Source organism: Crotalus tigris, unplaced genomic scaffold, assembly GCF_016545835.1.
Source record: "Crotalus tigris isolate CLP2741 ecotype Arizona unplaced genomic scaffold, ASM1654583v1 scf7180000018301.7375997, whole genome shotgun sequence".
In the NCBI taxonomy this organism is placed as follows: domain Eukaryota; kingdom Metazoa; phylum Chordata; class Lepidosauria; order Squamata; family Viperidae; genus Crotalus; species Crotalus tigris.
The window spans coordinates 2,643,789-2,700,000 of record NW_024096931.1 but is presented as its reverse complement, the minus strand read 5'-3'; the positions used below and the strand labels follow the sequence as shown (position 1 = coordinate 2,700,000).

The 56,212-nt window shown below is 42.4% G+C and overlaps 1 protein-coding gene across 1 annotated transcript; it reads left to right on the top strand.

Moving 5' to 3' along the window:
• Positions 1 to 42,974: 42,974 nt before the first annotated feature.
• Positions 42,975 to 56,011, top strand: SSTR5 (somatostatin receptor 5). Its single transcript, XM_039349755.1, has 2 exons — positions 42,975 to 43,202; positions 52,631 to 56,011. The coding sequence occupies exon 2, from the start codon at positions 52,704 to 52,706 to the stop codon at positions 53,823 to 53,825; it is 1,122 nt and encodes a 373-aa protein (XP_039205689.1). The 5' UTR covers positions 42,975 to 43,202; positions 52,631 to 52,703; the 3' UTR covers positions 53,826 to 56,011.
• Positions 56,012 to 56,212: the final 201 nt, after the last annotated feature.

Below are 56,212 nucleotides of genomic sequence, written 5' to 3'. Positions count from 1 at the left end.
TCAATCACTCAGCTGCACATTACCCTGAGCCAGACTTTATGGCCTGGTCGGCCTCTTGCCTGTGGTTACCATTCTCCGTAACACTTCTGTTTCCGGTCTGAGATTCCTGTGTCGCTTTAATAGCCATAAGACAGACAGCATATGGACGTGCAAATAATTCTCCCCCACTTATCCCCTGAAAAAAAACAACAGCCAAAGGAATTCTTTAAGTACCATTGCAAAGGCTAATGCTTGCATTCCACAGTCTGGCAATGCAGTCTTCTGTGCCCGAAGCCGGAGACAAATGTAATGAGGCATGAAAGGCAGAATTCTCTCCTCTTTGCAATGCAGAAAAGCAAAGTTTACTCTAGAACAGCCATGAGTAGCACGAGACAGTGGGACCAGGCCATGCAGAGACTGGGACTGAGAGCATCATCATCATCACATGGAATAACAGGATAACAGAGTTGGAAGAGATCTTGGAGGTCTTCTAATCTGATCTCCTAGGCCAGAAGTAGGCAACCTTGGCTCTTTTATGACTCGTGGACTTCAACTCCCAGAATTCCTGAGCAACGGGGGGGAACTATGGCCTCTTCATGACTCGTGGACTTCAACTCCAAGAATTCCTGAGCCAGCATGACTCTGCTTGGAAACCTCTCCATTTCTCCTCAGCGTCGCTGGCTCAGGAATTCTGGGAGTTGAAGTCCACGAGTCATGAAAGAGCCAAGGTTGCCTACCCCTGTCCTATACCATTCCAGACAAGTGGCTGTCCAGTCTTTTCTTAAACACCTCCAGTGAGGAATCTCTCACAACTTGTGAAAACAAGCTGTTCCACTGGTTAATTGTTCTCACTGTTAAGAAGTTTCTGCTTAGATCCAGGTTGCTTCTCTCCTGGATCAGTTTCCAACCATTGTTTCTCGTCCCTCCTTCCGGTGCTCTGGTGAACAACCTGGCCCCCTCTGCCTTGTGGCAGCCCCTCAGATACTGGAATACTGCTATCATATCTCCCCTAGTCCTCTTTTCTCCAGACTAGCCATACGCAGTTCCTGCAACCGTTCTTCATATATTTTAGTCTCCAGGCCTTTAATCATCTTAGTTGCTCTTCTCTGCACTCTTTCCAAAGTCTCAACATCTTTTTTGTAATGTGGTGACCAAAACTGGACACGGCGGTTCAAAGTATGGTATTACAATACTCAGGTTTTATACCTCACATGATTTTGATTCTATGCCTCTGTTTATACAATCAAGGTTATATACAAATAAAATGGAATAACTCCCAACGGGTTTCTCTCTGGAGCTGGAATCTGAACTGGGTGAAGGAAAGATCCTGACAGGTCCCCAAGACAACATGGGCTTAGTGATTCAGAAGATTCCTGAATGAGCCAATGATTCAGCTGCTGGGAATATTGCTGATGGAATTTGATATGGACATTTGTCTTTACAGACATTTGCGCACACTCTGTGCACATCTGTCTGACACTGGAAGTCCCACACAGCCAGAATAAAGTCTGATGGATGGATGTCCCCCACACCTGCAAATGCTTCCCCACTTTTCCTTCCAAGCACTTGCCACCTTAGATAGCCGAGCACCAGAAGAAAAGTTCTGGAGAAAAGATCAGACAAGCTTTGTGGAGGAGACAGCCTCGTCTGATGTCTTCCTTCTTCTGAGAAACACAGAGAGGACTGTCATCACTGAGGCAAGGTTTAATGCTCACCTGACGACAGGAAACAAATCCATGCCTAGTCTGCAGGTCTAATAATTAAAGGAAATGGTGGGAAGCTTTAACAGAGCTGGACCTAAAGGGCAGAACATTGAGGATATGGTTGACAATCTTGGATTTGCTGCTGAGTTTTGCAAGGAGAGGGGAAAAAAAGAACTTTTCCAGCTTGTCTGGATTAGTTTCAATTTGCTTGCTCTCATCCTTCTACAACCACCTCCAGATATCTTTTAGAGCATTCCACAGTCACTCTGAGAATTGCAAATGGAAAAAGAAGAAGAAGAAGTAAAAGTGGATATCCTTTGCCAATTGATGACATGGTGAACCAGGCTACTGGATAATGTTTCCCAGCAGTTTCTAATAAATGTTTAAAAGCATTGGGAGCAAGACGAAAATTGTAAGCAAGAGAAGTGAACGGCCATGAAAAGGACTGCAGGCTCCCATCTTCTGAGGCTGAGTTGGCAAGAAAAGCTGAAAACTACCACCATAATAATAATAATAATAATAACAACAACAACAACAACAACAATAGTAATAATAAAGTTGGAAGGGACCTTGGAGGTCATCTAGTCCAACTCCCTGCTCAGGCAGGAAACCCTATACCATTTCGGACAAATGACTGTCCAGTCTCTTCTTAAAAACTTCCAGTGTTGGTGCATTCACTGCTTCTGGAGGCAGGTTGTTCCACTGGTTAATTGTTCTAACTGTCAGCAATGGAAATTCTTGTCCCAATTGTGATTATAAGTCGGACTACCCGTACACCAGACATGTCAAACACAAGGCCTGGGGGCCGGATGCAGCCCGCAAAGTGGTTTCATGTGGCCCGTGAAGCCATCCTTGAAACAGTGAGGGAATGGCCCCCGCTGCCTTGGCCCTGGCCCAGGTCGGCCAGGAGTCAATGTACAATTTTGTGGTGGCCATCTATGCTGAAACGCATTCAGTCTTAGCTCCATAACCCCCCCCCCACATGGCCTGAGAGGAACAGTGAGGCTCCTCCAGTGGACCATGCCTTGGCACTTGCTCTGGACCCACCCCCTTCTGCCAGAGACCCTCAGATCTGTCCCACTCCTGCCCAGGCCCCCACAGGCACCCTTGACGCGAACGATGTAGAGCTGGCCATACCCGCCCAGTAGACCACACCTACTCCATCCACACCTACCCAGTAGGTCCCACGCACCCTGGCCACACCCACCTGCCCCCCTGAGGGCAACCGTAATGCTGATGTGACCCTCAATGAAATTGAGTTTGACACCCCTGCTGTACACAGAGAAGAAGGTGGAGGAAAATAGCTCAGAACAAAGCGATTTATGACTGTTGCCTCATTCACCTGCAGCCTGCAATGTATTATTCCTAAGGGTAGGTGGGCCTTGATGGAAAATGGTTTCCCACTGTGAAATGGAAGTGAATTTGGCAATTTATATACCCAGTGATGTTTGCCATTCCTCTTCCCTTCCCTTTTGATCATGACAATCAGCCATCGGTCAAAACAAGAGGGCACTTCCCAGCTAAAGATTGATTTCCTTTTCTTCTCCTCTGCTTCTTCCTTTGCTTTGCAGGAATCAGTCTTTTCACAGCTGGTGCCAACAGCTGGATTCTTGGAAGGATGGCCAATGAATTGGGAGAGAGCTACAGATGTAAAAACCTCCTTAGCAACCAGTAAGTCAGGAGAGAATGCACACATGGGAAGCCAGATACAAATGGCACGGCAATCATGTTACAATCAGGAATGTTAAAACCATCAAGAGTGAAATAAAGATTTTAATAGCAAAATCAAGAGAAGAGGAAAGTAAGATTCCAAGACACTTGTAAATTCGGTGGGAAATGGTGTCTGGTGTCTGTCCTTGTTCCCCCCACAAAACACAAACATCTGCAGATGAAAATTAGCAAACTGGCTGCTAAAGCATAACATTCTTCCACGTGGTCGTGGGATGCAGAGGGAAAGGACAACATAAAAGGAACAGACTATTTCGATCAATCTTTTAATGCAAAAGGGCCATGGACTAAGTGGGAAAGCAGATTGTAGGGCTGGATGCAGCCAACTGAAATAAAATCATCAGGAACTCACTGATCCTGGGAACTGGGGTGCAAAACCAATCCATATCAACAAAAGGCAGCTGCTGTTGCTGCTTCTTTTGGTGGTGGAATACTAGTTTGGGGGTGCAGCAACACATCCAGGCTTCCCTCACTTCATGCTTTAGGAACTTTAGAATAGAATAGAGCTAGAAGGGACCGTGGAGGTCTTCTAGTCCAACCCTGCTTAAGCAAGAGACACTATACCAGTGGTGGCAAACCTATGGCACGAGTGCCAGAGGTGGCACTCAGAGCCCCCTCTGTGGGCACACGTGCTATCACCCCAGTCCTAGACCTTCAGCTGGGTTTTATAAAACCTTTTCGCTTTAGGCCTCCGCCGCCGTGTGCAAAAAAAAAAAAAGGTTGAATCAATCAGTCAATTTCAACTTCTCACGGGGGAAAAAAAAGATCTTGCAAAGTTGGGATTGATTGATTGAACTTTTTAGTCCCACCCGGTCTGCCGTTACCACTGCAGCCATGCCCACCCAATGGGCCACACCCACCCGGCACCCGGCGATGCATCAGTGGGTTTTGGGTTGCAGTTTAGGCACTCGGTCTCTAAAAGGTTTGCCATCACTGCACTATACCATTTCAGACAAGTAGCTATCCATTCTTTTCTTAAAAACAGAGTTGGAACAGAGCTTGGAGGTCTTCTAGCCTAACCTGCTGCCCAAGCAAAAGACCCTATATCATTCTGGACAAATAGCTGTCCAGTTTTTTCTTAAAAACCTCCAGGGATGAAGCACCCACAACTTCAGAAGGGAAGCTGTTCCACCAATTAATTGTTCTCACAGTTAGGAAATTTCTCCTTAATTCTAGGTTGCTTCTCTCCTTGTTTAGTTTCCATCCATTGTTGGTTGTCCTGCCCTCTGATGTTTTGGAGAATAAGTTGACCCCCCCCCTCTTCTTTGTGGCAGCCCCTCAAATACTGGAATACTGCTATCATGTCACCCCTGGTAACCCCTAGAGTTATTTTCCTTGGAAACCTCACATAAAGCAATCTCACATCAAGTGAGATATTAAAGTAATGAGATAAAAGGGAGCCTTAGTTTTATTATTATTATCAATCATCGCACAGTAAGCCAGATGTTCAGACTGGATTTGGCATTTTGTCTACCTATAGAGTCCTTACCCAGGACCTGGGATAGGCAGATGTAGATGTTTGATGGTATTACAGGTATCGTCGCAGGATGGAAGCAGTTCCTAATAAGGCCGCCTTTTGCAATTGACTAATAGCAAATTTGTCAATGCCAATGGTGTATTATTATTATTATTATTATTATTATTATTATTATTATTATTATTATTATTATTATTATATAGAGTTCAATAATAATTATTCAACAAAAACATGTTGTCTGAGTATCTTATTCACTAATACAAATTAAATTCCTAATCCCTAAATCTTTTCTCTAACCATTGATAAAATAGGTCCCAAGTTTGAAAATAGTCTGTTTCTTCTTTTACTTTCAACCTTAACGTAAGTCTGTCCATTTCTGCACAGTCTAATATTTTTTTGATTATTTCTTCTTCTGGTGGTATTTCTTCGTTCTTCCAATATTGTGCAAATATAATACTTGCCGCTGTTATCACATGTAGAATCAAATATGTACTTTGCTTATCAAGTTTTTTCTGGCATTGTATCTAGTTAAAAAAAATCAGATTTATAGTCTATGTTTTTCTCTAACATTTTTTCTAACCAAGTGTGGATTATTGTCCACTATCTCCTTGCTTTAACACATGTCCACCACATATGATAATAAGTACCTGGTTTGTGTTTACATTTCCAACCTTTCTCTGACATATTTTTAAACATTTTTGCTAATCTTGTTGGTAGCAAATGCCATCTATAAAACATTTCATATAAGTTTTCTTTATATGAAGCTGATATTGTCAATTTATAGTTTCTTTCCCACAAACTTTGCCACTTTTCTAAGTCTATATTATATCCAAAATTCTTTGCCCATACTATCATTGTCTCTTTATTTATTTATTTATTTATTTATGAGACTTATATACCGCTTTAAGTGCAAGCACTCTCTAAGCGGTGTACACCAGTAAGCAATGTATATATATATTTACATTGCCCCCAACAATCTGGGTCCTCATTTTACCTACCCCGGAAGGATGGAAGGCTGAGTCAACCTTGAGACGGTGAGATTTGAACCGCTGACCTGCTGAACACAGTCAGCTAAAGTGGCCTGCAGTACTGCACTCTAACTGCTGCACCACCTCGGCTCATGTTGTTCACTTATTCATCTTCCATTTTGAAATTTAATAAGAAATTGTACATTTTTTTAATTCACTTTTCATCAGAAGTTAATAATGTCTGATCAAACATAGTCTGATCTTTGTAAGATCCATACTGTTTAATATCTTTATCATATCTGACTTGCATTTGTAAATGTGACCACCATGTTAAATCGATGCCCTGATTTTCCATCTCTTGCCTGGATTTTCAGAATTTAGAATATCTTTGTATGTCCATATTTTATCGAGACTGACTAAATTTGGACATACAAATGCTTCCATTGTTGAAAGCCATCCTGGAATTTTCAAATAAATTTTACATTTTATTTTTTTCCCCACGTTAATAATAATGCATTTCTAATGTAGTGGTTTTGGAAGTATTTATGTAATACCAAACTTCGCCACAAGATACTACCATTTAAGGTTTTTTAAGTCCAAAATTTTTATAATCCGTTTTCCAATTTTATTTCTTTTTTGTAGATAAAAACAAGAGCCTCCAATAAAAATAGGAAAATTTTTGGTCCCCAAGTTTCAGGAACATATAAATCCAATTAGATTAAAGTTGTTCTTTTAATGCTTTAATTCCCCTGGGTAATCAAATCCCGCTATTCTTAGAGGGTGGGATAGAAATTTGCTTCCCTCTCTCCTCACAGGGGGACAGATACTTCAGGCAGCTTTTACAGGAAGAGAAAGTACTTAGGGTAAAGAGAAGATCAGATCTCACCCAGTTTCATCTATGTTGCTTTCAAAGTGCTTGGTAGTAAGTTTGACTTCGCCTGTCTGCAGCCTAGTGATGGGCCATATTGCTATGGCCAGTCTTTCCTCTGCCAGTTTGGAGGGCTGCCCCGGATCAAGTGGAAGGGCTGCCACCATCCCGTGATCAAGTGGGGGTCCCCTCCTTGCTCGTCACCCCTACAGGGCGACTTTTGACCCTTTCTAAGGTCCCCCAGCAGAGCAAAAATGGACACGGAAGACGGAGCTCGCCTTCCAAATGTCTGCGGCAGCCGTGGCGGCAAACCAGAAGTCCCCAACTCTGTTATTCTGATACTCTGGCCATAAGAGCCAAGAGAATTGGAGAGGGTGAAACTTAGAAGAGAAACCAAACTGGTGATTTTTCTTTTTGTTGACCTGCCTCCAATTTTTTCTGTTTCTCTGTTCTTTCCCCTATGTTGAATTTTTGGACAGAAGCTTTGGATTGTGCCTAGTACATGAAGGACACAATAATGACAAAATTATGAAAAGTCATCCTGCTTAGAGCTGCACATATATTTTGATACATTATGATGTCCTCGGTTCTTGGGAAGAAGTTGATACATATGAAGGCCAACATCAGCTAAAGAACTGGCAGCTGTGATGTCACACTGTTGGGTGTAAATATACATCTGCCAAACCTCATGGGACCTCATGCAATCCTACAAGACATATCTTTTGAAATGAGGTCATTGGTGTAGGAGAGGTTCCCGCCTGCCGAGATGTCCCAGCTGTCATTTTTGACACTGCAGGCCTCCTTATGACAGACAGCTGCAGGGGAAGGGCTTTGCATTGCTTTCTTCCCCCCTCTCCTGCAGTTGTCTCTGGACCTAAAGCTAGACATTTTGTAGAGGGGGTGTTGTGGGGAAGATCAGGAGGAGGCAAGCAATGTTCCATGCACTGAGATTTCAACACATCATCCCTCAATCACATCATTTGCCTTGTCCTTAATCAACATGAAAGAGAAAGCTCTGTAAATATGCTGATAATGGTATTGCAGTAAAAGTGTATGTTCTAATCAAGTAAAAATGACTATGTTGAATTGGAGCAAGGACTTTGGTCTTAATTTTGATCTGCACATCTGGCAAGAACTATGGGCAAGAAACAAGAAGCTTACTTTGGCCACCTCTTACAAAGAGAACCTTTACAAAATGTTTTATAGATGGCATCTCCCACCCACAAGATTGGCTAAAATGTGTACCAATATCTCCCCTAAATGTTGGAAATTTGACAAGTGGAACTTACTATCATATGTGGTGGGAATGCACGCGAGCTCGTGATTTTTGGAATAAGATTAAAGTATGGTTGGAAGAAATATTAGAACAAGTGGTAGAACCAAAACCAGAACTCTTTCTATTAGGTTTAACTAAGCAAAAGCATGACAAGGAGTATTTTATTTAATGCTACACATTTTACTGGCTTCCAGACTGGTTTTTGCTCAAAATTGGAGGAATAAGGGAACTCCAACGGAAGAAGAGATCCTGCATAAAATTTTATCATGTGCTGAGATGGACAGGCTTACAATGATTATGAAAGACAAGACAGAACACGAATACTTCGAAATCTGGGACAAATTTTACCGTTGATATGAATTAAGGAGAACTGCTCGGACTTCAAGTTAATGGCAGAATTAAAAGATATATATATAACTGTACATATAATTGTATATATAATTGTATTGTATAGAAGATAAGGCTTATATAGAGGTTAAGAACGATGTGTTAAGCTTTTGTACCATGATAGGAACTGATAGGAAAATTTATTCTGGAATGTCATGTTTGTCCATTGTTGTTTTAATTGTATTATGAATAATTTTTTTTTAAAAAAGTGTATGTTCTAATTATCCTGGTTTAGAGAGAGGGAGGGGAGAGGATTCCATTGGCTTTGGGAACAGAATGACTGTCTCAGAAGTAATTCTCTCAAAGTCTTTTTTAACAAGGTTTATTGAGATGAAAGAGGTTGCAAGAATTTCAGCAATTGAACTGTTTCCAGTTTAAAATCAATTGTTTTGCCTGATTGCATTCACATGGAAACTTTCTCTTTCTCACACTTTTTCAGACGTTTGAGTCCTAGCATCATGTGAGGGAGTGAGCTCCCATCACTTACCTCAGCTTCTGCCTACCTAGCATGTAAAATGCAAGTAGATAAATAGGTATCCCTCCGCTGGAAAGCTAAGGCTGGGAAGCTAAGGCTGCTTCTTGCATTAGCAAGAAAACAACAGGCAACCGACTGAGGCAAAATTGGTGAAGAAAAGCCATGGATGATGCTGACACTCCCGCAGAACATTGTTAGGCACTTTGTAGGTGGACCTAGTTCGCCCCCTGCAGTGCACCCTGGCTAGCTACTAAATAAACTAGCATTCTTGGGCAAACAAACTACAAACTACTTTGTAATAACATTGTAGATTCCCTGGCTCTCAATGTACAAATGCCTTTATGCTAAATAAATTATAAACCAATCAGAAAATGCACTGATAATGTAATCATCTGTGAGAACGTCCTTGAGAGACAGGAGGAAGAAGAAGAGGAAGAGGAGGAGCTGGCAAGAGACAGATAAGAGGCGGCTTAGCCCATGGACACAATTGTGATATAGAAAATGACTCAGAAGAGAACAACCCCCCCCCCAGGTTCTTGGACTGAAAAGGTGTTGGGGAAGATTTATTCTGTTACTGTATAGGTTCTCCTGCTTGAGCAGAGGGCTGGACTAGAAGACCTCCAAGGTCCCTTCCAGTTCTATTCTATTCTATTCTATTCTATTCTATTCTATTCTATTCTATTCTACTCTACTCTACTCTACTCTACTCTACTCTATTCCATTCCACAAGATGACCAAAGAGTATTTTATTCCACCCTACCCTACCCTACCCTACCCTACCCTTCTCTACTCTACTCTACTCCTTTCAGATGGTTCTCTGCCTGCTCCTGAGTAATTCAGCCAAAGAGGTATGGACAAGGGAGGGGGTGTTTCTTGTACAGAACTTTAGTGACAGTGTTCCCAACATTGCCAAAATAGAATACTGTTTTGACCAAAGGTGGAATTCTCTTTCCTCTGGAGAAATGTGGATAAAAAGACACCAGTCTACCTGGTGTTGCCAATCATTTCTGCATATAATTCCTTTTATCCGGACACTGGAATTTCCCATAATGAATCAAAGAACCATTTTTGTTCTGAATGACTATACTGAATATCCTCTTATTTTAACAAAGGAAGCTCTTATTTGAATTTACATCTGCTGGTTTTATTGTTTATTTGTCTGTCTGTCTGTCTGTCTATCTATATATATTGACCCACAGTTGGGAGTGGGAGAAGATATCTGGAGCCTTAATGGAACATACAATAGAATGAAATCAAATGCCCCCCCCCAAGACCCACAGCAAATAGAAAGATGGTATGGGACTAAATGTGACCGAAGAGGAGGAGGGTGAAAAGATTCTAACAAATCTAAGAACTAACATTGAGAGAACAAGTAAGAGTGTCCAAAAGAGTGATAGAGGAGGGCTGGGTGCAGACGTCATAGGAACGATTAGAACAGAAATTAACCGGTCAGGACCGATGACGCGGTCTAGGAGCCGGGCGCAAGCGTTAGCTAACCTTATTTAAGACGTTTCCACTAACTGGCTTTTAACCCTGATGATGTTGGAAGTTCCCAACGAAAGCTCAGTTTTATTAAAGTATTTTCCTACTTGGATCCTCCTGGTGGTCGTAAGTTATTTATTTTATATTATATATATCTATATATCTATAGCTATATATCTCTTCGTTTGTTTGACTACTTAGTAAAAATTAGTTTATGCATCTTGTTTGTTTTAGCTGACATTTTTTATTGAGATGTTTTAACTCTTTAGCAAGATACCCTGGGAAACATTTGTTGAGAAAAGAGGGAGGGAGGGAAGGAAGGAAGGAAGGAAGGAAGGAAGGAAGGAAGGAAGGAAGGAAGGAAGGAAGGAAGGAAGGAAGGAAGGAAGGAAGGAAGGAAGGAAGGAAGGGAAACAGGAAGCCGGAATGAAATAAAAAAGCAGCAGTGAAGAATATTAAGCTAATGTTCTTTTACAATAAAGGGATTTTCAGGAAAAGGCCTGCCCTCTCAAAAACCACAATTTTCATGGCCCTAATCAAATTATGAGAATGTTTGGTATGACTCATAAAGTTTAGTGGAAAATTTCCTTTAGATATTATGTGTAGGGTTGCAAGCTTAACAAAAAACAGAGGGATTTTACATGCAGTGGGAAAGAGAAGCAAATCCAATCCATAATTTCTGACGTATCTTTCCTTAAGATAATGATGTAGAATTTGAATATCATCCATCCTTACTTTCCATGTGGACTTTTCGTCTCTCTCTCCCTTCCTTCCTCCCTCCCTCCCTGTGTGTGTGTGTGTGTGTGTGTGTGTGTGTGTGTATCTGTGTGTCTTTGTATGTGTGTGTATATATATATATTTTCCAATGGCGACCTCATGTGGGGAAATAAAAAAAAAACTTCTTCCTGGAAGCCTGCCAACTAGAAATGCCAAAGAACTGTAAATGTCGGGAAGGCAGCTGTATATGAACAGGTTTCTCCGGATCCCTTCCAAACAATAAATATGTGAGATTTTGTCACTGGAATTGCTTTCTGTGTGTATGTCAGTGAGTTAAGTAATATTCCAGCAGGTGGCATCCGTGCCACGTTTCTGTTCCCAACTTCGACACCCTCCAGAGCTCTGGGCTTCAATTCCCAGAATATCACACAGAACAGAGATGTTGTGCAGTGACAGGACTGGTCTGGACCTTTGAGGCCTTCCAGTTCAACGCCCTGCTCATGGCAGGAGACCTTAGGTCATCCTGGTCAAATGGCTGCCCAGTCTATTCTTGAAAACCTCCAGTGATGGAGCACCCACAACTCTGAGAGGCAAGCTATTCCATTAATTTTTTTCACTGTAAGAATATCTCTCCTTACTTTCAGGTTGAATCTGTAACAAGCTTCCACCCATTACTTCTAGTCTTGCCCTCAGGTGCTTTGGAGAATATGTCAATGTCCTCTTCTCTGTGATAGCCCATCAAATTACTAGAAGGCAGCTACTATGTCACCCCCTAATCCTTCTCTTCGATACCTCAATCCCTCAAATGTTCATCATATGATTTAGCCTCCAGACTCTTTATCATCTTTGTTGTTCTTTTCTGTCTCTCTCTTTCTAGGATCTCAGCATCTGTTTTGTACCATGGTGACGAGAACTGGATGCACTATTCAAAGTGTGACCTTACTAGTATGGTATAAAGCAGTATTACTTCTCGTGGTCTTGATGCTATCCCTCTGTTGATGCAGGCTAGGACTGCATTGGCCTTTTTGGCTGCTGCAGCCCATTGTTGGCTCATACTTAAGAGGTGATTCACTAGGACACCTAGATCCCTCTCATTATTGTTGAGGAATATTCTTATGCATCTCCATTGATTGAATTAGCCACCCTTCTGGACCACTCAGGACAAATTCTCTGCCAAAACCTGCCTTCCTATTACCCTTAGTTTTTTCTATTTATTCTCTGGGAGCTTGAAAATTTCTTTTGTATTTCTCTGGAAGATGCTTCTTAAGGTTATTGTTTGTTTGCAGATAGCAGACATTGCTCCTTTTGGCATTGTTTCTTGTCATATACCTTTCAGTCAGCCTGAAACTTTCTTGGACATCCATAATTCCCAGCAGAAAAGGCCTATTAGAAAAGCTTCCTAATACTCCTGGAATCTTACTAAAGTTTGAGAAGTCAGGAAGGCCTCTCAAACAATTACCTAATGGTTGATATGACAATCTTTGGTCATCTTGTGGAATAGAATAGAATAGAATAGAATAGAATAGAATAGAATAGAATAGAATAGAATAGAATAGAATAGAATAGAATAGAATAGAATAGAACTTCTATTGATTTCTTCTGGTTTGTCAGTGTATTTTAATGGTCTGATAATTTATTTAGCTGACATTCTCAACTTGCATGTGCAATAGAGGTGTCCATAAGCAATAGCGGTGGGGATTAATCATTGATTTAAAATAGGTCGTCCTCAATTTACAACAGTTCATTTAATGACTGTTATCATTTGGTGCCAGTCTGCCAGAAACTCTGAGGAGGGGGGAAGATTCAGGGATAGCATAGAATAGAATAGAATAGAATAGAATAGAATAGAATAGAATAGAACAGAACAGAACCATAGAATAGAATAGAATCATAGAATAGAATAGAATAGAATAGAATAGAATAGAATAGAATAGAATAGAATAGAATAGAATAGAATAGAATAGAGTAGAATAGAGTAGAGTAGAGTAGAGTAGAGTAGAGTAGAGTAGAGTAGAGTAGAGTAGAATAGAACAGAGTAGAGTAGAGTAGAGTAGAGTAGAATAGAATAGAACATAGTAGAGTAGAGTAGAGTAGAGTAGAGTAGAGTAGAGTAGAGTAGAGTAGAGTAGAGTAGAGTAGAGTAGAGTAGAGTAGAGTAGAGTAGAGTAGAGTTGAATTCTTTATTGGCCAAGTGTGATTGGACACACAAGCAATTTGTCTCTGGTGCTTAAGCTCACAGTGTACATATAAACAGCAAATAATAGGTCATAGATCATAAATCAAAGTTGCAATCATTAATCATAAGTTACAAACAACAATCATAGGAAACCAATAGGAGAAGATAGTAGGAAAGATAAGAAGACGAGAGAAGATGAGAAATGAGTCAGTGCCATGGGAATCAAGTGTTCAGCAGAGTGATGGCACCGGGGGAGGGGACTATCTTTATGTCTAGTTGTTTTGGCACACAATGCTGTATAGCAGTGTCCTGAGGGGAGAACTTGGAACAGTTTATGTCCAGGATGTGAGGGGTCTGTATATATTTTCTCAGCCCTCTTTCTGATTGTAATTAGGTCAATGCAAAAAAGATCACACTTGGCTCATGAAAAGATTTCTAAAACCCTCTTCCATTGAGAAGAATGTCAAAAATCTTATATTTTCCTGTTAAGGGAAGGTGAACAGCAAAAGCCAAATACAAAGTCGATTTTTGGCTGTTGCAGTACTTAAGAAAAACAGTGCAGAATGCTGAGCATCCGTAATAGCCGGACTTTGACATATTACTAATCAGTTTTCAAGAGGAAAAGGAGACTGTCTAGAATGGGGACAGCAAGATACTCCGTCAGACAAAGCCACCACGGAGTTGGAGCCACCATAGTGACGCAAAGGGCACAATGTTCCAGCATCAATCAAGATGCTATTTGGCATAATATGGAGAACACGTCAATCAACCGATGTCTGATATATAAGAGTTCTGGGCCCAGTACTCTTCAACATCTTCATCAACGATTTGGATGAAGGGATAGATGGGGAACTCATCAAATTTGCAGACGACACCAAGCTGGCAGGAATAGCCAACACTCCAGAAGACAGGCTTCAGATACAGAAGGATCTGGACAGACTTGAACACTGGGCACTAACTAACAAAATGCAATTCAATGGTGAAAAAAGCAAGGTTCTACATTTAGGCAAGAAAAACCAAATGCACAAGTACAGCATAGGTGGCACCATGCTCAATAGTAGTAACTGTGAGAGGGACCTCGGAGTCCTAGTAGACAATCAGTTAAATATGAGCCAGCAGTGTGCGGCAGCTGCCAAAAAGGCCAACACAGAACTAGGCTGCATTAACAGAGGGCTAGAATCAAGATCACGCGAAGTATTAATACCACTCTTCAATGCCTTGGTAAGGCCACACTTGGAATACTGCATCCAGTTTTGGTCACCACGATGTAAAAAAGATGTTGAGACTCTAGAAAGAGTACAGAGAAGAGCAACAAAGATGATTATGGGACTGGAGGCTAAAACATATAAGTAACGGTTGCTAGAATTGGGTATGTCTAGTTTAACGAAGAGAAGGACAAGGGGGGACATGATAGCAGTGTTCCAATATCTCAGGGGCTGCCATAAAGAAGATGGAATTAAGCTATTCTCCAAAGCACCTGAAGGCAGGACAAGAAGCAACGGGTGGAAACTAATCAAGGAGAGAAGCAACCTAGAACTAAGGAGAAACTTCCTGACAGTGAGAACATTTAATCAGTGGAACAGCTTGCCTCCAGAAGCAGTAAATGCTCCAACACTGGAAGTTTTTAAGAAGAGACTGGACAGCCATTTGTCCGAAATGGTGTAGGGTTTCCTGCCCGAGCAGGGGGTTGGACTAGATGACCTCCAAGGTCCCTTCCAACTTTACTACTATTACTATATCCTATACCAGGGGTCCTCAACCTTGGCAACTTTAAGACTTGTGGCCTTCAACTGCCAGAATTCCTCAGCCAGCCAACCTGCCTGAGGAATTCTGGGAGTTGAAGTCCACAGGTCTTAAAGTTGCCAAGGTTGGAGACCCCTGTCCTATACAATCTCTGATTAAGGGCAATGGCAGATTTAGAGGAAAGATTCATCCTACAGAATCAGTTGAGCAGACACTCTCTGCCAAGAATGAAAATCAAGAGAGACCCTGGACATCCCATGGTCAAGGTGTTCCAATATTTGAGGGGCTGTCACAGAGAGGAGGGGGTCAACCTATTTTCCAAAACTCCTGCAGGTCAGACAAGGAAGAATGGATGGAAACTGATCAAGGAGAGATTCAACCTAGAAATAAGGAGAAATGTTCTGACAGTGAGAACAATCAATCAGTGGAACAGAAGTTGCCTTCAGATGTTGTGGGAGCTTCATCACTGGAAGCTTTCAAGAAGAGACTGGACTGCCGTCTGTCAGAAATGATGTAAGGTCTCCTGCTTGGGTGGAGGGGTGGACTAGATGACCTACAAGGTCCCTTCCAATTTCTATTCTATTCTATTCTATTCTATTCTATTCTACTCTATGATTCTGTTCTATTCTGTTCTATTCTATTTTCTATTCTATTTTCTATTCAATTCTGTTCTGTTCTAGTTCTGTTCTGTTCTATTCAATTATATTCTATTCTGTTCTATTCTATTCTATTCTATTCTATTCTATGATTCTGTTCTATTCTGTTCTATTCTATTTTCTATTCTATTTTCTATTCAATTCTCTATTCAATTCTGTTCTATTCTATTCTATTCTATTCTATTCTATTCTATTTCTGTTCTGTTCTATTTCTCTTCTCTTCTATTCTGATCAAACCTCTATAGAATACATAGAATAGAATAACAGAGTTGGAAGGGCCCTTGGAACTAGTACAACCCCCTCCTCAAAGAGGAGTGTCTATACAATTTCAGACAAATGGCTCTCTAGTCTTCTCTCTGCCACAAATGTGAATGTTCAGCTTCAGGTTTCTCCATTCCCAGTCTTATAACCCCCAGATATCTCTAACATTAAATGTAGCTAACCAGGTGACCTTCAAGTCCTATTGTTTGGGCTTTGGACCCGCCACAATTGCTCAGTTGAATTTTGGCAGCAAAATCCAAAAGGAGGGATTTTTCCTTCTCTCCCCCCCCCCTTGTGAATAACAATAATGTAGGAATTCTAAGACTCTTACTCTGCCTTGGATTTCATCTGGAAGAACTGAGAAAACAACAAAGATGATTAAGGGGCTGGAGGCTAAAGCGTATAAAGAACGGTTGCAGGAATTGGGTATGTCTAATTTAGTGAAGAAAAAGACCATGATAGCAGAGTTCCAATATTTGAGGGGCTGCCACAAAGAAGAGGGGGTCGATCTGTTTTCCAAAACACAGGACAGGAAGCAATTGATGGAAACTAATGAAAGAGAGAAACAACTTAGAACTAAGGAAAAAATTCCTAATGGTGAGAACAATTAACCAGTGGAACAGCTGGCCTCCAGAAGGTGTGGATGCTCCATCACTGGAGGCTTTTAGCAAGAGTTTGGACAGCCATTTAATTCTGGCAGAAGTACAAAATGTCAGGCGCCCTCAGTTTTCATTTACAAAACATCACACATGGGGAACACAGCAGGGGAAATTCTGCTGATACAGTATTGTAAATGAGGAATCCGCACCACTGGGATCCCTGTCAGACAGAATGTAAGACGTCATGCATCAGGAACATAAATTAGAGCACAGAAAGGTCAGAGAATACATTGTTTAAAAATACCAAGTACAATGTGGGTTTGGGAGGATTGGAAGCAAGGACTAAGAGGGAGAATGTAGGCCAGATGGGAAGAGGTTTACCTGCATTACATCTTAATGCCGCAATCCCCAACCTTTTTGGAATCAGGGATCGGTTTCAGAAGAAAAATTGTCTTCCATCGACGGGCGAGGGTGGTTTTGCTGGCAACCTAGATCCTGTGCATGTTTGGATGAAGCTCCACTTGTGCACCCAGTTCCTAACAGCCGGTCCATGGCCTGGGAGTTGAGCACCCCTGTCTTAATGTATTTACTTTCTCATTTTTGAGAAAGGGAAGGGAAGGGAAGGGAAGGGAAGGGAAGGAAAGGAAAGGAAAGGAAAGGAAGGTAAAAGAGGGGAAGGGAAGGAAAGGAAAGGAAAGGAAACGAAAGGAAAGGGGCAAGGGAAGATAAAAGAAGGGAAGAGGCAAAGGAAGGTAAAAGAAGGGAAGGGGAGGGAAGGAGAGGAAAGGAAAGGAAAGGAGTTGTCTTTTATCAAAAGGAATTAAAATTGGCTGGCTAGAGAAATGCAGAATTTTTCTGTAGCCATATGCACAATTTCACTTGTTGCTATTTATTATTACACTGACTTTATTATTATACTTCCCTTGATTTATATCATGCTTTTCCTCCAGTTGCTTAGGATGGTGTAGATGAGGTTCTCCTTCATTTTATCCTGGCAATAACCATCTTTTCGGGTAGACTGGGCTAGGAGAGTTTAAGTCAAAGTCCCCACAAGAAGCTTCTTTAATTCTCTCTGAGTTACTATCAATGTTAAAATGAGTTTGATATTATTTTCAGTCTATAAATATACTCAATTGACGACCATCGTTAAGATGAATAGGGGTTATTTGCAAGAATTTTGTAAAGAGTTGGAATACTAAATATTAACAAATCAATGATTAAGAGTGTTAAAGAAGATTAAGTATGCTTCTTAAGATCTGAAGATGAGACTAATTTAACAAAAGATTTTCTTGTCATTCACTCAGCACTCCAGGTAATACATCAGACGTCTTGGCTGTCACCTTTATTATACTGGAAAGATAAAACGGCAGAGGGGACAGTTGCCCATATGTTACAGAAATGCTCAGTAGAATTTCAAACAAAAATGTAGATGATTGGAGAAATCATCAATTTTTTGTGTGCAAACTTCTCAAGGTTGACTAACGAAACTTGACAACTAATGATCACATGGAATAGAGGAGACCACTTTGCAGAATCACAAAAACAGAGAAAAACCCCAAACTGACAGATTCACGTATCTTTATTTTATAGGATGAAACATTGAATATACACAGGTTTGCAACATTAATAGAATTTTGATTGATGTTGCTTCCTTTGGACGGTGCACGTAGCCCATAGCTGCCTGCCTGTTGAAACAAAACTTAATTAGCATGTAAATAAAACGTAATCCCAATATGGGAGAAATAAACATGGCACATAATGCAATTTCATCACTGTTAATTGGATATATTTTCTTGACTGATCTGTTCATTAACAGAATGACACCCAGATTCAGTCAGAGATTGTGTGCTTGTGCGTGTGGGTGTGCGTGATGAAACAAACAAAGACAATAAAAGTGTAGAAAGAAATGTAAATGGATGACAAGGTTTCTTGACCATGCTTTTTTTGTGGAATAAATCATAATTATTTGCAACAAAGATGTCTGGCTGCAAACAGACCTGATTTCTGAAATTTTTGGTCTTCACAGAATGTGGAGAAGAAATGTGGAGAAATCATATCAGTTGTGTTCTTTTGTTTGTGTGAATGTATGTGTGTTGAAAAGCCAAGGTGGTAGTCATAATCCTGCCACTGAAGTCCTGTCCCTTTATTACATAGTGAAGACAGAGATAATGAATTAACAGAATTAACTGAATAATAGAGTTGGAAGGGACCTTGGAGGTCTTCTAGTCCAGTCCTTGCTCAAGCAGGAGACCCTGTACCATTCTGGACAAATGATTGTCCAGTCTCTTCTTGAAAACTTCCAATGATGGAACACCCATAACTTCTGAAGGCAAGTTGTTCCATGGGTTAATTGTTTTCACTGTTAAGAATTTTCTCCTTAGTTCTAGGTTGCTTCTCTCCTTGATTAGTTTCCATCCGTTGTTTCTTGTCTTGTCTTCTGGCACTTTCAAAAATAGGTTGACCTCCTCTTCTTTGTGGCAGTCTTTCAAATATTAGAACACAGCTATCATGTCTCCCCTAGTTCTTTTCAGTAGACTAGACAAATCCAATTCCTGCAACCGTTCTTTGTATGCTTTAGCTCCAGCTCCCTAGTCATCTTCATTGCTTTTTCCTCCACTCTTTCCAGAACCTCAACATCTTTTTTATAATATGGTGAGCAAAAGGACATGTGCGTTTACAAAAGAAGCTTTTTACTGCATCTCTTTAGATCTATTGTTCTCACCCAACTTTTTTTGAATTAAATTCTGCTAAGAATGATAGTTCTAGCTTTACCACTGCAGTGAAGGGGAAAAACAAAGGGGAACATTGCTGAGATGATAGACAGAGAGAGATGCAGAATATACATGTATTCTGGTAACAGGAATATTTTACCTGCAGGAGAAATTAATAGATCTTTTTTCTTTTAGCAGGTAAAAAAAACAGACAAGATTTCTAAGGTATTATTGTTTGTGACAGTTTAAATTGGAGGAAGTCAGACAATTAGAAAGCAATCAAACGTAGCCTGTTTGTTCTTATTAGCATCTTTTATAATCTCTCCCTGCACACTAGGAATTTCAAATAAGGAAAGATTCTCTAGACTTAGAAAAAAACACAGCACTTGAGCTGAGTGAAGATTGTTGATTAAAACTCAATCTGCTTTAATTTAAGCCTCTGCAGTTAAAACTATGCAACACTAATTCCAAGAGGCAAAGCTCCTGAATTGTGCACAGATTTGGTGTGTGTGTGTGTGTGTGTGTGTGTGTGTGTGTGTGTGAGCATAGGTCCCCTAACTGGGCCAGTGGAATTTCCTACAATTAAGGTGCCCCTGGGAAGCCAATAACCTCCTAACTGCTGTGACTTAGAACAGGGGTCCTCAACCCTGGGCCACAGACCACGGCCCGTTTGGAACTGGGCCATGCAAGCAGTGGGTGAGTGTGCTCACACGCGTGTCTCCATTTGTGTAAATGGAGCTGTGTGCACGGAACCATCCCTCTCCCCCCACCACAACTGTCGCTGCTGGTCCACAAAGCTGAAAAGGTTGGGGACTATTGCCTTAGACCAGTGATGGCAAATCTTTTAGAGACCTCAATATTTCTCAGACTTCTGATACACTCAGGGGTCTTTCTAGTACTGAAATTGATTGCACTCCAAAATACGATTCTCAGTTAGAGCTGAGCAAGCCACAACCACTAGCCAACATAAAGGGGCACATAAAGGGGTGAATTTTTCTACCTGAAAAACAGGTGCACAAAGTCTAGTTGGTCATCTGACCGAGATGCTGTGCCAGATTCTACACTGAGCAGAATTTGGGCGAGATCAGGGTTTTTCTCAAATTTGCTGAGTACGGATTGTGGGAGTGGAAGTCTACACGTCTTAAAGTTGCCAAATCTGGAAAACGCTGGACTAAATAATCTTCAAGGTGCCTTGCAACTCTACAGTTATATGAACCCCTTTTTAATTTTTTCGGGTCTCCAGAAACCGTGTCAGCTAAATTTGATAGATCATTAAATCATTGGAGGACAATTTCCCACTGCTTTTCACAAGAGAAACAAAGAAACAATACTGTGAAGATAAAATTTTCCTGCTCTAAAATCTTACCCTGTCCAGGTCCCTTATGTCATGAGGCTGCCATTTGCTTGAATTTCTTTTTCAAAAGTGTATTTCCTGCCCATGGAAAGGCTGCCTGTCTCTGTTCTAGAACCCTTATTCAAGTCTACAAGGGATGGCACCAAGAAGCGATCGAAGATCACTTCTTCTCAGGTGAGCCGTTTGTAGCTGAAGAAGAATCTACAAAGAGTTTTCTTGCCAAGGAAAGTCACTTAAAGTGCTGCGTTTCCTTCTCCATATAATGTTTCAAATGTGGGAGAGGGGATGCCTCCCCTCCCTCTCCCCCTCAAGACCAGAAGATGCATGGGGAGGTCAATCACATCCCAGCCACCCAGAGGTAGCCTCCCTCCCACTCCTCCTTATGAGTTATGACAGGCATCAATCAAGAGAGCTACCAGCTGTGGCATTTGTTACATGCCGAGTTTGCTAATTCTCCTTCTTTCATTTATGTCCCTGAGTATAGGGGAGTTAAAATTCCACTGGGTCCAGCTTTTGTCTCCCAGAAATAGAGGTCAGCCAGATATCCGTACAAGAGTTGCAAGCAGGAGTTGCCCTCGTCAACAACATTGTGTTAATACAGTGCTTCTCAACCTGTGGGTCGGGACCCCATTTGGGGTCGAACGACCATTTCACGGGGGTCGCCAAACAACGCAGTTGTGTGTTGTACCTAGTGAGGGAAGGCAAAGCAAGTCTGTGTAACCTCTTGGCTAGAGCATCTCAATTCCTCTCTAGTGTAGTTATCACTTCCACATCTATATAATATTCTCAAGAATAAAGCTGCTCAATGAAGCTACTGGCAGCCTCTCTTTTTTTTCTCGCTCTCTTTCTCTCTCTGAAATGCAAATATAACTGAGTTTTCTTCCAAGTCACATTTCAGTTCCTCCGAGCTGTAAATAATGCATGTGGTTTAGCTATCTATTGTGTAGCTGTTTGAAAAGGAAAGCAGTGCCAGCTCCTGAAAGATGCTACTTGTCCTTCTCTTTCAAAGGAAGAAAGTGAGAAGGCTCAGACAGGTTTAAGTGGAGGCAAAAAGGAAGGTTATTTTCAGAACTTTCTCCAAGAGAGAGGAGGCCAAGAAGTGAAGATGGCAACCAGTAATCTGTAAACAAAGCTTCACTCTTTTTTACATGCATTGCGGCACACATAAATCATTAATCAGTGTGGGTGCATGACATCATGCTGTTCAACTGCATCAGTTAGCAATTGCCATCGTAACCTGAGGACTACCCAAAATTTTAAAAGATTGATGCAATTTTTTAAAAAAAGTGTTCTATGGGTGCGTGATTTCTTTTGTATTCGAAGGAGGTGGCATATCTCCATACTGGGATGAGATTTTTGTAAGCCACCAGAATCTTAATGCACAGGAGCAATTTCTAAAATTTCTAAATAATAAATTGCATGCAGCCTTCCTTGAATTAAAGAAAATTGTGAACAAAAAAGAATACTATTATTCTCTCCAAAATGACTGCTGTCTACATGTAAGTAAAAAAACAACAACTTAGTAATGCAATCCATATGATCATTTCCTATGTAGTTAATACTTCCCCCCCCCACCCCGGTGCCTTCAAAAGTGCACTTTAATAGCAAGTTATAGAGGAAATACAGTACCTGCACTCAATATCCGGTCACAGATATTGCTCTACTATATTATGGGGGCTGATGTATTGTTCCATTTCTCTGAAACTGTTTTTTGTTATATACATTTCCCCAGGAAAGACTTTTAGTAATACATTTCATCAGTGTAAGTTCTCTATTTTTTAACATTTGTAACATTGTTTTTCAAATTCATATCTTATGAAGAAGTGGATGGATGGGGGTGGGATAAATTTTTGACCAAAGAAAGATGTGATACTTCCATTTGTTTCTTGACAAAGCACCAGAGGGCAGGACAAGAAACAGTAGATGGACACTAATCAAGGACAGAAGGAGAAACTTCCTAATAGTGAGATCAATCAACCAGTGGAACAGCTTGTCTCCAGAAATTGTAGGTGCTCCATCACTGGAAGCTTTTAAGAAGAAACTGGACAGCCATTTGTCTGGAATGGTCTAGGACAGTGGTTCTCAACCTGTGGGTCAGGACCCCATTTGGGGTCGAACGACCATTTCATGGGGGTCGCCAAACAACGCAGTCCGCCATTTTTTTCCCCCTTTTCCTTAGCTGTGCTACTCCCTTTTATTCTATTGGCTTTTGAAAGCCAATAGAATAGACTCTCTTGAATAGAGGCTAATTCTATTGGCTTTCAAAAGCCAATAGGAATTGTCCAGGCTGTCTCTGCCCTGCTGAGCCCGCCAAAAGTCCCATTCTGCAAACGGTGCTGCACCAGTTGAGTAGTCCTCGACTTACGACCGGTTGAGTAGTCCTCGACTTACGACCGGTTGGGGGTCGTGGCATTAAAAAGGTTGAGAACCACTGGTATAGGCCTATAGGGTCTCCTGCTTGAGCAGGGGATTGGACTAGAAGACCTCTAAGGTTCCTTCCAGCTCTATTCTGATGGATTGATTCATATTATGCAGAAAACACTAAGCTAGAAGAGAGTCCTTTGACTCAAGAAAAGGCAGTTCCCTTTCTTTTATTTCCTAGCTTGGTGACAGTAGATGAGGAGAGGGCTAAGCCTCTGCCCTTTTCTCTTCCAAGCTGCTTTTCCCAAGAAGACAATAAGAAAATAGCAATAAAGTTGAGTCTCTTCGCTTGGCCATTTCGCAAAAAGGAAGCCTGAAAATAAAAATATTTCACAATGGCCAAAAGCTGGAAGGAACCTTTGTGCCCATTTAACCATGCATTCTTTAACTAATTCTGCTTCTGAATCCAATTCTACTAACACCCCATAAATTCTCTTAATATGAGTTCGTCTTTGATCTTTTATTTGTTTTAACAAATTCTCCTCTTCTCTAAGCAATCCCACATTGCGATCTATCTTCCACCTCTCCACTATTTGTCTATACTGAAACCATGAGTAAGCAATATTTTCTTGTGTTAAATCTTCCAAAGATTTTAATTGCCAGTTTTTACCATCCCATCTAAGTAATTGTTCATAAGAAACACTATCCATCTTAACTCCTCTCCTTATCCCTTCTATCGCATGCCATGGTATAGCCCATAATGGGATTTTAAAATCATTTCTATAATATTTCTTCCAAACCCGAAGTAAAGAAGTCCTTATAATATGAGATTTAAAAACCCTATCAACCTTTTTATTAAAAATTAAATAGGCATGCCATCCAAAAAGTAAATCCCAGCCCTCCAAGAGGAGTATTTCTACATTTGTTAAATTAACCCAATCACTAATTAATGTTAAAACAGCAGCATCATAATACAATTTCAAATTTGGTACCTTGAGTCCACCTCTCTCACGAATATCTTGTATAATTTTAAGTTTTACTCTTGGTTTTTTCCCTGTCCAAATGAATAATTTTTGTCATTCACGTTTCCTTTTCTTCTTTCTTTTGCACTCTGCCTTTAATGGTCCTCTTCCACCAAGTCTTCGATGTTAGCGTAACTCTTGTTGTTTCTCATATTTTGTTGGTACCCACTGACTCCTTTTCTGCTATGATTATGAAAAACTGTTCCCTTCTCTTCTACCTCGGATGAGCTTCCCATATGAAATGTTAAAACATTGGAATAAATATTATATTGGTCCAATGCATTCCAGAATAAACTCTAGCTTTTATTCACATATGAGTAACTTTTGCATTCCTCTCTCTCAGAGAGAAAATATTACCGTTATAATTCAGAAGTCAGCTTCACCTTTATCCTTTGTGCTCCAAAACTAGAACAAATTCACATCTTTAGAAACGTGCTGGGGCTTAAAATATGCTTTTCTGGCCATCATTCAGATATCGCCCCTCTCATATTTTTTTTATGTAAAGGTTTGTTTTTTAAAATGTGTGAAGCCTTATCTACAAAAATCTCAAACCGGAATTAAAAAATCTATGATGCAGTGCTTCAATCATATGTGTGAGAAAGAGAAAGATCAACTTACACCTGCAAGTTCTACAGGGACATCAGATCAACGTATATTCTTCTCCTATTAGAGAAATTTCTAGGGAGATCAGATAACTTCTACATGAACCATGTCCTTCAGGATTCAAATCCAGCTACCACTCATGCAGTAGCAACATTTTGTGCTGCGGCAATGATAATAAGGAAAAAACACCTAAAGAACTAAAGAGCCTTGTTCATATGATTACTTTGCTTAGTTATTTTCCAATAATTTCTAGAGAATGTATTTATTTTAATGTTTAACTTTTGCGCTGGACAGTGACAGTAATAAAGATTGATTCTGATTCAACTCACATGAAAGTGAAGTCTGCAGGAAGGGCCATTTAAGAAACCTCATGAAAGAATCAGCATCTTGGAGAATGTACTGTACTCAGGGGAAAAAGAGGGAGAGACAGAGAGAAAAACTTTTTGTAGAGATTTCACAGGTAATCCTAATTCCATTCTATCCTTTATTGCCTCAGATCCATCTCAAGATCTTGAGTCCAGTTTTCAGTTCTGGGCACCACCCTTAAGAAAGGTCCAGATAAGCTGAGCAGCTACAGATTGAGCCCAGAAGATGCCCAGAAGGTGAGAGTCATCTCGTTAAGAGGACAGGAAGGAACTGAGCAGGAGCAGCCTTCAGAAAGATGGCTGATGGGAAATATTTGAAACTCAGAAGGTCCAGACGTAATTTTTTATTGCCCCAGAATAGAAGGCTACAATAGCAAAAACAAAATAACAGATGACAAAGAACAAGGGACACATAACTAAAGCAGAATACCAGCACATAGCCCGAATCTGTAAAGATGAAGTTAAGGAAAGCTAAGGCTCAGAATGAACTAAGACTTGCAACAAATGCAAAAAATAATTTTAAAAGTTTCTTTCAACATGTAAGAAACAAGGGAAAAAGTCAAAGAAACAATTGGTATACTAATGGGAGAAGATGGCAAGGAGGTGACAGGCAACAGGGAGAAAGTGGAACTGCTTAGTTCATTCTTTGCTTCTGTCTTTATTCAAAAGGGGGAGGGAAACAGTTCATCCTATCAAAAACCTTACCATAAAAGACAGATTAGGGATACAAGTCAAAATGGGGAAGAAAACAGTAAAAGAACACCTATCTATTCTAGACGAGTTCAGATCCTGAGGACCAGATAAAATCTTTGCAAGAATTGGGTATGTCTAGTCTAGTAAAAAGGACTAGGGGTGACCTACTAGTAGTATTCCAATATTTGAGGGACTGCCACAAAGAAGAAGGGGTCAACCTACTTTCAAAAGTGTCAGGAAACAAGACAGAAAACAATGGATGGAAACTAACCAAGGACAGAAGCAACCTAGAACTAAGGAAAAATTTCCTAACAGTGAAAACAATTAACCAGTGGAACAGCTTGCCTTCAGAAGTTGTGGGTGTTTCATAACTGGAGACTTTTAAGAAGACACTGGACAGCCACTTGTCTGGAATGGTGTAAAGATTATCTTGAGCAGGGGGTTGGGCTAGAAGACCTCCAAGGTTCCTTCCAATTTTATTATTCTGGTCTTCTATATGTCACTCCAGCCTTGTTCATCCATCTTCCCTTGCCTACCATCAGTTGCCCACTCATCTTAATGGCTGCTACCACAACTCAATGTCTCAAATCCTAAAATACCTTGACTTTCAGCCCAGCATGGAACAACCTAATCCAGATTTCCTTGCAGGGACCATGGAAAATCTAATTATTAAGAATCAAGAGCTGAAAAACCCAATTCCTTTTACAGGTTGTTGACTGTCGTCATTCTTCATCATTCCTTTCAACCAGACCATTTTGACCTGAAAGCTTCCATGTACATCTCCACACTGTGACTCAGTCCTCTTCGCCTTGCAGTGAAACCCAAGTTATGCTGCCAGTTAATGGGATGGGAGACTAACATGAGCACTTGCAGGCTGCTTGCCTGCACTTGATTTAAATGATTTTAATGGAAAAAGGAATGAAAACTATTGTGACGGCCAGATAATACTGAAGGGCTGGCTAATTAATTGATTGATTGAATTTCCAGTCAAAGGCCAGTCAAAATGTTATAAAAACAACATTTTTGTGCCACTGATAAGGATTAGGAGAAAGAGCAAAGGCAATAAAATCACAGGTAGAACAGATTAAAATCAAATAGGATGAGATAAAATATTTTATACATAAACACCAGTTATAAAATATTAGACAGGAATAGCATTGCACTGCTCTAACTAAATAACTTATGCAGGCTGATGACTGTAATAAAGATTTGTTTTGATAACTGGCTAACTAACGACCAAATAACCAGGTACTCCTGTTCTAAGAAGTCTAAATAAATAAATAACCAATCAATCAACAGGATGTGCATTCTTGATATAAAGGCAACTTTGCAGCATATGCCACACATAGATATAGAATAACAGGATTGGAAAGGACATTGAAGGTCCTCTAGTCCAACCCCCTGCTCGAGCAGGAGATCCTATAACATTTCAGACAAATGGCTGTCCAATCTCTTCTTGAGAACCTCCAGTGATGGAGCACCCACAACTTCTGGAGGCAAGCCATTGCACTGATTGGTTGTTCTCAGTGTTAAGAAATTCCTCCTTAGTTCTAGGTTGCTTCTCTCCTTGATGAGTTTCCATCCATTGTTTTTTGTCTTGCCTTCAGGTGCTTTAGAGAATAGGTTGAACCCCCTCTTCTTTGTGGCAGCCTCTCAAATATTGGAATACTGCTAGCAGGTCACCTCTAGTTCTTCTTTTCACTAGACTAGACATTCCCGATTCTTGCAACTATTCTTTATATGTTTTAGCCTCCAGACCTCTAAGGATTCCTGTTTCTCTTCTTTGCACTCTTTCCAGAGTCTCAGCATCTTTTTTATATTGTGATGATCAAAACTGGATGCAATATTCCAAGCGTGGTCTTACTAAGGCTTTGTAAAGCAGTACTATTAAACCATCCTCTCATAAACGTTGATGGTTGGCCACAAAACCTTGCAAGCAGAACACCTTTCTGTTTAAGAGAGGAAAGTCACTTTAAAAAAATAGATGGCAAACACCCAAAAATATCTTAAAATATAATTTGAGACTTTCAATGCAGTCAACTGTAAACTGAGATCAAAAGCACTTTATCTTAGAAATAGCTGTTGCCCCTATTAGTGCTAGTTGCTTCCCAGAACAGCTGAATTTTTCTGTGAGAACAAGTTGGACTAAGAACTCACTCCTAATGTTCAATTTCAACCAATATCTCAGCCAGGCAAGGCAGAATTGGCAAATGATGGAGATGAGCACTGCAACCAGCAAAGGAAAATTGCAAGCATTATTTCAGAACATAGTTATCCTTGCTTCATTACCTGACATCGTTGAAAAAGTAGACTGAACCAAGCTAAGCAGCTCATCTTGAGAAGAGAGTCTGTAAACAAATCAGTCATTTCCAACCAGATTGGCCCTGCATCTTTTCTCAATTTGCTTCCTTCACACCGAGGGTAAGTAAGTGGAGGTGCCAATGCTGGGAATAAACAGGACAGAAATATATTTCCAGTGTGCATACAAGTGAGATACTCCATAGAGTTTCTGAGGCATAATTGCATATAATGCACGACCCATTTGAGAAAAACAGTGTCTGTAGACAATTAGGAAGATTTGTTGACTATCAAAATACTTTTCCATCCTATGCGGAAAAAGCAGGATAAAGAAATGACCTATTTCATATCTGTGGTACAAAATATAGCCCTCACACTCCCAACTTATAGGGTGATTTTCTCCTTTGGGGAGACCATCAAACTATCTGGGGGGGGGGAAGGCTGGTTCTACCAGAGGCATACAGCCCAAGCCACCATCTTGATTTTGGGGGCCACCGTCCACCCAAATGCCATGAGGAAACCAAAACTGAATCTGAAGGATAAAATGTACTTTCATTCTTGTTACCAGGACAAATAGCAACAGCACATTTACAAAGGGGAAAACATAAACACAAAAGCACTGTTAAACTTGCTTCTGATTACACAGCTTTCTTGTGGAGAGGGAACAAAATGTTTTTCCCTCGATCAGCAGCCTTGCTGATTGCAACTAGTTTATTGGTGAACAGAAAAATTCCTCTTTATTTTTCTTGTTTCCGGCTCTCGTTCAGCTTAATCTCTTCTAAATTCAGTTCCAAAGACTCCCAGAAACTCTGACAGGGGGGTAGGTGGGCAAGTCTATTGTTTGATGTCAGGGTACCACTAGGTGGGGTATTTATTTGGTCTTTTATTTATTTATATCTATATGGCCACCCAACTCATAAAAACATGACTTTGGGTGGTGTACAACAGCGAATTAAAAACGGAAATCAATAAATATATAAAAACAATTATCATTAAAATTATAAAAGACTATAAAAAAGCACATGACCAAAGAGGATGAGGTTAGCCACAGGAAGGAAGCCATTGCAAGATCTCCGGGGTCCCTGAGAACCCCAGGCCTGATGGCAGAGCCAGCTCTTGAAGGACCTGCAGAACACTGAAAGGGATGGAACTACTTGGAAGACTGCTATCATGTCACCCCTAGTCCTTCTTTTCATTAAACTAGACCTCCCCAATTCCTGCAACCTTTAACCTCCAGCTCTCTAATCATCTCTGTTGCTCTTTTTTTGCACTCTTTCCAGAGCCTCTATATCAGACATGTCAAACACTTGCGGTCCGCAAAGTGGTTTCATGTGGCCCGCGAAGCCATCCTGGAAACTGTGAGGGAACGGGCCCCGTTGCCTTGGCCCTGGCCCAGGCTGGCCAGGAGCCAAGGTACAATTTTGTGGTGGCCATCTATGCTGAAACGCATTCAGTCTTAGCTCCACAAGGCCGTCTAGAAAAAGCGAGGAACCAGCCCCTGCTGCGTAGGCCCCATCCCCTGGGTGCATGGTGGGGAAGTGTCACCCTTCATGAAGAATGAAGAAATGGACCATGCCTTGGTGCTTGCCCCGATCCCACCCTCTTCTGCCAGAGACCCTCAGATCTGTCCCACTCCTGCCCAGCCCCCCACAGGCACCCTTGACGCGAATGATGTAGAGCTGGCCATGCCCACCCAGTAGGCCACACCTACTCCATCCACGCCCACCCAGTAGGCCGCACCCACCCTGGCCACACCCACCCAGCCTCCCGAGGTCAACTGCAATGCTGATGCGGCCCTCAAAGAAATTGACTTTGACACCCCTGCTCTATACATTTTATAATATAGTGACCAAAACTGGATGCAGTATTCCAAGTGTGGTCTTACCAAAGCCTTATAAAGTAGACCAGTACTTCATGTGATCTTGATTCTATCCCTTTGCTAATGCAACCTAGGATTTCATTGGCTTGTTTGCTGCTGCAGCACCCTGCTGACTCATGTTTAAGTGATGGTCCACTAGGACTGCAAGATCCCACTCACAGGTCCTGCTATTGAGTTTCTCCATGCTACCCATTAACGTCTCCCAATGAAGTCAATAAGACTGCAGAACCTTAGGTGATTGTCCTCATTGTCAATTATTCCCCATGACTGCAGGGTGGGGTCCAAAAACTCAAGTTGGCGCCCATGTTCGTGAGTTCAAAGTTCTGCCTGTGCTTTTATGTGTTCCTTTGGTTTCCCACAGCTAAGGTGACTAACCGTCCTCCTTTAGGGAAGACAGTCCTCCTTTTGTAAGTTCTGTCCTCCCTCGAAAAGTGTCCTCCTACATGTCCTCTTCGATATTTGAAGACTAATCTGCAGGGCTTTTTTTTCCTCATAGAACGCTCAGAACGGCGTTCCGGCACCTTTTTTTGATGGTTTTTGCATGAGCTGTGCTACTTCCGCTATTGGCGTTTGAAAGCCAATGTCAGAATCCAATTATATTTCATCTCTAGTTATCAATTATAAAAAAAAACCATTTCTGCCTTCTATGGATTCTGCCATACGATGAAGGGAAGGGGGTGAACAAAGGGGCTTTATGGCCCTCACTTCCTTCGGTACACTTCAAAGGAACTGATTGTGTGTATTGCCAAAAGAGCTAACCATAAGAATGGAGCTGTTACCTTTCATGTAGTTTTCTTTGAAGTCTCCATCCAGCCGGCAAAAAGGAAAAGGGGGTGGGAGTGTAATGCCTGAGACTGTCACTGGAAGAAGGAGGTGATTGGGTGGGGCTACTGAGGAACCCCTTAAAACCTTGAATGGGAGAGCTTGGCCCCCAAGTCCTGTCTAGAACGCCTGCAACCATTTTCTCTTAATAAAGGATGCCTATTGGAAGAATTATTCCAAGAGTTCTGTCTTCTTAAGATGCAAAGTGGGGTGGGTCCTTACAGCCAATAGGAATTGCTGCTGAGCGCGCCAAAACACAGGGCTGGCAAACTTTGCACATGCAAGTTGTCTGTATTATTGTTGCAATGAATAAAATGTTTCTTTTATTTACAATATTTTTTTCTTCAATGTATTTGTGTCCTCCTTTTCATTGTAAAAAGGTTGGTCACCTAACCACAGCAGCTTTTAGATATGAGGCAAGGCCTCTGACTTGTACCCAGGAAACAGCCAGAGTTTGCTTCCTCCAGGCAGACAGATCCTCTTGTGATCACTGCTGCGTTTCGGTGAGATCACTGCTGCCTTTCGGTGCGTGGCTTCTGCTGCTAACTTCCCTGCTTCTATTTCTTGTATTGATGGCTGCCGTTGTCATAAGTGCCGTCCATTAAGGATGCTCCGTGCCAAACCTTGCTCATCTTTCATATCCTGACACTAATTCTCCGCTGTCAGGAAGGAATGGCAAGAAGGACTTGTAATTCTGAGATTTATCTCTTTATTGTGTCTTCCTTCTCTCCCTTTCCCCACCTGCTCCGAGAACAGACATTATAAGAAAGATTTGCGAGGTCAAAGAAATTCATTTTTGACCCTACTCCAAGGACTGTCGTTGTTCCGAAAAGAGAAAACCTCAGATGAAAGTGATGAGTGATGATTTGCAATATTATGAAGAAAAGAACCATCACTCAAATCCTTCAAAACTACATGCCCCGTTGTGTGGAATTTCGAGCTGAAATCTTCCAAGCTGGGAAAAGAGACTTAGAAAGACACACAAGAGAAACAAGGTGAAAATCGACTACGATTTCTATGCCAGCATATTCCTGGAGGGGCAGGAAGTTTTATTTTCTTCCAGCTCAGCTTAAGGATGTTGCTTACAGCTGTTGGAAACATTGGAAGTCCAAGCAGTCCACATTCAGAACAATCCCTTAAGCAGCTGCTCGGAACGTGAAGCAGTTGTTTTGTGCGCAAAAACAGCTGTTTTGAGCCCCAGACGCTTCCAAAACAATTTGAACTGTTTGAAATGAGAAAAAGCAGCTTTTGAGTCAGAAGAGGATTTCCTCAAAACGAAATGATTTTACATCACTTGATTCTGGGGGCCTGGGGGGGGGGCAAGGATTGGGCTTTTCTGTTGCCTCAAAGGGTCAAGTCTGCCAGGAATTTGCTAAATCTATTTTAAGGGGGGAAGGGGAGAAGAAGAGAGGAGAGAGGAGGGGTGGGGAAGGGAGGAGAGGGGAGGGGAAGGAAGAGAGGGGAGTAAAAGGGGAGGGAAGGGAAGGGAGGAGGAGAGAGGAAGAGAGGGGAGGGGAGGGGAAGGGAAGGGAGGGGTGGGATGGGGAAGGGAAGGGAGGAAAGGAGAGGGGAGGGGAGTAAAAGGGGAGGGAAGGGAAAGGAGGAGGAGAGGAAGGGAGGGGTGGGGAAGAGAAGGGAGGGTGGGGTGGGGAAGGGAAGGGAGGGGAGGGAAAGGAAGGGAGGGGAGTAAAAAAAATGGGAGGAAGGGAAAAGGGAAGGGAGGAGGAGAGTAGGAAGGACGGTGGGGTCGAATGGAAGGGAGGGTGTGGGGGAAGGGAAGGGAAGGGAGGGGAGGGAAGGAAGGGAGGTTAATAAAAGGGAGGGAAGGAAGGGGAAGGGAAGGGAATGGGAGGGTAGGTGGGGAAGGGAAGGGGAGGGAAGGGAAAGGAGGGATAGGGTGGGGAAGGGAAGGGAGGGGAGGAGAAGGAGGGAAGGGGAGGGGAGGGGAAGAGAGGGGAAGAGAGGGGAGGGGAAGGAGGGGAGGAGAGTAAAAGGAAGGGGAGGGAAGGGGAAGAGAGGAGAGAGGAAGGGAGGGGAGGGGAAGGGAAGGGAGGGGAGTAAAAGGAAGGGGAGGGAAGGGAAGGGGAGGGGAGGGGAAGAGAGGGGAGGGGAAGGGAAGGGAGGGGTGGGGAAGGGAAGGGAGGGGTGGGTGGGGAAGGGAAGGGAGGGGAGGGAAGTAAAAAGGGAGGGGAGGGAAGAGAAGGGAGGAGGAGTGAGGAAGATAGGGGAGGGGAAGGGAAGGGAGAGGTGGGGAAGAGAAGGGAGGGGAAGGGAGTAAAAGGGGAGGGGAGGGGAAGAGAGGGGAGGGGAGGGGAAGGGAAGGGAAGGGAGGGGTGGGGAAGGGAGGGGTGGGGTGGGGAAGGGAGGGGAGGGGAGTAAAAGGAAAAGCAGAAAAGGAAGGGGGAAGGGGAGGGGAGGAGGGGAAGGGAGGGGAGGGAAAGGAGGGGAGGAAAAGGAAAAGAAAGGGGGAAGGGAAGGGAGAGGAGAGGGGAAAGAAAAGGAAGGGAGGGAAGAGAAGTAGGGAAGGGGAAGGGGAAAGGAAGGGAAGTGTTAGGAAACAGTAAACCAGGCAGAAGGGAGATCTCCAGCGTGAAATTAGCCTTGAATCCTTGCACAACCACAAAGGTCCAGAACTGAACCCCACCCCACTGAGACAGAACCTTATTTATCTGTTCCCAGGCTAAGGCTGCCATTCTGGACAGATTCTCGTGTCATTTGCAGAATACGCTGAAGTTGTTAGCTTGAACTTTATACTTGAACTTTATGTAGGAAGGGATCATCGTACCCACCCAATGTTGTTTTATAACTAAATTCCAGAATATGATTTTAGGAGTTCAAGAGCCAGAAAAAAGTAGTTCTGGGGCAGGGCACATATTATTTATTAGCCATATCTTTACTAAAATAGTTATGTTCCAGGGAAAGCTAGATTTGCTTTTTCAGATAAATTAATAATTACAATACATGCTTTATTTTGGTCACGGAGCAGCATAAAATAACATAAAGACGTAAACTTTACAACTTATACTGCAAAAAAAACCCTGCAAAAATAACACATCTGAAGTATTTGGCTCACTATTACAGATGTCTAATTAATATTAATGCTAGAAAAAAGAAGATGCAACATAAGAAACAAAACAAAGTGTTGGAAATATTAATGCCGTAGATGAGGGAAATAACTCAAAAGAACCCTCCCCGCACACTGAAGCAATTTAAATTTTAAAATATAGGAAACAACCAAAATTCAGCATTACCTGAAACTATGAATATAACTCTGAGAACGATGTAGAAATAATAATTAATATTAATACTAAGGCTGTAACAGAAGAGACCAAAGACTGATGGCAGTGGAAATTAAAACCCAGATGACTTAAGCAACCGAATACAGATGTAAAAATCTATTACTAATACATTGTTTCCTACTGATGCTAAGGAGGAGTCAATTTTCAGGAGTTTTACACGCTACAGCACCAAACAGTAAGTTTATATGTTTTAATGGGATGAGACTCTGAAGGTGCAGGGTGCACTTCTGCTATCCCAAATAAAACAGATTACTGAGTATTTTCCTTGTCTCCTAAAAATAAGGTGACCAACCGTCCTCCTTTAGGGAGGACAGTCCTCCTTTTGTAAGTTCTGTCCTCCCTCAAAAAGTGTCCTCCTTCATGTCCTCCTTTTCGATATTTGAAGTCTAATCTGCATGGCTTTTTTTCCCCTCATAGAACGCTCAGAACGGTGTTCCGGCATCTTTTTTTGATGGGTTTTTTTTTTTCAACTTTTGCATGAGCTGTGCTACTCCCGCTATTGGCTTTCGAAAGCCAATAGGAATTGCTGCTGAGCGCGCCAAAACACCCGGTTGGCAAACTTTGCACATGCAAGTTGTCTATATTATTGTTGCAATGAATAAATATTGCAGCAGCAATTGACCGGTTGGGGGTCGCGGCATTAAAAAGGTTGAGAACCACTGCAATAGGGGGAGTTTTGCTCAGCAGCAATAAGTATTGCAGTGGTTCTCAACCTTTTTAATGCCGCGACCCCCAACTGGTCGTAAGTCGAGGACTATTCAACCGGTCATAAATCAAGGACTACTCAACTGGTGCAGCACCGTTTGCAGAATGGGACTTTTGGCGGGCTCAGCAGGGCAGAGACAGCCTGGACAATTCCTATTGGCTTTTGAAAGCCAATAGAATTAGACTCTATTCAAGAGAGTCTATTCTATTGGCTTTCAAAAGCCAATGGAATAAAAGGGAGTAGCACAGCTAAGGAAATGGGGGGAAAAAATGGCGGACTGCATTGTTTGGTGACCCCCGTGAAATGGTCGTTCGACCCCAAATGGGGTCCCGGCCCATAGGTTGAGAACCACTGCCCTATTGGCTTTCGAAAGTCAATAGGAATTGCTGCTGAGCGCGCCAAAACACCCGGCCGGCAAACTTTGCACATGTAAGTTGTCTGCAGCGAAGGCGAATTGGCAGGAACTTGGCACCCCTCCCTGCTACCCAATTACACCATCTCCTAGTTAGTCCCGAAGAAACCTGGAGGAGACTGGAGCGGCGATGCCATGGTAATTTTCTCTTGATCTTCGGTCCTGCTAGGCCAATAATGGCTGTGGGCGCAAGAGGCAGGGGCGGCAGGACTGCTGCGGGCGAGGGTGTGAGGGGTGGTGGTGGCCGGCTGCCCCCCATGCTGTGGGAGCCACGGGGCCTGCTCTACACAAGCCTGCGCAGGGTGGGCAGTGGTGCTGGTGGGGCAGCTGCAAGCAGGGTGTGTCGATGACGGGCTGCCCCCCCGGGGTCAGAGCAGGCACAGCTGGTGCTTTGGGAGCCGCGGGGCCTGCTCTACAAGGCGGGGTAGCAGTGCTGGCGGGGCGGCTGCAAGCGGGGGCACGGCATGTAAGCATAATTACAATATAAAATGTTATTGTTACAAATGTTTTTTATTATGCATTTATCATATTATAGTGTATTCTGTATTATTGTTGCAATGAATAAAATTACGATATTTTTTTCTTCAATTTATTTGTGCCTTCCTTTTCATTGTAAAAAAGTTGATCACCTTACTAAATATTTGGTTCGCTGACCATTAAGAATTCAAAGGACTTTTCTCCACCTGCTCTTAGAAATAGCCTGGCAAACATCAAGGCCAGAAACTTGCGTGTTCAAAGAAATAATGTGTTTCAGGATTCTGTGCCTTTGCTGAGCATTTGTAAGTCAGGTATATAATGGATTGGCAGTAGAACCTCCAACACGTCACCTGGTGTCCAGATCCTTGTACCTCCCGGCCAGGGCATGAAAAACATGAGCGGTAAATTGATTTAGACAATGACCAGATACAAGTACAGTCTATGTGCTTATTTCCCATAAAATGCCTATTTCTGTGACTTAATGATGGTGCTCTAATTACAAACCCATGGGGCTGGCAGTAAATTAGCCTTGTAAACAATTAAGACATGTTCAGCATAACTCTGCAGCTTGATCAGCCAAAGTGGGAACAGAGCAGCAAAAAAAAATAAAAAAAAAAATAAGGCACATTATAAATAACTGAAAAGGAGCGTTCGTGTTTTTTTTTTAAATTCCAATTGTAAAAAGAATCAGAAAAAACATTCAGTAACCTTCCAGCATTAAAATTCTGCACCAGTGCTGCTCTGGAGCTTTGCATCCAAAGCAGTGGTTCTCAACCTTTTTAATGCCGCGATCCCCAACCGGTCGTAAGTCGAGGACTACTCAACTGGTGTAGCACCGTTTGCAGAATGGGACTTTTGGCGGGCTCAGCAGGGCAGAGACAGCCTGGACAATTCCTATTGGCTTTTGAAAGTCAATAGAATTAGACTCTATTCAAGAGGGTCTATTCTATTGGCTTTCAAAAGCCAATAGAATAAAAGGGAGTAGCACAGCTAAGGAAAAGGGGGGGGGGAATGGTGGACTGCATTGTTTGGCAACCCCCGTGAAATGGTCGTTCGACCCCAAATGGGGTCCCGACCCACAGGTTGAGAACCATTGATCCAGAGAAAGCCTCTCTTGGACTTTCCCATCAAAGCAAAAGCCCTACAGGGGTGTTTCTCGATCTTGAGAATTTTAAGATGTGTGGACTATACGAAAAGAAACAGGGCATAAAATGCTTCCCCCTGCTGCGTTGGTCCCGCCCCCTGGGTGCATGCTGGGGAAGTGTCACCCTTTGTGAAGAATGAAGAAAGGCACCATGCCTTGGCACTTGCCCCGGTCCCACCCCCTTTTGCCAGAGACCCTCAGATCTCTCCCACTCCTGCCCAGGCCCCCACAGGCACCCTTGACGTGAACGATGTAGAGCTGGCCATGCCCACCCAGTAGGCCACACCCACTCCATCCACGCCCGCCCACCCTGGCCACACCCACCTTCCCCCCCCCCAGGGCAACCGCAATGCTGATGCGGCCCTCAAAGAAATTGAGTTTGACATCCCTGGTCTACCTCAACTTGAGCCTTTAAGTAAGAACCAACCTTGACTCCATTGGTTGAGAAAGGTGTAGTTTACCAAAGGTCAGGTTGATTTCTGTAAAGCAGTGGTTCTCAACCTTTCTAATGCCGCGACCCCATAATACAGTTCCCCATGTTGTGGTGACCCCCAAACACTTATACATCACCGGGTGCCAGGGGCGTGACCAAAGAAAAGGGGAAAAAAATGGCGGACAGCCTTGTTTGGCGACCCCCATGAAATGGTCGTTCGACCCCAAATGGGGTCCCGACCCACAGGTTGAGAACCACTGCTGTAAAGCAAAGCCAGTACTGAAATTCAGGCGCCAAATCTCTAGGTGTAACTTTCCCCTTCCCAGGCACACTTATCATTGCTGGTCCCCCCCCCCCATCATCCAATCAGTTTCAAAGAAGACACTCTCTGAGTGCAAGCTGTCTTGCTGGTGCATTCTTCTCCCCGGGAAACGACCTGGAACCACCATCTCTGAGTCGCAAGGCTTATTTCCATCAGTTTCACTTTCCCCCAAGTGCTCACCCTCCCTTCCACCCTTCCTTCCCCCCCCCCCCCCCGCAGGGTCCATGGCAGACTGGCACCAAAGGAGAGCCAATTTGACACTTGTAGAGAGCCAATTTGGTGTAGTAGTTAAGCCATTAGAAAGCGAGACTGTGAGTTCCAACCCTGCCTTGGGCACAAAGTCAACTCATTGTGGGGAAGATCTTGGGAGGCTGGGCAAAGAGATGCTGCTAAGGGAACAGTCAGATAAGTGACAGCACAGCCTCAACTGGATAGCGGTCAGGTCAAGAGACCCACAAGAGACCCTCCCTAGCTTCTCAGGCTGCAAAATGGGGGGGGGGAGGATTGTACTTTCAGATTTGCAAGATTCTGTCTATGTAACTTGCAATAAAGTAGAATTAACTCTGTGATTCCGATCTGGCCAACAATCTTGCCAGTCTAAAAGTACAATTCTCCCCCCCCCACACACACACACATTTTCTTTACAACCCAAGAAAGTGGGGAGGGTCTCTTGCGAGCCTTGTGCCTGCCCACTCTCTAGGTCAGGGGTCTTCAAACTTGGCCCTTTCATGACTTGTGGATTTCAACTTCCAGAATTCCTCAGCCAGGCAGTTGCCTTTTAAAAAAAAAAAAAAATACACCTTTGAGACTTCGATGGATGTCTTTAAAGTTTTCTGCGGAGAAGGAGGAGCGGCTCCCGACAGATGGAGCCGCTTCTAATTTTTTAAGGCCAGGTAAGTGAGTCCCAAAGGTGTTTGTTTGTTTCCAAAGGCAACTGGACTTTCTTTGTTTTTTTCTATGAAGACTTCTCGCTTCTCATCCAAGAAGCTTCTTCAGCTCTGAATGGATGGTGGAGGGGGGGTGAATGGAAAGATTTATACTCCTTGAAGACAGCTGGTCCAGTCAGAGCTGAAGCAGCTTCTTGGATGAAAAGGGAAACGTCTTCAAGGCAAAACCAAGAAAGTCCAGTTGCCTTTTGAAAAAAAAAAAAGCACCTTTGGGGCAACCATACTAATGTGGAATAATGAACAATCACTAGAATAATGATGTGTCTGCATAATTACTGGAATAGTGCTGTGTTAGTAGTATGTGACTAACCTAATGCGCATTGCACTTGGATACAACGTATGTAGCAAACTCTCCATTGTATACCCGTGAGAAACGAACCTAATGTATTACAATGAGTATTTCAATGTGTATGCCTTTGTTCCTGAGAAAAGGAAAGTCTAAAACTGAAGTCTGAACCCGCCCTCGGGGTTCAGAATTGCTGGTTACCATAAGAAAGGCTGAGCGCCAAAGAATTGAGGCCTTTGAACTATGGTGCTGGAGAAGACTCCTGCGAGTCCCCTGGACTGCAAGGCGTTCAAACTGGTCAGTCCTAGAAGAGATCCACCCTGACTGCTCTTTAGAAGGCCAGATCCTGAAGTTGAAACTCAAGTACTTTGGCCACCTAATGAGAGGGAAGGGCTCACTGGAGAAGAGCTTAATGCTGGGAAAGATTGAGGGCAAGAGAAGAAGGGGATGACAGAGAATGAGGTGGCTGGATGGAGTCACCGAAGTAGCAGGCGTGAGCTGAAATGGACTCCAGAAGATGGTAGAGGACAGGAAGACCTGGAAGAACATTGTCCTTGGGGTTGCGATGGGTCGGACACGACTTTGCAACTAACAGCAACAAAATGTTTTCAAGGAAAAAACCCAAGAAAAGTTCCATTGCCTTTTGAAAAGCACTGCTGGGACAACCATGATCTGGATGATTGAGAATCTCTGAAGACATTTGATTCTAAACTTTTTTAAAAAAATCTGATGGGAAAGAAGGGTCTTTGGTGTGCCTTTAGCTAAAATTAGGGTTCAAATTTGCAACGAGGACATCCAAGGCAAGAAATTAATCTGTTATCCTATGAGGGCAAGAGAATCGGTGCCCGCCTGCTCTCCCCCCGCATCCAGGCGCCCCGAGACCCGGAGCGGCTGCAAGCGACCTTGGAGGTCTTCTAGTCCAGCCCCCTGGTCGAGCAGGAGAACCTGGCGGGGGGGGGCTGACCTGGCGGGGGTCCATTTCCTATTGAAACGGACGGCTGATGGCTGCCCCCCCGCCTTCCTCCCCCCCCCAGGAGACGCGACGGGGAAGCCCGCAGCCCCCTTGGGCGCCCGGGCGATAGCGTGGGGGGCAGCCCCCGGCCCCGCCGCGCTCCCCTCCTCCCGGGCGCCGGGAGAGAAAGAGGTGGCGACCGAAGCGAGGAAGGGCGCGTTCCGCCTGGGGATCCGCCTTTGGGAGGGCTTCTTGCTTTGTGGATCCCAGCGAGCTTGTGGAAATCGTGGGCGCTCCGTCCGTGGAGGTTTTTAAGAAGAGACTGGACTTGTCTGAGAGGGGATGGGTTCTCCTGCTGGAGCAGGGGGCTGGACTAGAAGACCTCCAAGGTCCCTTCCAGCTTCTATTCTATTCTATTCTATTCTATTTCTATTCTATTCTATTTCTATTTCTATTTCCATTTCTATTCTATTCTATTTCTATTTCTATTTCTATTTCTATTCTATTTCTATTTCCATTTCTATTCTATTCTATTCTATTCTATTCCATTCTATTCTATTCTATTCTACCATCTGTCTATTCTATTCTATTCTATTCTATTCTATCCTATTTCTATTCTATTCTATTCTATCCTATTCTATTTCTATTCTATTCTGTTCTATTCTATTCTATTCTATTCTATTTCTATTCTATTCTATTTCTATTCTATTCTATTCTATTTATTCTATATTCTATTCTATTTCTATTCTATTTCTATTCTATTTCTATTCTATTCTATTTATTCTATATTCTATTCTATTTCTATTCTATTTCTATTCTATTCTATTCTATTCTATTCTACCATCTGTCTATTCTATTCTATTCTATTCTATTTCTATTTCTATTCTATTCTATTCTATTCTATCCTATTCTATTCTATTCTATTTCTATTCTATTCTATTCTATTCTATTTCTATTTCTATTTCTATTCTATTTCTATTCTATTTATTCTATATTCTATTCTATTCTATTCTATTCTGTTCTATTCTATTCTATTTATTCTATATTCTATTCTATTCTATTCTATTCTACCATCTGTCTATTCTATTCTATTCTATTCTATTCTATTCTATTCTATTCTATTCTATTCCTTCAGGTCCTCTGCAGTACCTGCATATTCACTGTGCTCAGGGAGTTGCCCCATGCCCTGCTTCTTAGAGCCCCCCACCCCACCCCTTTTAACAGAGTGTTGCCGTTTTTCACATTGCCCTGAAATTCTGTAGACACATCCCCCCCCTCCAGCCAGACCCCCCCCCACACACACACAGATGGAGACGCTGACTGTACCTGCAACCTGGAACGCTGAAGAGGCAGCAAACGCGTTCCTCACCTTTTTCCTCTAATCTTCACTACTTTTACCCCTTCCGCTCTGAGACCCTCTTAAAATTCTGGCTTCTGCCAGGCTAAGAAAAAAAGAAACCTGGAAAGGGGTGGGGGTCCCACTCATAACCTTTGCAGGCCCAAGACAACCTAGTGGAGATTAGGCAGTTTCCCTGCCCTGGTCATGGGAATGATGGCAACAAAGCTTGGAGGGGTGGGGACAGGCCCTGGGAACCCCAAGGAAGGAAGGAAGGGAGGGAGGAGAGTGAAAGAAGAAGGGAGGGAGGGAGGAAAGGAGGGAAGGAAGGAGAGTGGAAGAAGGGAGGGAGGGAGGGAAGAAGGAAGGAAGGAAAAAAGGAAGGAGTGAAAGAAGGAGAGAGGGAAGGAAGGAAGAAAGGAGAGTGAAAGAACAAGGGAGGGAGGGAGGAGGGAGGGAGAGAAGGAAAGAAGGAAGGAAAGAAGGAGAGTGAAAGAAGAAAGGAGGGAGGGAGGGAGGGAAGAAGGAAGGAAGAAGAGTGAAAGAAGAAGGGAGGGAAGGAAGGAAGAGTGAAAGAAGAAGGGAGGGAGGGAGGGAGGGAGGAAGGAAGGAAGGAAAGGAGGGAGGGAGGGAAGGAAGGAGGGAGGGAGGGAAGAAGGAAGGAAGGGAGGGAGGGAGGAAGGGAGGAGAGTGAAAGGAAGAGGGAGGGAGGGAAGGAAGGAAGGAGAGTGAAAGAAGAAGGGAGGGAGGGAGGGAGGGAGGGAGGAAGGAAGGAAGGAAGGAAGGAAGGAAGGAAGGAAGGAAGGAAGGAAGGAAGGAAGGAAGGAAGGAAGGTAGGTTTGGATTGTATAAATTCACACAACCCTCTTAACCAGGGCAGGTGAAAACTTGCTAAGTTAATCATCACCTTGGATTATTTTGTGTCTGTCTATGAGTGTACACATATGGCGTGAACTCAGGCTGTTTGTCCAGGCTATGGCATAAACCCAGAAGACATGTCACTTCAATAACCAGGTTAGGCAAGTTTGGGAATGTAGTCATTAAGACGGGACATCTCCGTGGAGTGCAAAAAGAATCCTGACTTGTTTTCATTGTTCGGGATGCTTCAGCTTTGGGGCTCTTTCAAACGTAAGTCATTTCTTGTATGCCAAGAGATATTTATGGTTGTGTCAAGAAATCACAACTGGTGCCTTTCCTCTACCTTTGCAGTAGGAAAGGCAAAGGCTTGTCATGCACACTGTACAAAAACAATCTTGGAAGAGGGGGCAGAAAGCCCCAACAACATCTGGACTGACTATCATGACAGATAATTTTATTTCAGTTGCGTCTTTCTTCCCAGAAAATAATTAAGATAACTTTGATTTGCAGACGCATGCCGATCTCGTTGGATGACCCTGCATTCAAACAACTTGTCTTGGGAAAGCAGCCACATTGGCGTGTCAGAAGGGGGGGCGCCATTCCATCCATGGGTGATGTCACCATTTGGCCCTGCTATGGCCAAGTAGTGAACACCAAGTTGTGAGCAGGTCCTCTGTGTATAGTGCCACAGCTAGGCTGTGTCAGTAGGACCACTGTCCAGATCCTCTTCCTCTCATCCTGTCTTCTCAATGCTGAACAACTGAAGGTGTGACATTTTTTTTTTTAGCAGAGCCTTTGTACTGTCTGTGAGGAGAAACTTCTGCTTATAGTAGTTGATTTCTGATTTCTGTCCCGTGCTTAGCTACCAATTACTTAGATTCTCCTGTCACTGGAGTGCTGATTGCAGGCGATTCATTTTTCATTTATGTTTGAAACCCACAAGCTGTTTTTTCAGTTCAGCCTTGCTTGTTCGTCCTTTGCATTCATAAATCCAGAGTTAGAAGGGTGTGACTGTTTTGTGCAAAACCGCAGTTTCAGTCCCCACTACACAGGGAGTGGATAAGGAAGCTTCACCGTGCACCAGAGGAGAGGTTTCGTTGGGGGGGAGGAGTGTGTGTGTGTGTGTGTGTGTGTGTGTGTGTGATGCTTGGAATGAGTGTCAAAGGTTCTGCTCAATTTCACCAGGGAGGCTGAAGCAGGGAAACCTGACGTTTCCCAGGAAAATGCTACATTTATTCAATAGATTGAGTGGGTGGAGCTTAAAAAAATCACCCAGACATTTAAAAATTGCAGAAGGCTTTCAGATGCTCAGCAATCTGCATTTACGATGGGGAGAGGAGGAAGCTAACAAGAAGGGCCCCCCTCCCACTTTTATCCCTCTTAGAAGAATGTGTAAAGCCACTAGAGATCTTCAAAGATCTTTACCGGTGAGTCAGATTTTTTTTTTTTGAATTATTTTATTTTTACTGGCTTTTACTGTTAGTTTCTCATTCATCTATTTTTGCCACTAATTATCTCTGTGTTGGGGAGTGTTTGTGCATGTGTGTGTGTGTGGCTGGCTTTGCAACTTGCTTTGCAGTTTATGGACTAAAGAGGTTGATTCTAAAGCAACTAACTCATTAAGGGCCAGGGAAGAAGCACTGCTAAAGAGATGTTTGCAAAAATGAATATTTAACTTCCCTATAAGTTTAGTGTGAGTTGCAGCTTCTGTGATTGGTCTCCCACAAGCGAAGGGACTTAAAGAACTATTTTATCATTATCAGAAGGAGTCTTTAAAAAAATCTATTTCTGCTTGGATTTTAATTCATTTAATCCTCCTCATTGTTGTCAGCCATTCCAATCTCCTGGATCATAAAATTCTTTTTTTTTTTTTAATCCTTGATTGAGAAGAAAGGGGACAATTGGGGGAATTTCATGCTTGCCTGCACAGGAGAACATTTCCCAGAGTTAATGTCCTAGAAGAAAGTCTGGTGGGGTCCTAAAAAAAACAGTCATGAGCTTAACAATGCATTTTTCAGACAGAGAAGGTGAACAGAGGCTTTACCTCTGAGTAATTGGCAGGATCAGTCATTCAGGCCGCAGGGAAGGAATTTTTTTGGAATCCTGCAGAGTTATTCCAGGAAGTAGCAATAACACAAGTTGACTGCGACAAGGCAATGAACTCTCTTACGCTTTGAATAATATAGCAAAGGTAACCCTGCTTTGAGGTAACCTATCATAAAGGGATTCTTGTTTCTGCTTTCTTCTGAGATGGTTTCTAGTTGAGCTTGGATTCTCCTGGGAGTATCCCAACAAGGAACTGATTTGGATTACCTTTTCACACTTGTTCAAGGTCAGACAAGGTTAGATGAGAATTGTAACCTGTTGCATTTGTGTGTAAAAGAGAATCAGGGATCGATGGATGGATGGATATTTCTTCATTCATCCGTCTAGGCAGGACAGTTGTAACATTCCCCTAACTACTCATGGATCAGTGGACTCAGAAGATCCTTCAGGTTTTGCCACCCAGTTTTAACTGGAGAAATTGTTATGGATTTCCACTCCAAAACCCATGTTCCCTCTCTGCCACACACAAGGAGAACGAAAACTACACTGTCTAAATTCTTGAATACGGGCATCAAGCAGAGCCCTATTAATACATATATGTCAGGGCCAGGCCACTGTTGACCCTCCAAATGTAGCTAGAGTACTCCTTCTATCTTCCTTGGCCATTCGGGCTGAGGATTATGGGAAACTTGATCCAGTGATGCTGAGGTCATGCATTTTCTTTGCCTATGATCACAAGCAGTCATGGATATCATGAACCTTTGGGGTGTCTGCAGTTACTGTCAAATAAGTCAAGTTGGCCATGACAGTGTAATATAAAACCAGGTGAAGCTTCCATCGGCACCATCTCAGTCCATCATTTTGACAAGTGAGTCTGTGTCCCAGGGAGCCTGATGATTGAAAGATCAAAAGACACAATAAGATGGGATGGGAAGGGTAAGAACATACATGTTTTTTTCAATCTAATCTCTGGAATCCCTACAAAGTAAATAGAATGCAAAAACTATCTGCTATCTGGTGGGGAAGGATGCAACTATAACAAATTTCTCACACTCCTTGTTCAAGTAGTGAACAGAAAAAAATGACCAAGTTCAACTTCTGTGGACCAGGTGAACCGATCTATGCAGTTTTCTTGGCAACTGCACAGAGATTCTCAGTCATCCAGGTCATGATTGTCCCAAGGGTGCTTTTTCAACTGGACCTTCTTGGTTTTTCCTTGAAGACATTTCGCTTCACATCCAAGAAGCTTCTTCAGTTCTTCAGTTCTTCAGCACCTTTGAGACAGTACAGAAGTACAGTACAGTACTTTATCACTGCTGTCTTCCATATGTCTATACAGGCGTGCATGTATTTGACATTCCAGACTAATCCACCCGCTTGGACTTCTTGGTGGTCTCCCATCCAAGCAGACTCTATTTTTGTATTTTTTTAAAAAAAAATCCATCAAACTTGGGTAGTGCTGTCACCTGTTGTGGTGAGGACTTGAATCCTTAGAAAAGAAGTGACTTGTGGCCACTTTTTTCGGCCTGTTTTTTTTTTTCAACCAACTTCGAGAAGGTTTTGCTTCAAAGGAGCCGAACAAAAGCTGGACATAGGTAGGAAGGGATCTGGGATAGTCTGCATTCTGGAATTCTCTGGTCAGCCCCAAGTAGGAAAACCCAACCAAAGTCTGCAGTATAGCAAGAGTGGCAGAATTGTAGAAATCTTTGAATTATTCATTTTCACAGGAGGCAAACAGCAGCCATTCTCAACTCTGTTCCTGATACTCTGTAGCTTCAAAATTGAAAGGAACTTTAAAATTGCTTTTTCGAAGGCACAATTCCTTTGGTAGTAATAATTTGATGCCATTCTCATGTGCAGGCAGAGTTTAGCTATAGCTCACTTTTTATTAAGACCATCTCTCCAGGATGTAGTCACTGTAGTTTGGCTGATTTTTTTTTTAAACCATTAAGCAAGAATGTTCATCTTCCATTTATGTGTAAAAATCAGCCAATTTTGGGTTTGAGATCCATCAGCAATTTTCATGCATATGCCAGAGTAAACTTATATGAGAAGGGATGTTTTGTTGGATCAGGTCAATTAATCTCTCCCCCCCCCTTTTTTTTTTTAAAAAAAAAAAACCTTTTTTTGTACCACTTTACAAAGCCTTGGTAATGCCACACTTGGCATTCTGCATCCACTCCTGGCCACCACAGTATAAAAAAGATATTGAGGTTCTGGAAAGAGTACAGAGGAAAACAACAAAGATAATAGGGGGACTAGAGGCTGAAACATCTGAATGATTGCAAGAATGTTTAATCTAATAAAGAGAAGGACTAGTCTGATATGATAGCATCTTCCAATATTTGAGGGGCTGCCACAAAGAAGACGGGGGGGGGTCTCTAAAGCGCCTGAAGGCAAGACAAGAAACAATGGATGGGAACTAATCAAGGAGAGAAGCAACCTAGAATTAAGGAGATAATTCCTAACAGTGAGGACAATTAACCAGTGGAACAACTTGCCTCCAGAAATTGTGGAAGCTCCATCACTGAAGGCTTTTAAGAAGAGACTGGACAACCATTTGTTTGAAATTGTATAGGATCTCCTACTTGAGCAGGGGGTTAGACTAGAAGACCTCCAAGGTCCCTTCCAACAGTTTTATTCTACATACTATGTTCCAGGTTTTTCCACAGATTTTCAGGAAAGACCTTCCTATAGCCTGATCTCCCATTTTTTGGCAGCAGGTAACTGAAAACAAAGGCAAGGATGAGATTACCTGGTAATCACTTAAACACTTGTCCAGTTTGACACACTTTGAAGAGAATTTAGAGAAAGTGGAACAGGTTGAAAGAAAGCTGATGAGTTCTATGAAGACAAAAGATAGAACTGTCGTTTGACCCTTGAGAAAGGTGATGGGTTAAGGTGAGTGTAGTGGGGAATATGATAATCCTCTTAAGTACTTCAAAGGCTATCATAGCAAATGTCAGACCCAGGATAAAATAACAGATTTATGATACAGAAGGCAGTTTCTGATTAAATTTGAAAGAAAGTACTTCATTAGTATTTAAGTACAGGTAGTCCTCAGCTTATGATCACAAATGAGCCCAACATTTATGTTGCTAAGAGAGACATTTGTTAAGTGGGTTTTGCCCCATTTTATGACCTGTCTTGCCACAGTTGTTAAGCAAATCAATGCAGTTGTTAAGTTAATAACACAGTTATTAAGTGAATCTGACTTCCCCATTGATTTTGCTTATCAGAAGGATGCAAAAGGGGATCACAAGACCCCAGGACATGGCAAGTGTCGTAAGTGTGAGTCACTTGACAAGCATCTGAATTTAGATCACTTGACCAATGGGGATGCTCCAATGGTTATGTGTAAATAATAATAATAATAATAATAATAATAATAACTGGTGGAATCATAAAATAGAGAAAGTCATAGAAAATGATAAAATTAAACTGCTCTGGGACTTCAGAATTCAAACAGACAAGCACCTGCAACATAACACCCCAGACTTAACAATTGTCGATAAGAAAGACAAAAAAGTCTGGATAGTGGACGTGGCAGTGCCTGGAGACAGCAGAATAGAGAGAAAGAACTGGAGAAGATAACAAAATACAAAGACCTACAAATAGAAATAGAAAGACTGTGGCAAAAGCAAGCAAGGGTAGTACCAATAGTCATAGGCTCCTTGGGTGCAATCCCAAAACAACTGGAGCACCACTTGAACACCATTGGCATTGACAAATTCGCTATTAGTCAATTGCAAAAGGCGGCCTTATTAGGAATGCTTCCATCCTGCGACGATATCTGTAATACCATCAAACATCCACATCTGCCTATCCCAGGTCCTGGGTAAGGACTCGATAGGTAGACAAAATGCCAAATCCAGTCTGAACATCTGGCTGACTGTGCGATGATCGATAATAATAATAATAGTTGGAAGGGACTTCGGAGGTCATCTAGTCCAACCATCTGCTCAAGCAAGAAACCCTAGCCATTCCAGTGAAATGGCTGTCCAGTCTCTTCTTAAAAACTTCCAGTGTTGGAACATTCATTGCTTTTGGAGGCAGGTAGTTGCACTGGTTAATTGTTCTAACTGTCAGGAAGTTTCTCCTCAGTTCCAGGTTGCTTCTCTCCTTGGTTAGTTTCCATCCATTGGTCACAAGTCACACTTTTTTCAGTACCGTTGTAACTTCGAACGGTCACTAAATGAGCTGTTGTAAATTGAGGACTACCTGTATTTTAAATATTTAAGTATTTCCCCTTTGCCGGATACGTTCTTGAAGGGGTGAGAAGAGCAGGGTTCCTCAGCCTTGACGATTTGTAAGATGTGTGGACTTAGTGTTAAAAAACACTAAGGTGGAGAGACATCTGGAACAGACAAATAGATCTCTCTGTGTGTGTGTATGTGAGAGAGAGACAGAGAGAGACAGAGACAGAGACACAGAGAGTGAAAGATTCTGAAAGATGCTTTGTGTATATGTGTGTGTTTCTGCACTTTGAGTCAGCACGGAAAATTCCCCGCAGTTTTCTTGGCAAGATTTGGGGACTGGGTCTTTGCCTGCTTCTCCCTAGGATCTTGCTTCGTGCCTAATAGCAATAGCAACAGCACTTAGACTTATATACTGGCCCACAATCCTTTAGAGCCTTCTCTAAGTGGTTCACAGAGCTAGCACATTGCCCCAACAATTTGGGTCTTCATTTTACGTACCTTGGAAGGATGGAAGGCTGAGTCAACCTTGAGCTAGCCAGGATCGAACTCCTGGCAGTGGGCAGTGAGCTAGCCTGCAGTGCTGCATTCTAGCCACTGAGCCATCACGGCTCTACAGGACTACAACTCCCAGTCTCCCAGTTTCTAGCCTGCTATCTTAACGGCTACACCAATCTGCCTTTTGAAGAGGCACGTTATTTTCGTAATCATCATTTCCAAGCAGATATTCTGAAAAAAGCCCCTGCAGGCTTGTCGGCCTGACGTGAAAGTAGAAGCCTCAAACATGGTTGCTTCTTTTGTTCTGGACAAGGACATTACTTTGATTTACAACCGTAATAGAACCTGCCCATCACAGTTGTAACTTGTGACAGTCGTAAAGCGAGTCAGTCACCATGTCCAAGCCAATTTTACAGCCTTTTTTGTGACCGTGGTCAAGCAAATGCTACAATCGTTAAGCAAAGCAATGGATGGCTAATGGTGCGATTTTGCCGAAATGCCGGTTTTGGGCAAACCCACCATAAATCGTGGTCACATGACTGTTGGATGCTGCAAACAGCCATAAATGCAGCCTGGTTGCACCTGACGTGTAATCTCATGACTGTGACGGGGCCTGGCCACTGAAACTTCAAATCCAGGTCTTAAGTGCTCCCCCAGGTAGGTCCGCCGGAACTTCAAACGGTCACTAAGCGAGCATGGTTGTAAGTCAAGGCCTCCATGTATGCTCATTATTCTGTTGGACCTGTGAAGGTTTACAAAAAGGTAAGGATCAGAGCCATTTTGAGACGTGAGTGGAGGTTAAAAACATCAAAATCTGATCATGGCCATGCATGCCCTTTTGACATGTGACAGATATGCCATGCATGTTTTTTTTTAAAAAAAGGGGGGGGGCTTTGGTGGAACAGCTGCAGCAAAGAACAGCCTGAAGCTTCTGAACTCAAATGCTGGTGACTGTCTGGCTGCTCTTTTGCTTTGTGTAGAGGAGCAAGGGGAAGGCTGCTCAGCCCAGTTTTCAGTCCCAGACGCTGGGCAATTATCCTTCTCTTTTCACCTTTCTGCAAATGTGAACTTTGAGCTCTTGGCTCAGAATAACTGTTCATTTAAATAGGTATGTTAGATTTAGAAGGCATACCAAAATGTGTCTGTTACATTAGCTACTCGTCAAAAAACGTATTTGGGATTTAAAAAAAAAAAAAAAAACCTCCTCTCCATTAAAAAATATAAATCAGGATTTCCTATAATAAAAAATCTGATTTGGAAATGGAACAGTATTTTATTTAAATAAGTATACCTATGCAACTGATAAACAATTAGTTAATCTATGTATGGAGATTTATTTATTTATTTATTTATTTATTAGACTTATATACCGCTTTAAGTGCAAGCACTCTCTAAGCGGTGTACACCAGTAAGCAATGTATATATATATATATTTTTTACATTGCCCCCAACAATCTGGTCCTCATTTTACCTACCTCGGAAGGATGGAAGGCGTGAGTCAACCTTGAGCCGGTGAGATTTGAATCGCTGACCTGCTGAACACAGTCCGCTAAAGAGATCCTATCTGTCTGTCTATCTATGTCCTCTTTCTCTCTCTAATCTCTCTATCTGTCATTTATCTGACATCTATCATTTATTATCTATCCTTATCCATCTATCATCTATGTGTCATCTATCTATCTATCTATCTATCTATCTATCTATCTATCTATCTATCTATCTATCTCAGTGTTTCTCAACCTTGACAATTCTAAGGCATGTGGACTTCAACTCCCAGAATTCCACAGCCAGCAATGCTGGCTGTGGAATTCTGGGAGTTGAAGTCCACATGCCTTAAAATTGTCAAGGTTGAGAAACACTGATCTAACTCTAGTTAGCTAAATGAAATCTTTCTTTCTTTCTTTCTTTCTTTCTTTCTTTCTTTCTTTCTTTCTTTCTTTCTTTCTTTCTCCTTATGTTCTATTTGTTCAGATTGCTGAAAACCAAACTGCTTAATAAAATGCAGTTCTGATCAGTTAGCTGCAGCTATATGGTCCGGTGCTTTGAGCATCTACAGAAAGCATTCCAGGGCTGCTCCTTCGTTAATGCCTTTGACTAAACCTATTTAATTCACATTCCTGCGCCACTCAGAGGGCTGAATTCGATGGCCAAAATAAGGGTCAGCAAATAAGGAAGAGCCACCCTTATTTGACACGGTGAGACTTCAAGCAGTCGTGGTCCCATCACATTTGTGAAGAGGGCTGGGGGGGGGAGTTGTGCAGAAGGAGGCAGTGTGTTACTGATTAAAGCAGAGCCAGCTCCAGAAGGATCCATGGGGTGGGGAGTCAAGTACGGGTAGTCCGTGAATTACAACAGTTTGTTTAGTGACCGTTCAAAGTTACAACGGCACTGAAAAAAGTGACTTACGAACATTTTTCACACTTATGAAAAAGTGTGCAGCATTCCTGGGGTCATGTGATCAAAATTGGCAACTGACTCATATTTACGACAGTTGCAGTGTCCTGGGATTTTGTGATCAGCTTTGACAAGCAAGGTTCACTTAAAGCCAGATTCACATAACAAACAGAGTAGCTAATTAAACAACTGTAGTGATTCACTTTACAATTGTGGCAAGAAAAGTTGTAACATGGGGCAAAACTCACTTAAAAAAATTTCTCCCTTGCCAACATAAATTTTGGGCTCCATTGTGGTCGTACGTTGAGGACTACCTGTACAGTGGCTTTGAACACATGGCCCATGTGAAAAAATGAGGTGTGAACTTGGCGTTGCAGGGCCCATCTTGACTTTTTTTACGCTCATCTCCTTGAACCTTTGAAAGGAAATTTCCAAGGCATTCTAGGCCTAGACTAGATTGGGGGGTGGGGGGGAAGCTTCCCCACAAAAAGAAATAGCAAATAGTCATTTCTCTATTGGTTGCCAAAAAAAAAGTTCAGAGGCAGGACCCCACAAAGCAAGCAGAGCAGAGCTCAGCATGGGGGAAATTTTGCTTCTGCAATATTATGTTTTATTTACAGTTGTGTTTGGGCTGACTAAACTGCTGTTGTTACCCTGTCGTCTGTAAAATAAGATTTCCAAATAACAATGCACACTTAGAAACGCACGTTGGGCACTGATAATTTATAATCTAAGCACCGTGCTTTATTTTCCCAGTATCAGCAAGGGTCAGGTCCTCACAGCTGCTCTGGTAGTGAATATTCTCCGTACCAGAATAAACTATCAATCCATTTTAATGCAATTTTTGATTAATTCATTGCATGGGTACTTCTCATAAATCATATCACAAATAACACTGACCTTAATTTTTCCCCCATCCACATTATTTTGCTTCCTTCTAAAACAGTGCTTCTTCACCTCGGCAACTTTAAAATGTGTGGACTTCAACTCCCAGAATTCCACAGTCAACATGCATACTGGCTGAGGAATTCCTGAAGCCGAAGTCCATGCATTTCAAAGTGGTTGGGAAGCACTGTTGTAAAGGGTAAATCATAGCCAATAGTAGCATCAAACAAGTTTGCCTGAACTCAAGAAGGAATCTTTCTAGTAATCCCTGGATAGTTCAGTTCAAGTGTCATTGCCTTCTGGAAGGTTAAGGGTCACATGTCATCAGCCTTTGACTCATGGTTGACTACATGGTAGAAAAATGGGGTGAGACCCCAATATTGTCCACAAAATTGCCACTGAGCACATTCTTTGCTTCTTCTGCCATGTTCTCTGTTGATTTGTTAGCATCCATAAGAATAGAGCCATTTTGGAAGGTTTCGGAGATCTTGGTGGGGATATGAACGTAACTTGCTCTACCTTTTCCCGGGTCTGTAGATTAAAAAGTCATTCTGGAAGAATGCAGCGGGAAACCACATTGATCCTATTGTCAAGAAAATGACATGGAAGCATCCATAAGATCACCTGGATTTGAGCTCACCTCTGGTATCTTAGTGGATATAGACTTCATTTCTAATAGTTTTCATTTGTCCTCCCATCTCAAGTTGGGAGCAACTGTGTTATCAGTTTCAGCAATCGTCGTGAGAGGGCTAAGGGATCGCTAAATGGTTCTTTCCAACTGTAGAATTCTGGGGTAGGAAAATAATCTTTTAATCAATGTTTCTTTTTTTTTCCAGCATGAAAATGTTGAACAATAGAAACAAAACTGGATATATTCTTTTCTCTAATTAAAACAGCCTATAATAGCCTATGTCTTTTGTAAAATTGGACAACACCATGGATCCTTTGTACGTATCTGCCACATTTCCAGATATTAATGTCTCCTTTTTGACAAATGCAACAGACAATGCAACAGTTATGGATTTTTCTGCCTCCTCCAGTATCCGCTCTGTCTTCATACCAATAATTTACCTTCTGGTTTGTGTTATTGGACTGAGTGGGAACACTTTGGTCATCTATGTGGTTTTGCGTTATGCCAAAATGAAGACCGTGACCAACATTTACATTCTGAACTTAGCCATTGCTGATGTCCTCTTCATGTTGGGCTTGCCATTCCTAGCCACCCAAAATGCTATCTCCTATTGGCCCTTTGGAACATTCACCTGTAGGCTAGTGACTGCTTTTGATGGCATTAACCAATTCACCAGCATCTTTTGCCTGACTGTCATGAGCCTGGACCGCTACCTTGCAGTTGTCCATCCTATTAAATCTACCAAGTGGCGCCAGCCAAGAATAGCCAAATTGATCAGCTTGGCCGTCTGGACTTTATCCTTTTTGGTGGTCCTTCCCATGATTATATTTGCTGACGTCCAGGAAGATTTTCACACTTGTAACATGAGCTGGCCTGATCCAATTGAGATATGGTCAGCTGTGTTCATCATCTATACATCGGTGCTGGGCTTCTTTGCTCCGTTGCTGGTGATATGCCTCTGCTATTTGTTGATTGTCATCAAAGTGAAATCCTCTGGGATCCGAGTTGGCTCTACGAGACGCCGGCGGTCGGAGCGGAAAGTGACCAGAATGGTGGTCATCATAGTTGTGGTCTTTGTTTTCTGCTGGCTTCCCTTCTACATTGTGAATATTGTCAATCTGATATTCATCTTGCCAGAGGAACCCATCTTGGTGGGCATTTTCTCCTTTGTGGTGGTTCTCTCTTATGCCAACAGCTGTGCCAATCCCATCCTTTATGGATTTCTTTCGGAAAACTTCAAGCAGAGCTTTCAGAAGGTCCTGTGCCTCCACAAAGGCAATAGTATTGAAGATGGAGACCCCACCGAACTCCGGCAGGAGAAGAGTACCCATCTGAAGGACATGATGCTGCCTCAGAAGAATGACGACTCCAATGGGCACATGCTGACGAGCAAGGTGTAGAAAGTCGGTGACTTCAAGAAAGCTGGATCTTGATTGGAATAGATGATGGCATTTACTGCAAGGGGACTGGGCCAGGAGAAGGTGGTCACCTCACCTTCTAGCTTAATGTGCAGATGTTTTCTCTCCCAGTCCTTTGTTGCTGTGTTCACCCTAGAATTCTGGGTGTTGTGAAAGGCTTCACAAATAGTAACCAAAAATAACCTATTGTTCTCCTTTCATTCTTGCTCTCTCCTCCTTGAAGGTTTCCACAGGTACATAGGTTAGGCTATACTGTACAAAGGATGGGGACAATTGTTATGACTTCCTTAACAAAAGGCCTTCCCTTTCCAATTTATTAAATTGCAGGTGAAGATTGGAGACTGTGAGGATGATCCATCTCCCCAATCCAAAAACACGCTACATTACTACACAAAACCATGCAACAAAAGTTCAACAAAGGAATAGGCTTGATTCTCAATGGGTGTAATTGCTAGTTGAGAGCTGGTTAAGGCCAACAGGGTCTTCTTGAAATAAATTGGAGACCTTCAAAGTTTGCCCAAGTTTTCCCTTCCTCTGGTTTTCTCCCTCAGTTGTGTGAATGGAAGAATTCCCATAGCTCAATCACATTCTTGCAAGGTCTGCTGCCCCACAGATCTCTGGTATAGAAGATATCAACTGTTGGCATTTCCAGAAAAAAAAACTCCTGGGACATGTTTTTACCAAAAGTATAATACTTTACTGAAAATTTACATTGGCACAGAAGAAGCAAAACCACCTCTGGTTTTCCCATTTGAAAGTTTACTTAATTAAACAATAGATTCCCTCGCCCTACCCACCAGGTGTTCACATTGTTCAATGGTAATACTTCTTCTTATTATGAGAAAAGTCCATTTCTCCATCGATCACCTGCGTTAGTGACCTTGGCATTCTTGCAGGCTCTCAAAGATGCCTCGGTTGCCTAGATACCACCCCTCCCACCTTTGCACTCCATTCCACAATCTCTACTCTGTTTTTTGTCAAGTTTTGAGTGAGGGAGAAAATGAAGGTGAAAAGACAAATCAGTCTTGACATAGGGGTGCCAGCAATGGCTGAGGACCCAGTGGCAAGCATGGTTGAGGATGGAAATAGGGAACAAAATACTGTTTTGTTAACTTTCCTTGTGCTCCTACTTTCTACTTGCCACAGAGAGCTTGACCTTTATCATTCGTTTTTCCTAAAATCTAACAGCCCCCATTGATGGCCTTATGCATTTGCATTAGGCAGCTCACATTTAAATATTGTTCATTCAAAATGTTCTTCAAATGCTGGGAGGTGCAAAAGTTCACTCCAACTTTTCCAAAATGTACGTCTTCGCGATTTAACACAATTCGGGCAGAAGACAAAGCAACCTGCCTATCTTACAGGTAGTCCTCAGCTTACAGCAATTCATTTAGTGACCGTTCAAAGTTACAACAGAACTGAAAAAAGTGACAGGACCGTTGTTTACACTTACAGCTATTGCAGCATCTCCTTGGTCAGGTGATCAAAGTTCAGACACTCGGCAACTGACTCATGTTTGTGACGGTTGCAGTGTCCCCTGGGGGCATGTGCGACCTTCTGACCAGCAAAGCCAGATTCACTGAACGACTGTGTTACTTACTTAACAACTGCAGTGATTCAAGTAACAACTGTGACCAAAAAAGTCAGAAATGGGCCAAAACTCACTAAACCACCATCTCATGTAGCAACAGAAAAGGTGGCTCAGTTGTGGTTGTAAGTTAAGCACTACCTGTATATCTTTGGAGGGGTCTAGTTTTCTTTTACAGGATGTCTATTTCCCATTCATTAATCAACACACCTTCCTCCAGTAATGTCCATTTGAGGGGCGGGGAATACAAAGTCAAAATGACAGCTGTAACCGTGCATTCAATGCCTCGTTCTGGGTGGACACCAGAAGTGTCTATTCCTGATGCCAGGTTCAGAACTTTTCAGTGTGCCTAGATTTATTTTGAATTCCAGGCCCCATGAAATCTAGAATCCATATTTCTTTCTTACTTCTACTTCTGGTTGAAGGGAAGAGCAGATTTATGCCTCTTCCCATCAAAATGGGCACTAAGACGTACCAAGAAGGAAGAGGAGTTGGGAGGTTTGCTGGCAATGTTGTGCTAACCACTCAAGATATTATCTAGATGAGTGTTCCTCAGCCTTGGCAGCCTAAAGATGTGTGGACTTCAGCTCCCAGAATTCCCTTGCCCTGGCCAGGGAATTCTGGGAGTTGAGGTCCACACATCTTCAAGCTGCCAAGGTTGATGTCTATGGAGATTCTCAATCATCCAAGATCAAAAGTGCTTTTTCAAGAGGCAACTGGACTTTCTTGTTTTTCTTTGAAGACGTTTCGCTTCTCATCCAAGAAGCTTCTTCAGCTCTGA

What these genes read in the sequence shown, in the direction of transcription:
- SSTR5 (XM_039349755.1), top strand. Translation starts at nt 52,704, where the DNA reads ATGTCTTTTGTAAAATTGGACAACACCATGGATCCTTTGTACGTATCT.